The 70,326-nt window shown below is 53.2% G+C and overlaps 1 protein-coding gene across 3 annotated transcripts; it reads left to right on the top strand.

The window, feature by feature from the left end:
• Positions 1-32,793: 32,793 nt before the first annotated feature.
• Positions 32,794-39,586, top strand: DLK1 (delta like non-canonical Notch ligand 1). 3 transcript variants are annotated; one of them, XM_069465310.1, is made up of 6 exons: positions 32,794-32,995; positions 34,265-34,325; positions 34,802-34,932; positions 37,808-37,949; positions 38,666-38,945; positions 39,165-39,586. In XM_069465310.1, exons 1-6 carry the CDS (start codon positions 32,929-32,931, stop codon positions 39,408-39,410), a joined length of 927 nt encoding a protein of 308 aa, XP_069321411.1. In that variant the 5' UTR covers positions 32,794-32,928; the 3' UTR covers positions 39,411-39,586. The 3 variants fall into 3 exon arrangements, with proteins under 3 accessions (XP_069321411.1, XP_069321410.1, XP_069321409.1); XM_069465309.1 differs by having other exon boundaries at positions 39,171-39,586; XM_069465308.1 differs by having other exon boundaries at positions 38,666-39,586.
• Positions 39,587-70,326: the final 30,740 nt, after the last annotated feature.

Genomic DNA, 70,326 nt, shown 5'->3' on the forward strand with positions numbered 1-70,326 from the left:
GAGGGCCAGGTCTTTCGAGCTTGAGGGGATGACTTTCGTCTTTGTCCTGTGGGAACTTGGTCACCCTGTATGGGTCTCAGGCTGGGGAGGGGGAGATCAGGTCTGAACACCCTGCAGGAAGCAAGAAGGCCCTTGAGGGGGCGATGGGGGTGGGGAGGTTGAGAGTAGAACACGGCCTGGGCTTGGTGGCCGCAGATACGCCTCAGAGGGGACTCCGAAGAACTCTGGCATTAACCGGGGAGGGGGTGTGTTGGAGCCCCTGAGGAGAGTGACCCCTGCCACCTCCCCCTGCACCTTGCCCACCCGGCCTCAGGGAAATCAGGGAGGGGGAGTCCCCTGCACCCTGAGCCCTCTGCCGCATGACATGGGAAAGCCAGCTATGTGTCCCGTGCCTCAGTTTCCCCACCTGCATATGGGAATTGTAACAGCCAATGACGACGTGGCGCTTGCCCTTCACTGAAGTGCTCGGTGGAGGTTTGCTGCAATGCTGCTTTTTTCTTACTCGCTGTGTGTCTTTGGGGAAGCGGCTCTGCCTCTCTGAGACCCGGCTGCTTCATCTGCAGACTGGTGATAACAACGGTCCCTGTTTCCCAGGGACTTCGGGAGGCCTCGATGAGGTGGCTCATAGACGACGCTTGGCACGCGGCCTGACACCTTCTAAGTGCTCCATTAGAGCTCGCTGTGATGATTATGAAGTGGCAGCGCAGGGACTGGCGCCCGGCCCGGGCGGGCTCGCCCGCCTCGGCGCGCTGGCCCCCTCGGCAACAGCCTCACCTTCCCCGGGAAGCCGTTTCTCTCTGGCAGGAGACGATGGGCAGAAAATTGAAAAACTTGGTCAAAGTAGTATATTAGTTTCCTAGAGCCCCTTCCCCCTCCCACCGAAACACGAGCCAGAGATAACATCCTCCCAAATAGGTTTACCGAAGTCAACCCATTACAAGTGCGGACACGCTTGGAGATAACAGGAGCCTGAGCGTCCTTAATATCCTGCCTGGCATGCGGGGAGAATAAATGAAGGTCCCTGGAGAGATGGCCCCGACTGCAAATGCTCTGCCGTGTCCCTCAGCCATCCATCAGCCGTGTGTCAGGCAGTGTCTTTGGCCCTGGGTTTGGGAAATATGGTCGCCATAGGGATGGAGTCAAACGCATCCTTTCAAAAATAGACCTGCTTAAAATTCATTAACTGAGACAACTGCACCAGAAGCAGCAATCAATTCCTTGAACTCTATAATCACGCTCCTCGCACGGCTCTCTTCCTTAGCGTCAGGGAAGCTAATAAAGGCTGGTTGGGTCCGATGGGTGGTAAACACGCCCTAGAAGGGGGGTGCGAGGGGCCACCAGGCCAGGAGTCTGGCCGTGATGTTCTGCCGCGAGCCCGGACCCAATTACTGCCTGACGCACTTGTCTCTTGAGTAAGCCATCCATCACGCCAGCTGGGGCCAGGCCTTCCGGGGCCCTGCCGGGCGCCGGGCTGGGGCCAAGGGTGCAGAGAAACCAAGAAATGTTCTTGCTCCCGGGGAGGCTCCGTTAACCGGGGAGGGACAGGCACACGCATCTGGGATCACTCTCGGTGATCTCATCCTATACGCGACCGTAAATCCCACTCTCGCTGGCGGGGCCTGAATTTCTGTCTGCAGCTGCGACCTCTCCCTTGAACCCTGCACCCCACCATCCACACGCCCTCCTGCCGTCTCCACTGGGACGTCTGGTGGGCATCTCCCATGTGCCCCGTCCCAGACGGCGCCTGCTCCTCCCGGCAGCCTGCTGCCCACGTCCAGTCCTTCCAGCAGCTCCGGCCGAGGGGTGGGGGTCCTCTCTGACTCTTCTCCTTCCCAAGCACCCCACATTCAGCCTTTCCGAAAGTCCTGCGGGACCCGCAGTCCAAGACGAGCCGGCTGGGCCACGTCTCACGGCCACGTGAGAGCCGTGGAGGGGCATTGTTAGTGTGGTCACTGCTGAGCCCCCCAGGCCTTGCCTGGCACGTGGCGGGCATGGGGGGTGTGTGTTGAAGGAGTGATAGTGAATCGATGAGCGATCGACGTGTGGCGCTGCCCCCAGAAGGCTGACCACCCTCCCGCCCTTCCTGCCCCTCACGGTGAAGGTCAGTCTCCTAGCTCCCTCAGAGACTGGCAGTGTGGCTCCCTCTGCGGTAACAGCCTGTCCCCTGACCCTGTCCCCCTGTCCTCCTCTGCCCTCGTAATGGCCAGTGTGGACACTGGCTCCACCACCCCCTGCCCCTTCCTGCATCTACAGTGACAGCAATGTCCCCCGAGGTGGCTTCTCCTCCCTCTCCATGCCTGGGACATGTCAACCCTTCCCCCACATTTCCTTTCTGGAACCTTCCATCCAACGATTCCTTTTCCACACGCCTGTCCCTCTAGAAACCTCAGCTCTCAGTTAAAACCTCCCAGTCTCTCGTCCCCAGCCCCGCCCGCCCATCCAGCATCAGCCCCGGCTGCGTGGCCCGGGCCCACCCAGCCCTTCCCTCAGCCCAGCCTCGCTGCCGGAGTGAGGAGGTGCCGCTTATACGTGAGTCAAGCCACGACAAGTAGCAGAAGTGCAACCCGGGCCTCTCTGGAAGCGTATAGGCTGTGCCTCCTGCGCTCTCTGTTGATGCAGTTCAGTTCGGTCCATTTCACAAGCACTTACCCAGAGCACGCCGCACACACAGCCCGGCGGCTGGGGCAGCAGCAACCACGACAGCCCACGTGACCCCAGGCTGTGGCCAGGACCACGTTAGGTGGCCAGGAGCATCCAAGTGGGCTGGCAGAGATGGGCCTGCACGGGGAGCTAAGGACTGGGCATCCTTCTGGACTGCCTCCAGGAGCTCCTGGAGCAGGGCCTGTCCATTCACCTTTACACACCCTCAGGTGGGCACAGCTCACAGTCATAGCAGCGCCCGTCTACCCCAGACTCACGCCGGCACGTGTCAGGCCCCCATCCAGCACGTTCATGTGGACATGAACTCTCAGATCCTCCCAGGACCCCTCAGAGAAGGGGCTGCTATTATTCCCATTTTACAGATAGGGAAATGAAGGCACAGAGAGGTTTTGTAACAGGGTCAAGGTTGCACAGCAGAGCCGGGCTTCAAACCCTGAGAATAGATGACCCACAAATGTCTATGGCGTTGACAAATGAACAAACAGCCTGAAACTGTCACCACATGCCTCTGACAAGAGGGAGGGTGACAGAGCCAGCTTCTGGGTCAGTGGTGCTGGGTGGAGACAGGGGGCTCTTTTTTCCTGCCTTGTCCTTTGGCCTGATGGTGAGAAGTGAATTCTCTTAGCCAACTGTGTTCATTCATTTGTTTGTCTGCTGATTCATTCATTCATTTATTTGTAAGGCACTAAGTGAACACTCAGGCCCTGGGCATTCGAGGATGGCTTGGCCAGGGCTCCTGCCCTCACCGATGCTGCCACCCAGCCAGCAGGAAGACCTCTAGATGACACCTCACAGGAATCAGAGCGGCACCGTGAGAGACTGTCCCACAGGCCGGCCGGGGTCGGGCGGGGGGAGGATGGGGGCGGGCAGAGCTGCAGGAGAACAGGACCCGGCTCCTCGGTTCTGTCTGGGAGGCTCAGAGAGCTAAGCCTCTTGGGGGGAGTGCAGACGTCTGCCGCCCAGAGCCATCCTGCCTCTGCCTGTTTTCCCTCCTCTCATCTTTCTCGCCCACTTCTAATTTATCTGGCTGCTCTGGTGTCACTTCCTAAGCCCCCCTAAAGCCTCTGCAGAATGAAGTGGGGATAAATGACATAAATGGGCGGCCAGAACTGCCCTCAATCCCAGGCGATCCCAGGCGCGTCTGCCCGGAAGGTGACCAGAAAAATTTCGAGGACTTAATTGTTCCGAACCTTGATTTTTCTATCGTAGCCAGAGACTCTGGAGCCAAAATCGTGTCCCTGTCTGCACCCGCCCTCCACCCCCCAAAGTCCTCCAAACCCAATACTAAAACAATGTGTGTGTGGGTGGGCGGGGGGTGGTGGTCTTCTGAAACTGTGGAATGAGAGTATTCAGCCTTGAAAACCTGGCCTCCACGTCAACTGGCTTTGTGAGTCACTCCTCATCGCTAAGATGAAAGGTGAATTTGTTCATCTTATCCATGTTTTTGTCCTTTGACTTAATGCATTTCCCCTCCACTCTCTCGGAATAAAAATAGCCGCTTGACCCTGAATTAGGAAGCCGGGGGCCCCTCCTGCCCCTGCTCGGGGCCTCAGCTCACATCTGGAGAGCAGAGCAGCTCTCAACGCTACTATCCTTTTCTTTCTGGATTTTTCTAAGAGATGAGCGTTCTAAACTCTTACTGCTGACAAAAGTGACCCCTGCCCACCCTTCCTAGCAGAGGCAAGCGCTGTGGGCTGTGGGGTCGCAGAGCGCTGCAGTGTGGCTGTTGAAAGATCCAGGGGCTGCCGGGCCCAGGAGAGGGTCCTGGCCTCCACAGCTCCATACCGCCGGCACTCCCTTACAAAGCTCACGATGGAAAATTCCGTCCCTAGTTATTTTGCCATCAAGCATCCCTCGTATCAACATGTTTTCAAAAATACAGTCATAAACATGATATCCAAAGACCAAAAGAAAAGGGCCCGAGTACCAGCAGCCCTTTTAATCCCACATAAAGCAGCCGGCTGACGTCACAACCGATCTGGTTAGTGGAGTGTTGGATGGAGTCGGCTGAGGGCCGCTCTGCAGCTCTGCGTTCTCACTGACACATTCAGCCGTATCTGATGTTCACGGCTCGAGGCGAGTTCCCTCGGTGCACCATCTTCCCTGGAGACTGTGGGAAGGCAGCGGTCTTTGATCTGCCCTGTGATTGCGCTGGGACTGTGCTTCTCAGCCCGGCTGATGGGAGCCAGGCGCACTGTGTGCTCAGGAGCAAAACCCTCTGGTGCTGTTCCCTCCCTTCGTGCATGACCAGCTTGTAAATATCACTGCCAGGGTCTGGTTTCTCGCAGAAGCTGCTTGGAGTCTTCTTGTTTGAGAAACTACCCAGGTTTTATCAAGCACCGGGTCCATTTCGCAAGGATGAAATCCACATCTTTACCCAGTGTGCAAGGACACCCTCCACTTTTCAGATGGCGGCGGCTTCCGCTGGGCTTGTGTGTTGTGCTCAGGGCGCTAACGGGAGCTGGCACTTCCCAGCCCTGTGTGCCAGGCCCGTGCCCGGCGCCTGCAGAGCTGCCCTCAGCCAGTTCCAACAGCATCCCGGGAGCTGGGGCGAGCTTTTATATTGAGGTGAGAGTCACGTAACATAACACCAGCCATTTTGAAGTGAACGGCTTGGTACGTTCACCATGTCGCGCTCCCATCACCTCTGCCCAGGTCCAAAACATTTTTATCACCCCTGAAGGGGACCCTGGACCCACTAAGCAGCCACTGATGTCCACAAGTCTGCTTTCTGTCCCTGTGGATTTGTCTGTGCAGGCACTGCGTATGCGTCGAGTCATACCGCATGTCGTCCGCTGCACCTGGAGTCGTTCACTGAACACGTCTTTGGGGTTTGCTGTGCCGTGGCCTGCATGGGACTCCGTTCCTTCCCAGGGCTGGGCAGTCCGCTGCGTGGACAGACCGCACTTTGCTGACCCGCACACCCTCAGTGGGCTGGGGCTGTCTCCACCTTTTGGCTCCTGGGAGTGAGACCCTATTTTTTACTGTTCCCATTCCCCAAATGAGGAAGCAGAGGTCCTGAGAGGTTCAATGACTTGCTGTACCCATGTGGAACTGGAGGGCTGTAGCACTGAGGTCACTGCCAAGACGGGGGCCACAGTCACACGAGCCTGACTGCCAGGGAAGTCGTGATCTCTCTAAATCCTGTCTGGTCGTGCTCCCGTGTCATTGACATGTGTGTCTCGTCGAGGAGTGGGGGCGACGCCTGCAGCAGTAATATCAGGCTTGGACACAGGTGCCAGGCCTGTCTGGGAGGTTTAAATGTATGAACCCACCTAATCCTCCCAATAACCCTGTGTGACGGTGTCACCGATGGCTCTGCAGCAGACCCACAGACAGGGATTTGTGTGCAAGCTGCTGATTAAGGAAGGGCTCCCGGGACGGGGAAGGGGAGGAAGCCAGGCAGAGCCGTCCCAGACTCGCCTGGGACTCTGGGGTATAGCTGTGCCTCACCATCTGTGGCAGGGGAGGCCAGGGGCTGCACGGGCCTCCATTGGGGTGGGGGGAGGGGATGTGAATTCCCAGGCTCGGCGGCCTTCCTCCTGGGTGGGCAAGGCAGTCTGCTGAGAAAATGCTGCAGGTGCTGCTGGGTGGGAGAAAGGCCTGCCAAGGGGGCCAGGAGAAGGCATGAAATGGTAAAAGGAGGTGGATCCCCAGATCTGGCAGATGGCCTTCACGATTACCCCCATTTCCTACTTGGGGAAACTGAGGCACAGGTTATGCAGTTCACCCAAGCTCATACAGCTGCTGAGGGGCAGAGCCAGGGGCTTTGGGGGGATCCCCAAGTCCAAAAGACATCGGATCACAAGGTGACAAACTTGATTTTCAGAAGCAACGTGCCGGCCCTGGGGAGGTGGCGGGGGGGCTGGGTCTCAGCTCAAGCCTGGCTGCCTAGACGGAAGCACTGGGCCGGGAGCCACCCCGCTCGAGGCCGGGGCCACAGGAGGCCTCCGAGGGCCCAGAGCACCAGTGACTCACCCCCGAGAAGGGCTGAGTTGCGCAACCTCCCTGGCTGCAGCCTCAGCCCGGCCGCTGGCTGCCATCGCTCTTCCCCCGGGCGACAGAGCTCCAGAACCCTTTGCAGTCTCTGGTAGTCTAATTTGATTTTTGTTTTGTTTTAACAGCTTTATTGAGATAGCGCTTATGTATCATAAAGATCACTCATATTAAGTGTCTAATTCAATAGTGTTTACTGAATTTACAGAAGTGTACAGCCATTACCACAATCTAATTTTAGAATTTTCCATCACCAAAAAGAAGCCTTGTGCCCTGCTAATTTGTTTTGGGCTTTTTTTTTTGTATCTTCACTGCTGGGGCTCTGCGCCCCACTCTGCGGAAGAGGATGGACCCCCGCTGAGCACTCCCTCCCCACCAGGTTCTGGTCTAGGGCTTTCCAAGTACGCACTTACCTGACGCGGGCACGCAGCTTGGGGGGCCACCCCTCACCTCCCACTCACAGCCGGGGAGGCCGAGGCTGAGCGTCGCCAAGTGCCTGCTGTAGCGGGTTGAACGGTGGCCCTCAAAACTCTCTGTCTGCGTCCTGACCCCCCAAATCTCTGACTGTGACCTTATTCAAAAAAAGGGTCTTTTCAGTGGAGATGAAGTTAAGGATCTGCAGCTGAGATCACCCTGGATCGCCAGGAGGGCCCTAAATCCGACGAGTGTGGGAATAAAGACCACTCGAGTGAGAAGAGCGGAGGCTGTTTATTCCGAGCTGCCGTAGCGGGGGGTTCAGCCACCACCTCTCGCGTTTGGCAGAGACTCAAAGGCAGGCAGACGCGCGAAACAGGGCTGGCTGCAGGTGCGCCCGATGGGAGGCGGTGGGCGCGGGGGAGCGGGAGGCGGCCGTCTCCGAGCAGGGCATCTTGTGCGCTGGTTGGGAGGCCTGTTTTGCTTTTTCTGGTACTAAGTTGGGAACAGGGACAAAAGCTATGGAAGCTGTCAGTTATCAATCAAGTCCTGGCCATTTGGGGCCGATTGTTACAGAATTTATCATTCAGTTTCCCGCGTTGTCACTAGGGCGAACTGGCTGCTGTGCATGGGGCGGGCTCCTGGGCAGGCCACTGCAGGCTGGGTCAGAGTTCCAGTTTCGGATGTGGTCTGGCCGTCCGGGGCGTGTTTCCAGTCTCTCACAAGTGTCCTTGGACACACAGGAGAGACACGGGTCCTGTGAAGACGGAGGCAGAGATTGGCCTGATGCGTCCGCAAGCCAAGGAGTGCCTGAGGACCAGAGGAGGCCAGGAAGGTCCTTCCCCCGAGCCGCGAGAGCAGGGCCCTGCCAGCTCCTCTGGTCTGGACTTCCAACCTCCTACAGCAAAGGAACGAATTTCCGTTGTCTTAAGCCACCAAGTTGTGGTCACTCGTTACAGTAGCCGAAGGACACGTGCCCCGGGTTACACAGCTGGGAAACGGAAGAGCTGGCGCTGGGTCCCAGGCGAGGCCCCACCCCGCCAAGGTGAAGGCCGGTGGAGGGGGCTGAGCGGAGCGGGCGGGCTCTGTGGTTACCTGGCAGGACTCGGACGTGCAATGAGAGCCGGGAAACGGGACTGTGCCTGTCGGACGCGGGAAACCTGCTGTCATTCACCCATCCATTCATTCATCCATCCATCCATTCATTCATTCACCCATCCATTCATCCATCCATTCATTCGTCCACCCATTCATCCATTTATTCATCCAGCCATTCATTCATCCATCCATCCATCCATCCATCCATACATCCATTCATCCATTCATCCACCCATCCATTCATTCATTCATCCATTCATTCATCCACCCATCCATTCATCCACCCATCCATCCATTCATTCATCCATTCGTTCATTCAACGTTGGCTCAGATCTGAAGTCGGCCTTGGTGGCTTGTGGGTCACAGGTCTGAGCGTTGTCCTGGCCCAGGCTTGTGGTTCAGACCCACCCTTGCCCCTCCAGAGGCCCGGGCTGCTGCCTTAGCCCACATGCCGGCAAGAGCCCCTTCAGACTGTCAATCCTAAAACCCCGGAACCCTTTAGGTTTGCTTCTGTGCTAATACCCTAGGAATTGAAGAAAAATCTAGCTGTTACACAGCGTCACTGTTGATGGCCTTGATGTTATTCTTCCTCTCACTCTGCTCCAGAATGGTTTAAAGTGCCTTATCATGTGACACCCACACAGCAAGTCAACTCAGAGGGAGGCAGGGGGGAGGAGAAAGAGGGTGGGGGAAAGGGAGCCAGCAAGGGTGTGGAGAGGCCAGCGGGACGCTGTGCAGACCCCAGGAGCAGGCCAGGTGGGGGCACTGAGCTTCCCAGTGGCCAGTGGGAAGAAGGGATCACAGGCAGTGTGGGATAGTTAGAGAGTGTGGGCTTGGGCTCTGTCTTGGGGAGGCTAAAGCACTGTTAGGTAGGAACAACTTGAGAAGGGACGACAAACACCAGGCTGGTACCCCTCTCTCTGCCAGGCTGGCCGAATCTGGCTGGGGGGCCAGGCGGGAGGCAGGATAGTCTGGTTTTGTCTGCTGGTATCTTTTCCTTTGGGAAGCTCTTGGTCTCACACAGCCCCACCTTGGCCACTGGGGTGGGGATGTGACCCGGGAGGGCCAGGCAGGGCCCATTTGGGGACTTGCTATGAGCTAGAGGAAAGAGCTGAGCTGTCATGTGCTGGGGGATTGTGCGCTGTGGTGACAACATAAGCAGGGGGGGCTGCCCTGTCTTTCACGACACCGTGGAGGTGGCCATCCTGGGGTCAGGACTCAGGGGAAAGCAGACTGCACAGAGAGAAAAGATGGTTACAGGAGAACCTCAATAAGATCCTTCTGCTCCTGGATCCAGCCATGCCTGACATCCTGACACCTTCCCTGGACCTCTCAGATAAGTGAGTCAATAAAATACTAACAAATTACTTTAAAAAAATTGCTTTTGCAAGAAACAGCTCTCGCTTACGTTAGGATCTAATGTGAAAAAGACGGGGTGGAGGACAGATGACTGCTAACTCCTGTTCTTCTCTTCTGTGCCTTTGATGGCCTTTAGGCTGTGTGCGTGTGTGTGCGTGTGTGTGTGTGTGTGTCGTGGGGGACCCAACCATGCTCCCCAAAGGCAGGATCTAGTGTCCCTCATTGGCCTTGCTCCTCGGATAATGGGCTGACACTGGTGGTCCTATTCAGGCCACACTTACTCTCGAGCGCTCGCCGTGGCTTGCATGGTAGACGTGTTTTGGGGAGGGGGTTGTAGTGAGACAGACAGGTACTGGCACCTGGAGCTCAGTCTACTGGGCAAGGGTCACCAGAGGCCCCCACAAGAACGTAGCACAGCCCTCTCCCCCGAGTCAGGCTTGGGATATTATCTAGTACAAGAATAAGACTTTTTCCCTGCCTTACAAAATATTTTGTTTCTTTACCAAGACACAGAGAAGGAGCTACTCTAGGTATTTCGGCAATGTTAACATTTTGTTTTCGGTTGTCCTTGGCCCTTCCCCCAGGGCAGGGCCTCTCCATCTCCACGTGAGTGAGTTTGGGGCAGGTCATTCCTCGTCCTGGAGGTGTCCCGTGCATTGTAGGGTGTCTGGCCGCCCCTCTGGCCTCTACGTACCAGATGCCAGTAGTGTCTTTTCCCAAGCCTGGCTGTGACAACCAGAAATGCCTCCGGGCATTGCCACATGTCCCCTGGAGGGGACAAAAGTCTTTTGATTTGAGCACCGCTTTCCCAGGAGCTTCCACCTTCATGGTTCAGACACAGAAAGATACAGCAGAAAAGAGTGAAACAAAGAAGTTAATGATTCTTTTTTTTTTTTTTTTTTGGTGATTTTAAAAAAATTGCAGTAAAATATATACATAAAACCTAAAATTGACCTTTTTAACCATTTTTAAGTGTTGTATTCGGTGACATTAAGTCCATTGACATCACTGTATAACCACCGCCATTATCTGTTTCCAGAACTTTTTCATCATCCCAAACAGCAGCTTTGTCCCCATTAAACACTAACTCTCCCCGCTCCCTGCCCCGAGCCCCTGGCAGCCCCCATTTCTCCTTTCCATCTGCGTCCGACCACTCTAGAAACCTCACGTGCGTGGAATCGTAGGGTATTTGTCCTTTTGTGACTGGCCCACTTCACCCAGCATGATGTCTTCACGGGCCACCCACGCTGTAGCCTGCGTCAGGATTTCCTTCCTTTTTAAGGCTGAGTAATATTCCGTCGTGTGTTTAGACCGCATTTTGTGATCCACTCATCCACTGAAGGACATTTGGATTGTTCCTATCTTTCAGTTATTGCGAATTAAGCTGCAATGAATGTTGGTGTGCAGGTATCCACCCGGGACCCTTTTGTGGTATGTACCCAAGTTCTTTTGGGCGTATACTTGGAGGGGAAACGCCGGGTCATGCATGTGGCCGTTCGATGTGTGACTTTTTGGGGAACCACTGCACCTGTTTTGAACTACGCTTGTGAGGTGCACATGCAGAGGTGGAGGGAGCGTCGTGGGCAGCTGAGCGGGGGGTGGGTGTTTTGCATCTCCAAGATATCAGCCCCCAACAGCCCCCCAGACGTTACCCAATGCTGGGAGTAGGGGTGTGGGGAGTGAGGACACTAAAGTCAGCTTTTGCCACTGCCCCCCGAGGAGTCGTTGGAAGAGTCACGTTGTAGAGAGATAAAGTCACACATCTAGCAGGGCTGACTCCACGGCTTGGGATTTGTAGTGTCACCCTGGGCCCCAGGGTTCCTCACCGTGGAGCGTGGTTCCTCACAGTATTTTTAGCCTGGAAATATTTGCAGGATGGGAGTTGCCCCACACCTACACGGCCCATAAAATAATTTTCATAAAGCAGCCGTAGAACGCCTTGCCCAGAACACCACGAGTGCCTGTGAGCCCTCCAAGATCAACATAGCCCCCAGTGCCCGCCAAGGCGCCAAACAAGGAGGGCTGCTGTACGGGCCAGACGGGGTGGCCGTGAGGAGCCACGCCGTCTACCTGGAACAAGGCCTGCAGTCTCAGGCCCGTCCGTCTGCAGCCTTCTCTCCCGGTGGCGGTCAGTGACGGGACCAGGTGTGTGGGAGGGATTGATAAAGGCTGTCTGTCTGTCTGTTCGGGCCCGTGTTGACCGTGGCTGGACTTCAGTAGTCCCAGCAGAAAGGATCTGGTCTCGGATACTCGTGAGGCCCCCACAGAGGCAGAGCCTGCACAGTCGGCGCGGCTTTGGCAGGTCCCCCCTTCCCCGGCACCTCCCGACAGCCCGGCGAGGAAGGCAGCTTGTGCCCAGTTTACAAATGAGGAGTCGGGCTTCGGGGGGGGGGCGCTTTGGGGGGCCAAGGCCGAAGCTCTCCTGACCCAGCCCCGCCCCCTGGCCTCCCCAGCTCAGCTCTCGGGCTTGGGCATCCTGTTTGCTTATTTCTGGGTTGGTTTCCATTAGTGTCACCACTGCACAAAGAGGACAGAGCAGACCAGGGTGGAGGAGCAGGCCACCGAGGCTGGGGAAGAGTGAGCAGCAGCCCCCGGAGACCCTGGACAGCTGACTTCTTAGGTGGGTGTTTGGTGAGGGTCGACCGTCTTGCTCCTGGCAGGATGACTTTAAAGGCAGGTGTCATTGAAGGACTAAGTCTCCCCCTGCTGCTGTGGGCTTTAGTCTGGGCTCCCCCAGGGACTGGCCTGTGTGCCGTTGAGCAAGGTCCTTGCCCTCTCTGGGCTTTCGCTGTTGGACAAATGGGGGCGCTCCTGTGAGGTGGGGTGGCTGTGAGACGGGGCGTGATGATACAGGTACGGCCTGTAGCACGGTGCCCGCCACGACGGTCTGAGCGTGCAGTAAATGTGCACTGCTGCAGCTGGAGGTGGCGGCCACTGCCGTCACAAGGGCGTGCGTCTGGTGTGGGGTCGATAGGGGCCAGGAAGGGCTCATCAAGGGAAAAGCAGGATCCCTAACAGTTTTCCAGAGCCAGACCCCACCAGGGAGAGGGGACGGGGGTCGGGGTGGGCACTCCAGCACAGAGCTCTGATGTGGCTGCTCCGTCCCGTTTGGGTGCCCCTCTGGGGACACTCTTCTGAAGCCATCTGGTGGGACCAAGGGACAAAGGGAGCAGGGGTGTCTAGCACACGTCTCACCTGGAGTCCAGGTGAGTGGGAGCTGGGGGCAGGTGTGCCAGCTGGAGACGGAACCAGTCTCGGTCCCACTGAGTCCATCCAGCCCACGTGGGCACCGACCCCTGCTGAAGAGCTGCTGGGTGGTGCGATGGCAGCGGTTGGCCTGGGTGGGTGTCAGGGGCTGGGCCCGTGCAGGCCTTTCCGCACCACAGGGCAGACCCACATGGGTGGGTCGAGTCTGTTTAGAGGGGCCAGGATAGGACCCCAGGGTGCCCGAGGCTCATGCCAGCTTCCTGCCAGTCCCTGGCACCCAGGTGCCCACACAGTCGCTGGCACCTACACTGGGGTAGAGAAGGAGGAGGCTTCGAGATAGTGTTTGCAGAGCGGATTGGGGCATGGCTACTCTGGCCTTCTGGAAGTCCCCGGGGTGCTGGGAGAACATACAGATTCAGTGACAGAGTCTCTCTCCTCTTATACAAAATGGTGTCCAAGAGAAGTACGGACTCGGCACACGGGGGGCACCATGCCCACGCCGGATCCCTTCCTCCTTGCCGAGCAGTGGGGACAACACCCTGGCATGCCCACTGACGGAAGGGCGGATGAGCACAGGGGCTTTGTCAGCAGTGAAGTACTACATAAGTGAGCATGTTATTTGATAAACTACAAGTGCTCAAATGAAAATAAAGCAGAAACGATGACAGGGATGCAGGGTCTCGGGGGCAGTGGAAGACCTCACTGAGAAGGTGAGCCTGACCTAGGCTGGAAGGAGGTGCAGGAGCGGAGCCACAGGGCAACTGGGCCAGAGGGAACAGGCTGTGCAAAGGCCCTGGGGCAGTAGCCTTCCCGGTGTCTGAGCTATGGTAAGACAGGGGATGGGGAGAGAGGGGGGAGGGGGTGGGGAGAAGGAGGTGCCAGATCCCGTGGCACCCTGGTTAATGCTCCGTCGCGAGCCGTGGGGCCGTCTGGCTTGCCCTGCATGGGCGAAGCAGGGAGGCCAGCTGGGAGGTCCATGCCATGACCCAGGCAAGAGAGGCTGTGGGCTCAGATGGGCGGTTCCAGAGAGGAACTGGGTAATTTTGGACACATTCTGAAATACAGCCAGCAGGACTTGCGGATGGGTTGGATGAGAGTGTGGGAGAAGGAGGGAGAGTGGTCAAGGCGCCTCCACGGTTTCTGGCTGGAGCGGTGGAGGCACCAAGGCAGGTGCTGTCCTCACGGCCGTGAAGATGACTTGGGGGTGCGGTGGTGGCGACATGGTGCCGGCAGGGCCTCCAGCTTCCCAGGCAGTGGCGACTCCCACGGTTGCAGTTAGCGTGTCCGGCGAGCCCCCGACCCAGGAGGCACTGTCAGGCTGGGGGAAGGGGAGAGGCCTCAGGGCCCGAGTGAGGGAGGGCAGGGTCCCCTGTGGACACACACAGGCCACCAGGGAGCCCAGGTGTCCAGAAGGTCCAACCTTCCCAAACCAGAGAGCCACGGGGCGCATCACGTAAGAGACGTTGTCTAATGAAGCTGGAGGCGGTGTCCTCTCTCCACAAACGTGTGCCTACACACACACACCCTCACATCTGGATCATAAATATGTAAACACTCTTGAGGTTATCGGCAACTTGTGTGTTTCTCTTTATCCTTGTCTCTAAGTTTTCTAAAATAAATATATATTACTTGTGTCAACCCCAAAAAGCCCTATATTTTTCTTTTAAAAGATTTCTATTACCCTAGCTACAGAGATTTCGCTTTTGAAAAAGGCATTTAACGGGATTGATCTGAAATACAGGAAAATCGTTAGACAACAATGATACTATTAGAGACTTGTTTCTCCTAATCCAAAGAAAATTTTTAAGTCTTAAATGTTCCAAATACAAAATTAACAGCCACCTGTGGTGCCCACCAGTCAACGTGCTATTATGTAGCCATTGATACTGTGTCTCCGTTGAGTTTGGATAAACAGAGGTTCAGACTTCTGAACGGGAACCAGCAAGAGCCGAGGTGACAGATGAGGCTGATCTCTGGCGCGGAAAACAAAACCCCAGGAAATGAGCAGAAAAAAGGCTGGAAGGAAGCGCATCTGCATCAGAGCATTCCGTGTGGAGGAACAACGGATGTTTCTTTTTTTCCTTATATTTCAGCCTTCTCTAAATTTTCTTTCAACAGCATCTGTTACTTTCAGAAAGCAAAACAGCTTCGTTTACAGTTCATGTAAAAAAATTCTAGCCAGTCTTCAAATCCCACTTGAGAGACAAGTGTCCTGGCAGGACACGCGAGGGTGTCCTCAGACCACGGGCACGCTCCCCGTCCTCGGGAGCTTCCGGTTCAGCGGGGCAGCGGGGCGTGGGGTGGGGGACGATGGGTCCCGCCGGGTGCAGCCCGGCGGTGGGGCGAGGGTGAGGGCGTCAGTTACTGGCCCGGGCCTCTGGGTGGCTCCACCTGCCCTGGGCTGGGAGCCGCCCTCCCTGCCCTCTCCGCTGACCTCTTCCTGGGGCAGCGGCTGTCAGCCAGCAACCGACCTGCAGGGCCTGGAAACGCTGCTTCTCCCCCTTCTGTCGGCCTCCTTCCCTGGGGGCAGAAAAAGACCTCTGTGTGCCCTGGGTCCTGCATGTTGGCGGAGAGGACCGTGCTGGACATCCACTCCCATTTGTGCAGAGATGTCAGAGGTCTGGGACACGTGTCATGGGGCAGGAGGGGCAGGGCAAAGGTGGGGACCTCTGCACACTTTGGGGGTGGGGTTGGAGCCTGAGGCTTGCAGAGGGCACAGGCCGTGGGTCCCCCTTCCTGACCCGCACTATGGGGCGTCCCCAGTGTGGCCCCTGCCCTCTGGCTCCGTACTCCCACGCATCTGGGTGTGTCCGGCACAGGCCGGGGTGGCCAGACCTTGGCCACTGTGACGCCGAGGGAACTGTTTGGCTGGGCTTGGCCGCGGCGTGATGGGAAGTTTTATTGACCAGGCCCTGTAGTCTGGATTTTGTCTAACGCAGCTGTCTGTGCTGGCTCCCAGGAGGAGTGAGAACATCCAGCCACCTGGCTGAGTTTGCTGGGAACTGGAGGCGATGAGCCGCCATGGGGCCTGCCTGGGGGAGGGGGACAGTCAGTGGACCCACCCCCCACAAACACCCAACGCTACGACCGTGGGGACAGAGACCCTCGTTGCCACTGTCCCACTCCCGGATTTCCACTGGCAGGGCCTGACCACGGCGAAGGGGCTCCTGTGCCCTGGGTGCGCCCGTGGGCCCCTCCCTCCTCCCCAGGCCCGTCCCTGGCCGCCCCACCACCGAGGATGGGCAGCCGGGGAAATAATCCCCCCGTATTGTTGTCTTAATGCTCGTGCAATGAGGTGTGAAATCCTGTGTTTCCAAAATTTGTTATCAGCCTCCCTCCGTCCTCCCGAGCGGGCAGTATTGAGGAAATTGGGGAGAAGCGGTGTGGCTTCTGCGACATGAGTTATGACAAACGTGTGGCTCCGTGGCTGGGAGGACTCAGGCCCGAGAGGAATTTATCACTCCGGAGAGAGCCTTGGACAGGCTTCATTAGGCTGAAAACGATAATGAATATCTTCCCCTCACCTGTTTTCATTAATAATGGCTCCCCTCTTATCTTTTTTGCCACACGTACCATTCTTTTAAGAAATATATACATCCCAGGGAGAAAAACGTGGCAATTGTCAGGGAGAGCAGAGCTCCCCCTCCCCCTTCCCCTCCTCCCCCTTCCCTCTTCCCCCTTCCCCTCCTTCCCCTCCTCCCCCTTCCCTCGCCCCCTCCTTCCTTCCCCCCTTATTCTCTTCCCCTCCTCCCCTCCCCCTCCTCCCCTCCTCCCCCTCTTCCCCTCCTCCCCTTCTCCCCTCCTCCCCCTTTCCTCCTCCTCTACAGCTGGTGCCGGCAGGGGGCGCAGTGGGCTCGCCAAGAGCGGGAGGCGCCAGGGCAGGGCAGTTGTCCTGCCCTTCAGGGGGACACACTGGCTGGGGCAGTGGCAAGCTAGATGTCCAGGGAGGGAGAGTCAGGCCTTCTGGAACCTTCCAGGCCCTCACCACCTTCTACATCTGCTCTAGCTGTGTTTGAATCTCAGCCATAGGCAGACCTTCTCTGACCACCGATCTTTTTCATTCCATTTCTTTTTATTTTAGAAGTTGTTTAAATTATAAAATTGACAGTTTGCAGAGTGAGTCTTCCTGTCACTGCAGCTCCCAGCCCACTCACCGAAGGCCAGCACTAGTAACAGTTTTCCGTGTAATCCTCCGGAAATGTCCGTGCATGTGCAAGCATATAAATAGAAACGTGGGTATAGTATGCATTCTTTTCCAGTTTACGTAAATGAGTTTGCTTTATACACGCTGTTCCGTGACGCCTTTTGTAACCTGACAGTGGGTCCGGGAGACCCTCCAACCGGGTCACACAGGAGGCAGCGAGCAGGCCAAGGGGCAGCAATGCCCTCCAGATCCCCATTCCTGCTGCTGCCTCCGCCACCCGCTCCAGGTCTCCCGCCCTCCCCCAGGGCCCCCACACTCCTGTCCCCCTCCCTGCTCAACTGGGCCTAGCCACCACCTCCAGACCTCTCGGCGGTGTCCGCTATGCGCTCTTCCCTCCGCCATGGCCGCGGAGTGACTGCTGCAGCTTTTTAAAGCCCTGACCTTGTCTTTCCCCTTCTCAGAGCCTATCTGAGGCTTCTCCACGACTGCCCAGTGGCCTGGCATTCGGGACCCTGGGCTGGGCAGCCCCTCTGACCTTTGGCCTCCTCAGGGACAGCTGCTCCCCTCGCTCTGCTGGGTCCCTGACTCGGCTCCCAAAATAGCCAAGCACGTGGGCGCCCTGGCCTTCCCTGACTCAAGCCTGTGCTCCTGCCGGGAAGGCCTCCCCCTCCCCTGCATTTGGCAAACTCATTTGTATCCTTCAAGGCCCATCCCCAAGGTCACCTCCACTGGGAAGCCTTCCAAAGGCACTCAGGCCCTGCCTGGCCGCCTTGGCTCTCCCACTGTGCGGCTGGTGGGACAGGCTCCTGCCCGACCCGGCCCTGGGCACCCCTCCACTCGGGGCTGCTGCACATGGCTCCCCTGTCCCTCCTGGGCCTGCCAGCTTCCTCTGGGCACCCACTAGCGCCCAGGGGATCTGGAGGTTGGCTCTGTGGCACCCCCACTTCACAGGCATGACCGCAAGGCTCAGAGAGGCCCACAGTCCGTCTGTCTGTCCGTCTGCTCTTCCACATTACTCTCCCTTTGCAAAATCCCTGTTTCCTCCAGCGCAAGGACGTTGTTCTCTGGGCTGGTGCTGAAGGAAGACATGCCTGGCTGGGATCTGCCCTTGGAATCCTGGTCCAGCCACTCTGGCACCCAGGGGGGAAGGCCCCGATTTGGCAATAGTGCTCGCAGGCCCTGAACTGCTGCTCTGCTCTCTCCAGCTGAGGGGCCTCCGCCTTCATCACAAGCCCCTGGAGAAGGGGGTGGCCTGGACTGTCCAGGCCCGGGAAGACAGGCTTGTGGTTTTTTTTTTTTTTTTTTTTTTTGAGACAGAGTCTCACTCTGTTGCCCAGGCTAGAGTGAGTGCCGTGGCGTCAGCCTAGCTCACAGCAACCTCAAACTCCTGGGCTTGAGCGATCCTCCTGTCTCAGCCTCCCGAGTAGCTGGGACTACAGGCATGCGCCACCATGCCCGGCTAATTTTTTCTATATATATTTTTAGCTGTCCATATAATTTCTTTCTATTTTTGGTAGAGATGGGGTCTCGCTCTTGCTCAGGCTGGTCTCGAACTCCTGAGCTCAAACGATCCGCCCACCTCGGCCTCCCAGAGTGCTAGGATTACAGGCGTGAGCCACCGCGCCCGGCCAGGCTTGTGTTTTGATGGGTTGAGGAAGGGTCCTCAGGTGGAGGGAACAGCAGGAACTGAGGCTGGGAGGCGAGAGCTCGTGGGCAGGTGGGGAATGGGGAGCAGGCAGCAGGATCCAGGTGGTCTTTGGGTATTGTAAACACCTCCAGGGCCAGAGGGAGAAACTGAGGCCTGGGACAGGGGGATGGTGCAGTGACAGGCCTGGCAGTGACTCAGAGAACCCGTGGGTCCCACAGGCTTGCTCTCTGCTTGCCCACGGGCTCCTGGTGTCCTGTCCCCAGCCTGTGGCCCCCCGCCCGTGGGCCACGGGGCGATGTGAAGGAACGCAACAGCGTCTGGGCCCTGGGGCCCTCTCGTCGCTTGTTCCACAGTCACGGTCTTCAGACTTGCTAATTAGTTGGTAACCACACACGCGGAGAAATGTGCCTGTCTCGGTCGCATGGTCCGCTTTCCAGCGCTCGGTCTTGCCTCTTTCCCGGCAGTGCTGGGAGGAAAACCAGCAGTCTCCCTTCTCTCGAGGAAGAGTCGCCCGCAGATGCTCTTACAAGTCGGGGCTGGGGAACATGTGAATAAATGCCACGATTCATGTTTGCAAACCCCTCCCTGCCAGCTTCTGTCTTGACAAGCAGGGGGCTGGGGAGAAGGCAGGCAGATGTGGAACCTGGGAGTGTGCCAAGGGCTTTGTCTGAGACAGTGCTCCCCATCACAGGCAGGGCTGCGGAAGCTCCGTGACAATCGGGGGCTCCGGGTGCCCGCAGGCGGCCCCCCCACTGCCAGTCATCGCTGGGCCACCCCCAAGCAGGTGGCCTGGCTCTCGGGCCGCCCGGGGGAGAAGCTCCGTTACCCTAAAGTTCAGCAAGCACATTCCTAATTACTGTGATGACGACAGTTAGGATGCTGGTGATAGCCCCGGTCCTGCTGCTCCGTTCCCAGGCTCCCCGCCAGCCCCAGCCCCCCGCGGCCTTGCCGGAGCCTAGAGAAAGGCACTCTCAGGGCAGGGTCCTCAGCTCCATCTCACAGACGTGCACACTGAGGTCTGATGGTGTTCAAGGCACCCACTCAACCAGAGTGGGCAGTGGGTGGGCTGGGTGCTGGGGCAGAAGCTCCGTGGGAGCCTCTGTCGGGTGAGGAGCAGACACTTGTAAGGCTGGGTTCCCTGAGGCCACATGTGGGGGACAATCGCCTCCTCCAGTTGGCAGAGCCAAAGCTGCCCAGGGAGGCCGGGCCGCCTCCCCTCCTTTGTGTGTGGGGGTCGCTCTGACACTTAGTAAACACCTGCTGTTTGGCCCGGTGGAACACGCTGCGGCTGACTGAGGGATCCTCCCCCACAGACTCCCGCTGAGTATGGGAGGACTCCGTGCTCACGGAGCACCCAAAGCCGCCAGGGAGCTGCGGCCCTGCGGGCCCATCCCCTGGGGCAGTGAGAGGGGCAGGGGCAGCCCAGGGAGGCTGTAAGGAGATGTGAGGGCAAAAGGAAGCTGAGGGGTGGTTTCCTCACGATCTCCTCCCTGGACGTGGAGCTGAAGGAGAGGTCACCAGGGGCCACACTGAGGCCACTTAGAAGGGCCACAGTCGGGGGAGAAGACAGGAGGGAGTTGGAGAGAGAAGCGGAAAGAGAGTGTGCCCTCAGCAAAGGGGTAGGAGAGAGAAGGTGAAGCCAGGGTCTCGTGGGACCGGGACAGAAGACGGCACAGGGGACAGGTGGAGATCAGCGCCTGCACAGCTGGCCTTGCGGGAGGTGGGAGCACACCCTGCACCTGCCCCCAGGTACCGCACGTAGGAGAGTGATGCCATCTGTGAGGGGGACTTCCTGGAGGAGGTGACGGATCTGGGGTGGGGCCAGGCTACAGGGAGCTGTGTGTGGGATGGGCCCGTGGGCCGTTGACACCCTGGTGTCCAGGCCCCGGACGCACTGCTGTCCTGACTTTGCAGCAAGCAGTGGCTCCGGGAGGGAAGGGCCCTCCCTCGGGATGCAGGCGGCCGCGGAGGCCTCCCTGCCCCCTCCAAGGGGTGTTTTAGTTAGTCAAGTCCTCAAACCACTGCCGCTCCCCACACATGGAGGGCTTATTAAAAGCTGGGCCAAGTTGAAAACCCTGGCACCCGGGGTGTGCAGGCCAAGGGAGCTGCCGAGACAGGCGCCCTGAACCACAAGGAAGCCGCGGCGGCGGCTCCTCCAGAGGGAATCCCTGCCCACGTCCTGTCGGCGGCCCAGCTGGCAGACAACCCATCAGCCTCGTGGAGGGAGACGGGGTGGCCACTCGCAGCTGTGCCAGCCTCGCTCTGCCCACGTTGAGCGCCAGTGCGTGACCAGGCCTCGCACCCCTGGGCATCGAAAAGGCCTGGGCAGGGCAGCGGTGGGGCCCCTCCCTGCCCCACTCCGCCCTCCAGGAGTTTCCTGTCCTGGGAAGTCTGTGCGGTGTTGGACACATCCGGTCACCTGGCCATAGACACCCTCAGGGTCACTATGCAGCAAGGAGCGTGGTGGCCAGCCCCGCCTGGCAGGGGTGCTCAGGGAAGCTCTCCAGGAGGAGGGGACACTTAGCCCGGTGGGGTCACCACGGCTGGACACAGGGGAGGGCGTCTCAAATGAAGCCCAGCATGAGCAAGGGTGAGGAGGTCAGAGAGCGTGGGCATGGTCACCTGTGTCGTGGTCAGGGAAAGGAGGCCTGGGCCTTGGGGCCAGGATGAGGTGCCAGCCTTTATGCTTCTGGCCCAGGGAATACCCCTGTCGGGGAAGCCTACAGTGCCCTGGGAATGAGCCCTCGGACCTGCCTCATCCAGGTATTCAAGAGGGCTCTAGAGACAAAGAATCCAGGGAGAGGGGGGCCACGGAGCCCGGAGCCCCAGCCCCACTGCCTTTCTCCAAAGGAGCCAGGAGGAGGGCTGCCGTGCCTCCTACGGGGGCTTTCAATGTTGGAACAGTGGCAGAAACTGAACTGACAACAGCATTAAGGCCACCAAAGATCAGTACGGTGTCATGCACAGCCCTGGGTGAGAGTGAGAGGCCTTTGCTGTGCCTCAGTTTACCCATTTGTGCAACAACGAGAGAGATAGCTTTCCTATTGAATATTCCACAGTCCCAACCATCCATCCATCCGTTCATCATGTATTCACTCAACAAACACTCCCTGGGCCCTTACAATGTGGTCAGAGCACAGAGGAGAATCAGGCATGAGCTGGGACCTTTGGAGACTTCTTTCTACCGCCCACAGCACGAAGCGGCTCCCTGGCCACTAAGGCAGAAAGTGACAAATTCTGGGTTCCAAGGAGTAGATAAAATCAACGTGAAATCACTCTGAAAGTTACAAAGTGCAGTGAAGGTTCTGTAAGGACACAGCGGCTTCCTCTTGGCCAGCAAGTGCAGGAACGGGAAGCGCAATTGCCGAGCACCTACTATGTCCCAGACGGCTGGCCTTCCCCACCCCAGGGTGCAGCTAACTCAGTTACAAGCTTATCAGATTAGTGGAGGTGTCGGTTCAAATCCTTGTCTCCCCACCAGACCAGGAACTGCAGAGGAGCGAGGCTGTGTTCTCCTCATTCGATTAATCAATTACACCCTTGCTCAGCATCTGCAGCCTCTCAGCCTGTAAACACCCTGGAGTCTCTCCCATCTTTAAATGAAGACTCACGTGCACAAACACACGCACAGGCACACGCGCCCCTCTCCGGCCTCCTGCTCCCTCCGGAGCCCTCTGCAGCTGCACCTTCCCCTCCTGCCCTGGAGGCATCCACCTAAGTGGCCCCATTTTCATCTTACTTGATGTCCCTGGGCACTGGGGACCAATGGCCACAGCCTTGCTCCTCTCTTTTCTCTCTTGGTCTCTGAGATTCCTTTTGAGAGTGATTGTGGGCATCGCGGGGAGGAGCTGGTGCAGTTACAGGAGCTGAGATTGCAGGGCCGAGAGAGGAGACTGGGTGGCCGCGGGGAGGAGAGGCTCCGTTTCTAGTCCCCTCCCGTCTCTGGGGGCAGCTTCTTCTGTTTCCTTTGTGAACTCTTCTTTCGCATCCCTGCCTCGGGGTAGGGTTTCTTTCCTACCCAATCTGCATTCGCCGTGGCTCACCAGGACTGTCCTCTGACTCAGACTGTCCTGCCCTCAGGCTCACAGCTCTGTCCTGGCCCAGGCAGCCAGGAGTGGTGTGCAGGTGAGAAGTCAGAGCCAAGAAAGATCAAGTGGGGAAACTGAGGCCCAAAGAGAGGATAGGCTTTGCCAAAGATCACCCAGGACTTCCCCCAAATCCTGGAACCAACCGGCAGTGGCTCTTCTGCCAACTTTTCACTCTTGTAGATGTCTGCCCACACTGAGTGTGGCTGGGGTGCCGCCCACCTTCATGGCCCAGTGGGGTTCCTCCCATTCCAGGAGGCTGGTGGCTGTGGCTACACCTGGCATGCACAGCTCTGATCCTGGCAGACCTGCCTGATAGAGGCCCTTGAGGAGAAAAGGGGACCCCCACCCCAGAGTGGCAGCCTCCTGGTTGGGTAACTAGCACAGCTAACTGGGGCTGCCGCCTTGGTGTGAGTGCCACCAAGGCAGCCCTCAGCCCAGCAGTGCTCCAAGCTGACACGTACTCCAAAACAGAGAGGGCCTGGGTTCAAATCCCAGCTCTTCCTCTAAGAGGCTTCTCTAGCCTCAGTTTCCCCCACTGAGAAGGAGGCAGTTGGATTCAGCGATGCTGTGGGTTGTGGGTGCTCTTCTCCTTTTGTCTCTTGCAGAACCACCCTCTACCCTCTGCCTTTGTTCGTGCACCTGGTGGCCCTCCTGAATGTCTACATCAGCTGGTTCCAGCCGGGTGTGGCTGTGAGAGCCCCGGCCAACCAGAGGGAGGAAGAGAGTGAGGTCAGGCCCCCCTGTGTGGGCTGGAGCCTGCCCAGCCCAGGACCATGCTGGCCCGCCGCCTCTCCTCCCGCTCTCGGTTTCCAGTTCAGGTAATCGCACTCTTCTCTCGACCCGCAGGCCTGTGAGGTGACTGGGCCTGCTGTTGCCACTCTGGTTTCCTTACACCCTGCCCACATCTCTGTAAATAGGCCCTTTATTAAACGCTCTTCGAATTAACCATCTTGTGTGCACCATCTGTTTCCTGCTGGGACCCTGCCTGAATCACACAGCCCTCGCCGTTCCTGGTCTCCTTGTTAACTCAAGCTGTCAAGCAAGAAGGGACGAGGCTGGGGGCTGGACAGGCCCCCAACCTGTAGAAACCACTCTGGCTTGTTGGAGCTGGCTCAGGGATGCGGCAAGGCCTGGGTTGGCCTAAAGGACTGCTTTTAAGGGCACTGGCCCCGGACAGTGAGTGACACTGAGTGCCCGCGCCTTTGCAGTCTGCACAGAACCTTCTCTATCCCGACAGCAATCTCAGCATCCTCGTATTAGGGACATGAGCACCCGGTGCTGGGCAGGAGCTTCCCACCTTGACTCTTGTCTCCCCTGCAAGACTCTTCTAGGTTGGGTGACCATCCTCACAGTCAAATCGCACCCAGAGGGCCCGAACCATTTCCCCAAGCTCACCTGGCACTTGGCCCCGCCTCCCCTGACCCTCGCTCTCCTCCTGTTACCTTACCTGGCAAAGAGCACACACTGAAAAGCACTGAATATATAAGAACAAGTCTCTAGTTAACAGGACCCCCCGCCCCCATCAAAAAACCACAGTGAAAATGTGCCAGTGGGGTCCCCTCCATGCCGTGCATGGATCAATTGGGGTCCTGTCGCTGGCCACAGACCGCCAAGGCTGCTGCCCAGCCGCTCATGCAGTGAAGGCAGAATTAAGTAAAATACGGTCAGAAATAATTGGCCCATCTGAGAGAGGCAAGAAAAAGCCACTGAGAAGAAACAGGGTCTACAGGCTGGAGGCAGTCTGCGGAAGAGAGAGGGTCTCCCCAAGCTTCGTGAGGCCGTTTCTGATCTTCGAACCCCCATCCCTGCCAAGTGCGTCCTCATCGATTCCTCGGTAAGACGGTGCAGTTCGATCCAGAAATACTAAACGAGAACCTACTGTGCACCTGACCCTGAGCATGGAGCCCAAGGAGAACTGAAATGAACTGGGGAGGGGGGTTTCCTCCCCTTCTCTCCTCTCCCCTCCCCCTCTCGCCCTTCTGTGAAGCGTTAGGCAGAAGCTGCTGTGGACACGAGTGCATTTAGAATGGCACTTAGAACGACTCCTGCCCCACGGACCAGGGTATTTGGGAGGCAGGTCCATAGCTGTTAGTGCGGGAGGCCGGTGGCTTGGGCCAGGGTGGCGGTGGCCAGCATGTGTGCGGGGGAGGGACTGGAGCACCGCTGGGAGCTGCAGGCTCCGGGACTGGAGCCTATGCACACAGGGAGTGGCTCAAAGCCAAGAGGGGGGCTGAGCTCCCTGGAGGAGGCCTGTGTGGTGAGGAGTGGGAGGTGATGGTTTCAGACAGCCCCCCGAGGAGATGTTTGGGGGGCAGCCAACATCTCCCCAAGTGGAGATGCCTGCCCCCAGGCCCAGCTTTGGAGAGACAAAGGCAGAGAGGGCTGGATGCCCACGGTGCAGACACGCAGGTGTGTGGGCAGGGGTGGGGCTCGGAGATGGGAAATTGACCAGTGCAGGGACAAAGGAGGAAAGAGAGAATGGGGGGGTGGGGAGTGCGGGGCCAGATCGGGAAGCAGTCCTGCTGTTCTCCCAGCTCCCCCGACGCCCAGGCAGAGGACGGGGACCACCTTCTCAGGTGCCCCCAGAATCCTACTCTCGTGTCAGGATGTCGCCTCTGTTTTGAGTCTGTGGGCTTCTTGGCCAGACCTTGGTAGACCCATTGAAACAAAAGAACCTGGGGGTCCCTCAAAGGCTGTTTTATGATCAACTTTCATTGTCCTCCTGGCGGAGCACCACTCCCCAGCATTCTAGTCCTGCTGTGCCAATTCCTTACTGTGTGACTCATGAAGAACGGCTCAGCTTCTCTGGGCAGCAGCATCCGGTTCTGCGGCTCTGGCTCTGCGGCTGAGAGAGGACCCCCCATGGCTGCAGGGGGAGGAAGAACAGACATTTCTGTGCAGGGACAAAATTAAGGCTCCTCATAAACAGACCAAACCGGAGTTGGGGTAACGAGCCACCCCGTGGCGGGGAGGGCAAGTGGTTCGATCAGGCTGTGTGTCCCCTGCCCTCCAGCCCTAGCTGGAGCCTGGCTGGCTGCGTGAGGTTGGGCCTCATGAGGCACAGGCTGTCGCCATAGGAACAGGCTCATAGACAGCAGCTCAGAGGAATCAGGTGCTTGGGGGCAGATGGACAGGGGGAGGTGGGGTTGAGGGGCTCTGGATGTCGTATTAGCGTAGCTGCCCCTCACATTTCTCTCTCCTGGTGGGGACAGAACTAGGCGGGGGGCACTGCTGCAGCCTCGGGGGCTTTCTCTTTGGAAAGCCCAGCGTGGGGGGTCAGTAACCCCTGGAACCCAGAGATCAGAGGTGACAAGAGGGTGGCTGGCTGGGAAGGGCCACCAGGCTGTGGCCAGTTGCTAAGATGCAGGATCTTTCTGAGGGGCCCATGGTAACCCTCAGAGAACACATTGCGCCTCATTCATTTATTCATTAATTCACTTAATCCCTAAACACCTCGAGAGCAGCACCGCAGGCCTCTGGCTACGGGGCACAGGGCTGAGCAAGAAGCTTCTGGCCCTGCCGGGGTCAGACACACGTGCAAAACCCATTAACACCAGGCAGGAAGATGATGATGCCCAGGGGTGGCTGGGAGGGCCAGGACCTGCGGTGGGCGGGGACCAAGGTGGAGGGAGCCTGCCAGGACAGAAGAAAGGAGCAACTTGTGCGGCTCTCCCCGCCTGCCTGGGCCAGTCCCCTCCTTCACAGCAGATCCTGACAAAGTAGCAGGAGCACCCTGGACAAAGTAGCACACAAAAAGCATTTTTAAAAAATACAATTCAATGAAAATGTGAATGCTTCCTTACAAATAAGAGAACAAATATAGTACAGGAACATCTTAAATTCCTCGAGAGCTGTGTGTTTTCACATCCCTAAACTTGACAGTGCTTCCTGTCAACAGGTGTGGAGGGCCAAGCCGCAATTGACGTTCTCCCTTTTGCAGGCGCAGATGTGATTCTGCCACGATTACCCCACAAACTCCTACGCTGGGACCAGGAGGGGGGTTTGCCTTCCAGGGGCTCTGGGCTTGAGAAGATGATTTCTGCTGTGGCTAAAGGAGGCCTCCTGCTTCTACTTGCTCACGGGCACTCTGCCTGCGCCAGCTGGGCCCGCTGGGGAGGCGGGAGGGAGGCCAGTGCTCCAGGGGTGGGGGCGTCGGGTGGCCCAGCCTGATTCCAAGACTGGCGTCAAGCCTGGGCATGATGCGTTCTTAGGCTGACCCTGGTGTGAGAAAAGAGGGCTTCTGGTTCTGCGGACTCTGTCTACCAGGGCAGGGCAGGCTATAGAATGTGCAAGAATAATTAAGAGACATGTATGTCCAAAATGTTGAACATTTCGCCACATTCCCCAGCCCCATTCGTCACCACACTAGCTTTGCCCTTGCTGATAGAGCAACCAACACTGTTCAGCCACCTCCCCCTGTGACACCCCTCCCCTGACGCCTGCACAGTAGTACTCTCCCCCCAGAAGTCCCTCCACGCTGGCATCACCCTGGAGAATTCTGGATCCTTGCTGTGTGCCCCACGGAGAATGGCTGAACCACTCTGGGCCCCCCCCCCAATTATCCAGCTCTGTGGCTGAGAGGGGAGGCCCTACAGCTGCAGGGAGAGGACAAATGGACATTTCTGTACTCCAGGAAGTATGCTCTCCCCTCCCCACGCGCACCCAGCCTTCCATTCGCTCACCTCCCTCTCAGCACTCACACCCCTAAATCTCAGGGGCTCTAAGCGTTAGAGCTCTCAGCCTGAACTCTTTGAGATGAGGGGACAGCTTGACATTCATCCTGTAGGTCCCCTGGCCTACGGCCCCTGAGCAGAGGCATACAGTAGGAGCTCAGTCTATGCTGAGCAGATGAAATACATTTAAAGAGCCGAGCCTCTGTTTTATGGAAAATTAACTTCTGGGAATTTCTGATGAAGAATCACTGTACTTTTAGCCAAGCCTGCATGAACAAGCTAAGTGATGAAAAAATTCTTTTTCCCCAAGGTCCCTGCTTCCCCCCCCAAGGGCCCCCAGCCCCCCCCCCGAGGTGAGTTTATCTACAGGTGTGGGGGTGGGATGAAGAGCTGTCATTAACCCCTCCGGAAGACCCCTGAGAGCTCCCCACGCAGGCATGACTCAGTTGCGCCCTTTAAGAGGATAATTCGATTGATGACGGGGACAATTAGACTTCCCTGTTGATTCCAACGGTGAGGAAGGAAGCGGCGAGAAGTCTATTTTTGAATCCCTTCATCGATGACGAGAAATCGGTTCTGTTTGGGGAGGGGGGAGCAGTGCGTCCCCACAGAAGCCGACGCCAAATATGGCTGTAAACCAGCGTCTGTCCAGGCACCCGGCTCTGAGTTTTCCCTCCCCGGGAGCCTGCTGCAGGGCCTGGGGCCCCGAGCTCCTTCTCCCCCGAGTCACATGCAGGCCTGCATTAGGGACTCTGGACACGTGCAGGCTCCGTGGCCCTGCGGCCCTCGCTGGGGGCCGTGCAAGGTGTGCCCCTCCGCAGCCACGTTCCCAGCAAGGCTGTGCATGCGTCCACTTCAGACTGAAGAGCCTTCTCTCTGATGGAACTTGAAACCCAGTCGTCATGTTCTGGAAAATGTACCAGGGTGCACCTCTCATTTCCCTCCATCCTCCGCCCCCAGGCTCCCTCCCCTCAGCAGGAAAAAACGAGAATGTTTCTCTCCAAAGGCAAAATTCGGGCTTGGAAAAATAACCCAAACAGTGGCAGCTGAGCACCTCTTCGGTGTTTGCGCGAAACCCCCGCAGCCCCCAAGGTTGCAGAGCTGTCCCCCACGCCAAGAGGGAGGGCAGGCCCTTCCCACTCTCCTCCAGGCCCTGCGATCTAGCTGCTCCCCAGGGCTGAGCAGAAGGCCTGGCGCCATTCCCAGCAGACCCAGGCTGCATCCCAGCTCTGCTACTCACTAGCCGTGTGTCTGCCTTGGGGGTCTCCACGCCTCAGCCTGCTAATCTCTGAAATGGGCCTTGCAATCCCCACCCAGCTCAGGCTGTGAGGAGTCTCCGATGAGATGGGGCTAAACCGGAATCCACATCTGAGGGGGAGGTCAGGGAGACGCTGAAAAGGCAGTGCCTGCTTGCCTGTAAAGCCCCCAACCTGGGGACTGTGGCTTCTTGGTGAAGGAGATCCCTCTCCAGCTGCCTCCAGGATGCTGCAGTTCCAGGACTCTAACTAGGTGACCCCAGACTCTGGGCACTGGTGTTTGTCTTGGTAAGTGAGCAGCCCCTTTGGGCCCAGGAAGCTCCTGTCCCCTCTTGGAGGGAGGATGGAGAACACACATGGGGCAGGGGCTTCAGTTTTCTTGTCTACACAATGTCCACCAGGACTGGATCAGTGGGGCTCAGGCACCTTTGAAAAACACAATCCTGTTTGGGCAGAAACAAAGCCTCAAGGCCTGGAGCTCCTTGAGGGGGGCGGGTGGGGGCTGCACAGAGGAGATCGGGGTAGGGTGAAGCCCCCTGCTGCCCACCTGCTGTGCATGCCCAGGACTAGCTAGTCTCCCTGGAGCTCAACCCTGCTGGGCTTCCCTGATCAGCTGATCCTGCCTTTAATCAAGGAAGAAGTGGTCTGGGGCTGGCTGGGGGTGGAGTTAGGGCTTGGGAAGTGGGGAGGGGGTGTGGAGAGGGAGGAAAAGGGCTGGAGACAACATTTCTTTGGTTCCCCCAGAAAACTTTCACCCACCACTAGCTCCTTTGCTGTCCCAGCGAAGCCTAGTGAGCTGTGCACATGCCCCTTGCTTTCATCTCCTGCCCTGGGGAGCCGGCTGGTACTGGGGGGATAGAGGGGCCATAGGCAGAGCCGCTCCGCTGGATGGAAGCCCAGGAAGCCCAGGCTCTGCGTTCCAATCTGACCCTACGGTTGACAGGTTCAGTCCCTGCTGTCTGCCTAGACTACCTGCCATGCCACGCCGTGATGACCCACGGGCTGCCTGCCTTACCCCAGTGATCCCAGGGCCCGTACTCAGAGCCTGGCTCTCTCAAAGAGCGGGGAGCGGGGAGGGATGCACAGATAGAGCAGGGGGCATCCGACTCCTCCAGCCCAACGCTCCCCAGCCCCCAGGGTCTGCTTGCAAACAGCAGACAGTGCTGGCTTCTCCCCAAGGGACTAGATTGGCATTTTCGTGTTTTCTGTGCAGACTTAAGTCTGTGACAGTCACCAATCTCCCCTCCCTACTGCTCCTAAGCTACCCTTTCTCAGTGTCTGCTTGCTGAAAAGAATTCTCTGGTCTCCTGAATTTACAAATGCTTTACTGAGACTAGAGCAAACCAACAGAAAGCTCCCTGGCTTGTAGGTCCTGTTAGACAGGAAAGTCCCCTCCCCTCTCCAAAGCAGCCCTGTAGGGGCCCTTGCAGAGGGCCCAGGTCGGCAGATTGCTGGCACCCCTTGCTCTAGCTGTCTGGGGCAGAGGCCCTGAGTTGCAGCTGTTAGAGGAAGGGATGGAAGGGGCTGTGGCCAGGCCTTGTAAGCACAGTGTTTTTCTGCTTATAAAACCTGTTCCCTTTGGGGACAGATGTGGCATCCCTGTTTATAGACAAGGAAACAGGGCTCATAGAAGGAAGTGACTGGCCCAGGGCCCTCAGCAGGCCTGGGATGGAGATGGGATTAGAGAGCAGATGTCCCTCAGCCAAGGGAGTGCCCTTTTAGTTTAAGCCTCTGACATTTGGACACCGACTCCCTTGGGTGAGAATGCCCTCCCCTGGCCTCCCTCCCTTTCCCGAACTGGGGAAGGCTGTGGGTTGGAAAGGACCTGGGTGGGGAAGGGAGGAACCCAGGTGGGGGGCACACTTGATGGCCACTGGGGCCCCCTTCGTGCTCCACGCAGTCCAGAACCCCTCCCCATGTGACTCTGGGAGGAGCCTGGGGAGCCCTTGCTCCAGGTTGCCGGCCCCAACATCCTCCACCCCTCCTTGGCTTCTGGCTGAGAACTCAGCCCTTCCCGGTCTGCCTGCAGCATGGGATAATTTTGGAGGCTGAGGTCAGGGGCCTCAGAGGGAGAGGAGAGAGAGAGGTGGGTCAGGGAGACCTTGGCGACTGCTGCACAGAGGATATTGGGACTTCCAGGCTTGGGCCTGTTGGTCGCTCTTGTTCTAGGCCAGGATCCTTGGGCAAAAGACCTTCCATCGTTGGACTCAGTTTCTTGACTTAGGAAAGAGCCCATGGAAGAGAGTAGGGTCAGAGAAATGCAGGGGCCTGTGGTGGGCATGTGGCGAGCACCCCAACTGCTTCCTCCAGCCTGCCCCCAAAGCCCTTCCCAGAAGCCTCCACCTATCTGGGTGCTCTGTGGATAACACTAGGGAAGTGACACCTTCCACAAGGCGCTGGGGGTTTTCCTCCAGCCTCCTCAGAGCCAGCCCAGAGCAGCTCCTGGGTCTCCATCCAGCCAGGTGCCCCACCCCCCTCCCTTCCTTTCTGGAGCACCGATATAGGGCCAGTGAACCTGGGGGCTCCCTCTGGCCTGCCTTCCCACACCTATCCCTAGGATGGCAAACATGTCCTCAAACCTGCCAGGGACCAGTTAGATGGTCTGGAGGCCAAAGGACCCACCTCCTAGGTTCAAAGTAGCAATGACCTCCCCCCAGTTCTGTGGGGAAGGGGAAGCTGTGAACCGGACCAACCGGGTGGGTACGGGTGGAGGAGGGCTACTGACTCCCAGCATCTAGGAGCTATATGCAATTTATGCAAATTAGGCATCTCAAATGACCCATCCAAAGATCTCCAGACCACCCGGAACCCTTCCCTAGGAGGTTAAACACCTCTAATCCCCTTTCCAGCCCTCTCCCTCCCTATCTTCCTGAGCCTAGGATCCAGCCGGGGAAGGGAGGGGAGGCTGCTGAGCCAGCGTAAGGCTCTAAGCAGAGGCTGGGGCTGGGGGCTGGGGGCTGGTGGGGAGGAGGGATGCTTGCGAGCGCCCCCTCTCCCCAGGAGCTCTGCTGAAGGGTCTCTGGCGGAGTCCAGCATCCCCCACCCCCACGCCCTGGGGACCACTGAGTGAAGGCCTCCCAGTGGTCTGGAACATGTGCTGACTGCCTAGTGTGCAACCGTGTGTGTGTGTGTGTGTGTGTGTGTGTGAGAGAGAGAGACACACAGCACATTGGTGAGGCTGCCCACACATGCCATTGTGGACAAAGACGGATGAGATTGTGTGTTTGTGTTGGGTGACTGCATATGTGTGTTTTTGTAAGCATGTGGCCAACAGTCTGTGATTTGTGGGTTTTGGGGACTGGGAGTGTGTGCTTGTGGGTATTAGGTGTGTGGCTGGAACTACAAGCATACTCAAGAATGTGTGTGTGTTCATGTTTTAGCATGACCCAGGCCCTTACTGTGATGCTGTGTGTGTGTGCGCGGGTGGATGTAACTGAATGTGTGCACGGGTGTCCGTATGTTTACAAGTGTATTCGTGTGTTTAGGTCTGCATGTGGCTCTGCGTGTGTTTCTGCGTGGACGGGGCCTCTACAGGTGGAGGAGGCCCAGGATTTCATAACTGCGTAGCAGCTCCTCTCTCTGCCCATGACTAAGCACGTGGTGCTCCGGCCTGTTTCTGTAACGTGTGTCTGGGTTGCAGTGTGGTTGGGTTGCAGTGTGTATTGTTACAAGTGTATCTGCATTCTCCTGCCTCTCCATGGCTAGGGATACAGGGGGCATCAGGCTTTTCCTAAGTGTTTTTCTATGTGCGTGTGTGGTTATGTGCGTAGTCCACATCTTTACAGTGTGCGTTTGTGTTTTTCTGGGCATATGACCCATGGCACGCATGCTTGGGACCTTGGCAATGAGTGTTTTGGTGTTTCTGCTTGCGTTTCGGTATTCCGAGTGCGCACTTGTGTTTTCCTGGGGGTCTTCGGCCCAGCCCCGGTTAGGTTCATGCGACTTGTCCTGAGCAGGCCCGCGTGAGCACACCCGTGTGCTGTCCCGTGTGCGCAACGTGTGCCCAACGTGCGCGGGGTACCTGTTCCCGTCTAGCCAAGAGTACAGCCTTGTTTGCGAGCGGGCTTCCGGCCGCTGCAGTGGTGGGGGGCGGCCCCGTGGGGGGCTGGGGGTCACAGGGACTGGCCGGCGCCGGCCCCGTGCGCGCGAAGGCGGGGGCGGGGGGGCGGGAGCCGCGGGGGGGGGGCGGTACGAAAAGGGCGGTGCGCGCGGCGGCGGCGGCAGCTCCTCGGCGGCAGTGGTGGAGAGCGCAGCGCAGCCCTGGCTTTCCCCTCACTGCGTGCCCGAGCCCCCTTCCGCGTCCGCAACCAGAAGCCCAGCGCGGCACCCGGAGCTGGACCCTCGCCCGCGCCGTTCCCCGGACCGCGACCCCGGCCGCCCCGCGATGACCGGGACCGAAGCCCTCCTGCCCGTCCTCTTGCTCCTGCTGGCTTTCGGCCACGGCACCCATGGTGAGCCCCCCGCCGGCGGCCTGGCTCGCGCCCCCTCTGGGGAAGCCTGCGACGCCCCGCCGGCTGCCCGGTGCCCTGCACGCCCCGTCCCGCGCGCCCCAACTCCCGCTCGTCCCGCCTAACCCTAAGCCCCGCGCGGTGCCTGTCTCGCCCTTCCCACCACCCTAGCATGCCAAGCCCGGCCCTGGGGTCCCCGGGGGGGGACAGGGGAGGTGTGGGACCCCCAGCCCCTTCCCGCCCCACAGAAGTGGCCCTCGGAGGGGTGTCGGTGCTCTGAGAGAGGAGGTATGGAAAAAACGAGGTGATGGTGGGTCGTTTTCCGTGAAAATGCTGTGGGGTGCAACTTTGGGGTGTCTCTGTGCGCGTGTGGGAACAGGTTTGTGGGGGGTGTGGGGGGAGACTTTGCCGTCGTAGCCCCCGATTCCCAACAGGAGCCCTGCCTGAGCCCCTCCTGCGTGGCGCATTTCTCTAGGTAAGGGGCTGCGACACTTCTGTCTGCAGCGGCCATCTGTCTCTGACAGCGAGAGAGTTGCCCCCTTCCCGCAGCGCCCCCCCCAACTGCGCCAGTGGTTTTGGGGGTGCTGTCTGGAAGGCCGGAGAGCTGGTTGAGTACATGCACACAGTAGGTGCCTGTTGAAGTGTCAGAATCTCAGTGTTGCAGCCTCAGTCTGTTCTGCAAAACCCTTGTGGCGTAGTTGGTGGCGTAGTTGTTGTCGTCGTCATCTTTTCACTGTGAAGAGTCTGGGGTTGGGAGGGGGGGACATCTGACCTGGGTGCCTGGCTTAACTATGATGAACCTTAAAAAAAATCCAGATGCCTCACCTGTGAGCCCACCAGGTGAACCTGTCTAGGCTTTCCCAAAACTGAACACGTCAAAATCTCCCCTTTCAGCTCACTTTGCAAAAGTGAGGGTTTGGCTGAATTCCCCGGGTCAGCGTCTGCCCTGCACTGTCTCCCATCCCTCCTTTTAAGAGGATTTGAGGTTTCATGTTTTCTTTGAGGGGGGAAAGGTGTCTGTCTTGCTCCTAAGATCTAGGGAGTGTGCTGTTGTCATCTCATAGCAAGGAACATGGCAGAGGTTTTTTCCCTGAGTGGATTGAGCCACGTCCACGCACAGATATGAAGTGCCTACTGTGTACCAGGCTGGCAGGACCCAAGAGGGTTGTTGCATCCCTCGAGGGAAGCAGGGGGCCATTAGGGAGAAGATGGGCTTCGCCCTGCTCTCTGGGGCCTTGTGGGGTGAATTTTGTAACCTTTCTTGTGCCTCAGGAGCTGAATGCCTCCTGGCCTGTGACGAAGCACGTGGAATCTGCGAGGATGACATTTGCAGGTAACAGAGTGACTCCTCACAGGCAGCTTGTGGGGGCCAGAATCCTGGGGAGCCATGAAGTCAGGCAGAAAAAAGGTGGGGGCTTGGCCACTGCGGCAAACAGCTTCCTCACCCCTGCAGAAAACTGGCGGGGGCGGGGGAGAAGAGAAGAGGGCGTGGGTGGGGGCTGTCTGCTTCCTCAAAAGGGAGGTGGCAGGAGAGCCCCTTGCAGGGTGAGACCACTGCAGGCCACTGCGGCAAAACGCAGCACTCTCTGGGGCTCTCGGTGGGGGTGGGGGGTCCTCTGTGTCTGCCCCTCTGTGTTCTCTCCTTAAGTTTTTCCATTCAGGTGACTGGTGTTCACTTCCTGGGACCACTGGCCTGGCACTGTACAAAGACCCCCCAAGGGCTCTCAGTTCACAAAAAGTGGCCTGAGCTTCCTCTCCACCCCTGCTGTCCCCTCATACGTCCCCATCTTTCTTACCCCAACCCCGCAGGTGCCGGCCTGGCTGGCAGGGTGCCCTGTGTGACCAGTGCATGACCTCTCCCGGCTGCGTTTACGGAATCTGTGAAGAACCCTGGCAGTGCCTTTGCAGCGAAGGCTGGGGCGGGGAATTCTGCGACATAGGTTGGCACTCACCTTTGCTCACCGCTCCTCCCCGACCCCGCCCCACTCCTTGCCTCCCTGCCCTCAGCCCCCAGCCCAGTGGCTGCCAGCCTCCCTTCCCCCATTCCAACACACCAGCGCAGCTGTATTGCGATGATGTGTTTATATACTTCTGCTGGTGCCAGATGCCTCCTCCAAGGTAGGGACTTTATTTTGCTCACCTGTGCACCACCACCACCCAGCATCCAGCACCCAGAAAAGGAATGGGGTGGGGGTTGGAGGAACTGCCTGTTGAATAAAGACTCACAAAATAAACACACATGGCTGAGCTGGGGGGACCACAGACCCCAGGCAGCCTCACCGGGTCACTAAAGCTCAGAGATGGGAAAGAGCTCAGGGGATCTTAGAGCTTATACTCCAAGAATGTCGCACACAAGACTGTTGGGAGGCTGCGTGCAAGCAAACAAGTGGGGGAGGGGGTGTGGGGAACAGAACTGCGTCACAATCATGAGGACCGGGCTGAGGCTGTCAGGTGCAGGGGGAAGCTGGGGGATGGGAAAGGCTGGGAAGGGGTTAAAGTGCAGATTGGTGTTATCTGTTGATTTCATTAATTTATGCAATCTTTGCCTCCATTACCCCGAGCAATTGAGAGTTGGCTGTCGCTGCATTTTCAGGCTGCAGAATATTCACTTGAGCCCATTCTCATTTGGCAAAACCTGCCCTAAGGTCTGGGTAACTGAGTGCAGGCAGCTGCCTCAAGAGCCCTGTTCCTCAGTCCCCATTAGCAGAGATGCGTGGTACAAATAGGGAAACTGAGGATCAGAGAAGCAAAAAGATCTGTCAAGGGATACATACATAGGCAGGCAGGAGAAACTAGCTAAGACCCCTTCCCCTGGCCCCAGAAATAGGGTTAATTTTCATCTGCGACTGCTTCTAACACCCTCCGTTAAGGAAAACCCAACAGCATGTTGTTGTGGCCCCTGCCCTGTGTAGCCAAGGCAGCTGGGCATTCAGAGTGGAGCTCCCCCCACCCTGAATTATCTCTGGCCCTTACACCCCCCGAAATATGTCTCAAAGTCCCCCCCATAGCTGACTCATGCTGTGGCCAGCAGCGTTGACGCCCCTCACAGCAGTAGCAGCAGCAGCAGCAGCTCTGAGCTGTTGGGGAGGTAGGAGGTCTCAGCAAAGCCACCGCTGGGGATCAGGGTTAGGCTTTCAGCCTGGAGCCCACTTTCTTTGGTATCTGAACACAGCACATCCGGGCTGGAGTTTCCAGACAAACCACCCCCTCCCTCCACCCAGCCCCCCCCTCCCCCCGTGGGCCCTTGGCACGCTCCCTCCCGGCCAGATTGATGAAGGCAGCGTGCTTGGGAACGGCTGGAGAGTCTGGGGTCCTGGAGAGGAAACAGCATTCTCTCTCCCTTTTTACCTATCTTTGAGGCTGTCTTGGCCACAGCTGCTGTCTGAGCAGAGACCCCCCAGCAGCCTTCTCCTTAGAGCAGCTTAATCCGCCCTGCTTTGGGGTCGGAGGCCCAGGAGGGCTGACCCTCGGCTTGTGAGGCTTGACGTTGTGGGGAGAGCAGTGGGGATGGGCAGGGGGTGGTTGCCAGCTCTTTAGCTTAAATTTAAGATTGCGAGTGACAGGAGAGCCAGGAGCAGAGAAATTAGGAGCCCACTGCGGAGACGCGGCGTGCCGACGCTTTGCCGGTGCGGTCCCTTAAAGATAAATCCTCTTTATGTCCCCTTGCGCCACGCCGGGTTTCCACGGACACCACAGGGTAGTCCATCAACACAGCATTCAGGCTTTCCTTCTTGATTGACTGCAGGCTCCCCTCCACGAGGGAGCCGGGTGCTTTGAAAGAGGGAGGAAAGACGCACGCATGGCACTGGGACCACCCGCCCGCCTTGACTTCTGTGTCTCTGGCTGGCCCTTGATCTCTGGTTGGCAGGTGCAGCAGCTCAAATGACAGAAAGCCAAAGCTGAAAAGGTCGTTTAGAGACCGGCCAGGGAGAGCCCCTCCTTTTATAAGTAGGGAAACTGAGGCACAGAGTGGGGAGGAGCTGGACTCTGCTGCCACACGGCAGGAGGTTGGACACAGGGCAGGACAAAGGTGCCCTCGTGGCCCTGCCCGGGAGCTGGGGTTTCCACCATCAGAGAGCCCCTGACCCAGGCCCCTGTGTTCAGCATGTCCGTGGTTGCTGAGCCTGAATAATGAAGCATGCATGACGGGAGGTGTGAAAAGGCAGTGGAAATATACCAGTGTTCATGGAAACCCGCGCTGTCAGAGCGCTCAATAGTTCTCATTTTCCTGCCTTCAAAAGATGCAGCCTTTTTGCCGTGCGTGGCCCCTTTAGTTCAGAACCTCAGAGCAGAACGAGAGACTGTGGGGAGGAGGGGCGGTGCCGAGGCTAAACCAGGTTTCTTGGTTCCCGATGGGGGTCTTTATGTCTTCATCGCCCCCCACCGTCCCTCTTAGATGGAAAAGTAGGAAGAGCAGATGGTTTTTCAAGGGTTGGGCTATACAAGTCCCCCCACGTGAGAAGCTGGGTATGAAATCTTGTCTGCAGGAGACAGCGCTGGGGAGTCTTGTGGGGAGGGGCAAGGCATCTGCAGCAGGTCAGGGACATGTTGCTGGATGTGAGAGGTGACCTGGTGCCAGGAGAGTATCAGTGACCATGACTTTCTGGCCCATGACCTTACACAAGGAAGCCCCTTCGACTTTCTGAGTCTCAGTTTACTCACTTTGGGGTTTTTATTGAGGGGGGATCACTATACCCTCTTACTCTGGACCCCAGTTGGTGGCCACAGCAGAGCTCACTTGGGGTCTCTGTCACTTGCATTAGGAGGGGACACTAAGGTCTGGTCTTCTCTGCCTCTCCCACCCCGCCACTGCAGACCTGCGGCCTTGCAGCTCGATGCCCTGTGCCAACAATGGGACCTGTGTGAACCGGGACAACGGCGAGTATGAATGCTTCTGCACCCTTGGGTTCGCGGGACCGACCTGTGAGAGGGACTTCGGACCTTGTGCCATCGAAGGGTAAATATCCCCCCCACCCCCCAAGGCTGTGTGATCTAATGAATGCTGCTTCTGATGCCTGCTCTCCACCCCCTAAAGACCCTTTCAGCCTAACCCTGCTGGACCTGTGTCTGACAAAAGATGGAAGTGCTCATCCCAGCAGCCCTATGGTGGGGGGGGGGCGTCCTAGATGGGGTATTTATGGGGGAATGTGTCATTTCATAATTTTTTCAAATGATCCTGAAGGCAATTTCATATTCCCCTGACGTCCCCGAGTCCTGATGTGTGTGAATGACAGTCGATTGGGACGGTGGAACGCCGCGCAGAACTGCATAATTTTCTAAAGGCAACATAATAAGAGATCAGAGTTCAGCGGGGCCCAGGCTGTTTGCGAAACCACTTACCATATTTTAGGGGGTGGTTTTGGGGAACTAGTGGGCTTTTGTAGTTGGGTTTTCTGGGATGTCCAGGGAGGGAGCTGCCAGGCTGAGGAGGTGGTCCTGGGCGACTCCCTGTGCCTCCCTGGCTGGCACTCTCTGTTCCTCCCTCCTTCCCTCTCTCACTTAATGTGTTTTGAGCACCTGGCCTTTTGTCAGGCTGGGACCTTCTGCACAAATGTGCGATGTGTTAATGTGTGGAGAGAGAGGGGGGCCAGGCGTCTGCCCCCACCCGACCCCTGAAGCACTGTCCTAGCCCAGCCCCCGAGGGCCCTTCAGCGTGTCCCTGTTGTGTTGCAGTTCCCCCTGCAAGAACGAAGGCGCCTGCGTGGATGATGATGGCGAGGCTGCCTTTGCCTCCTGCGAGTGCCGCCCTGGCTTCTCGGGCAATTTCTGCGAGATCGTGGTCAACAGCTGCATCCCCAACCCGTGCAAGAATGACGGCGTCTGCACCGACATCGGGGGCGACTTCCGCTGCCGCTGCCCGGCCGGCTTCATCGACAAAACCTGCAGCCAGGCCGTGAACAACTGCGGCGGCATCCCGTGCCTGAACGGAGGCACCTGCTCGCCGCAGTCACAGGTGAGCTACGAGTGTCTGTGCACGCCCGAGTTCACAGGTCCCTCCTGTGTCGAGAAGCGCGCGCAGGGCCCCAAGCAGGTCACCCGTCTGCCTGCCAATTATGGGCTGACCTACCGCGTGACCCCCGGGGTGCATGAGGTACCAGTGGGACCGCCCGAGTACCGTATCCTGAAGGTGTCCGTGAAAGAGGTCAAAAAGAACACCCCTCTCCTCACTGAGGGACAGGCTATCTGCTTCACCATCCTGGGCGTGATCACCAGTCTGGTGGTGCTGGGCTCCTTGGGCATGATCTTCCTCAACAAGTGCGAGGGCTGGGTGTCTGCCCTGCGCCGCAACTGCACGCTGCGCAGGAACAACGTGCTCCTGCACTACCAAAGCGGCGAGGACCTGGCGGTCAACATCATCTTCCCAGAGAAGATCGACATGACCACCTTCGACAGGGACACCATGGAGGACGCGATCTGAGCGACATCCCCCCACAGCACCCCCTCCCATCCTAGGGGTTCCACAGGGCTTGCTACATGCGGTCTGTGCTAGTGTTTGTGGTGGAGTGCGCTATATTTTGTGTCAAACCTGGTGAACGCTGCGCTTGCGTATATTGTCCTTGTGTTGCCGTGTGACAAACGCAATGCTAAAAGATCCCCAGAGATCCTCTTTCTCTCAATTAATGCATGCTAAAGAATAATAAGAATTTCATCTTTAAACAAGTAAAAGAAATAAGCATGTTATTCTAAACTCTAAATTAAGTCAAAAAAATCAAAAAGACAAAAAAAAAAACAAACCCCAAAAGTACCAGGACTCGGTGCCGACATCCCTTTCCAAGGGGTCTCGGTCACAGGGTCCTTGTCATGTGCATTGCTGTGACCAGCCACTGTGACAAAAGCTAAAATCTCTTTCGTTCGTTAATTCTCACACGCTATGTCCAACGTGCACTCACATCAAGTTCAGTGCTGCAACCCTTAGATCTTTCCGGTTGATTTGAGATTTTGCAGAGTGCAACGGCCGTGTGTCAGGCAGAGAGAGTCCCGGGTTGGCTGCTGGGGGGCTGGGACCCTGTCCCAGCTCTGCCACTCACTCGCTGTGTGAGCCTTGGCGAGTCCCCGTCCCAATTCCGGGTCCACCTTCTCGCCCCTCTCGAGGGAGGGGTTTGAACACCAACCATCAAGGTCCTCTCTGGCTCTAAAACTCTGAATTAGCAACGAGGGAGTATGAACCAAAATACTTCCTGACCCTAAAAGTGAGGATCCCATGAAGACTGAGTCTCATCGTGGGATCCCAAAGGCTTTGGCCTATCCTGGTTGTCCACTTGATGTTGAATTGCATTTCTCAGAGTGGGCGGTGGCCTCCTGGCCCACCTCCTGTTTGGGAAGAACTGGCCCCTTTGGTCATAACGAGCCATCTGGAGTTGCCACTTAGGCAGCCAGCCCCCCAACTCCCTCTCCTACCCACCCAAAGCCCAGCACTGTATGTGCCTCCTACACTATAGATGAGAGATGTCACTTGAAATTTAAATGCACCTTGTACCGCAAGTGCCCCTGGTGAAATCTGAGCAGCAACACAGCCCTCACCAAGGTTTTCACAGTGTTTAGTGGAAATTGTTGCTTGTGGGGCGTTTATTAGTTCTGTGGCAAAAGTGGTACAAGACCTGGCCGACACAGCCATGGACGTACATTTGTGTTGCTGAGTTAATAATACTCAGATCCCAGAAGACCTAGCCAGCTTGTGAATTAAGAATTTGCCTTTTTTTTAAAACAGAGAGCATCTATTTTTTTGCAAAGATAGAAAGAAATGGGACAGAGCTCTGTTTAGCTTTCTTGCTCTTGGGGTTGGGCAGCTAAACAGCCCTTGGGTACCAGTTAGAAATATTTTGCTGCTGAAATTTGGATAGAGATCTATATTCTTAGCTTTTATAGTGACTTGCCGTGTTTACCTTGCTCCAAGTGCTTATTTCTCAGTTAATCACCTTCATCATGTACCGTCATTCAAATCAGTCATCCTGCACACACAACTTCAGTCATCTGCGTCATCGACTTCACGTGAGACCGACGTCATCGACGTCATCACCTTCCCCAATTTCCTTGTTATCCTGATTCAGACCCCAGCCAAGCTCCTGACACTCACCTGAGCCACTGGCCCCGTCTCTCCAGTCCCTCCCCACCGGCAGCCCTCGGTCCTCTGTCCCCATCCCAAGCCCCTCCCAGCCTCACCCCTTGATCCCCCAGCCTTCCCACCCTCATCTCCAGTTTGCCCTCACCCCAAACCTGACACCCCCACCCCCCGAGGTCACTGCCGAGCCCCTTCTCACCCCAAGTTCCTGCTGCCGAACTCGGCACCCTCCTTATCCGCAGGCCAGTGGCTCCCCCACCCCAATCTCTGATGACCCTTGCCCCAAGTCACTGAAGTCGTCACCTCATCTAATTTTGAGTTTGTTTTAGCAAAAAATTTAAAAAAGACAAAAAAAATGAATTGTTGGCATGGCCAGATGATCGGCTGGTTCCGCCTCTGGTTTCTCTTGGCGTAAGACCTTGACTTAGCTTGCTAACGATTCTGTTCCTCAGTTTCCCCAAATTCGGAATTCTACGAGTCACGAAACCATCAAATTCTTTCTCCATTTCCAGGATGTAGAGAACAGCCAGGTCCCCTGAAGACAAGAAAAAGGGGTGACGCTGGCTGTTCATCCTTGACCGGCTCCTCATCAATTCATTGGTTCATCACCCACCCTTCATCTGATCAGAAAGCATTTCCAAGCACTGGCGAGTGCTAGGCAGTGTCCGTTCAGCTGTGGGGTACAGTCTGGAGGGGAGGGGACACACAGGTGTCCCCAGGGTGCCCAGCGCAGTGCAGGTAAAATTCCGTGGGCGTGGAGGGTCCTGAGTGGACGCCTCCCTTAGAGTGCCACCATCTCACCTTCCCACGTGACAAATTATCTATTGCCAGCGCACAATGAGGCCGCCCCACCCAAATTCCACCCACCCACCCACACCCACAGTGTAATCGGAGCAGTGTCAGCAGTGCTCGCCACGGTCTTCATGCCATGCAGAAATGGTCCATTCCATTCCTATGGTTAACCAGGTTCTGCTGAGAGTGTTGGGATCCTGACCGCCCATCCACACCTCCAGTGTGTTTGGTGTAGAATGTGGTTTACGAACAAACGGAGAAGTTAAGGACAGTGGTCTAAGACATGTTCTCCAATTCGGTCCCAAATTGTGAGAGGAGGCGGAGGAGTAAGGATAATTTTGCAACCAAAAAGTTAAAGAAATGTCGTAGCGCTCTTTTTAACTTTCCCGTTTGCTTATCTTCTCCCCAGACGTGCAAAAAACTACTTGTTTATTGCGAAATAAACAAGAAGGGCTCCATAATCTCGTGTCTGTTTCTTTGTTTATTGCGCACTGGGCTACACTTGTCCCTTCTGGTAGCGGCCTGAGAGCCGGTGAGGAGGGAGGGGGTCCCCGCCTTCCAGGGCCCTGCTTTGGCCCGAGACCAGCCCTTCCCCCATGTCAAGGAGGCCGCAGGGTGAGGGCTGTGCCCACCAACCTCTGCACATCACCCACCTCCCCAGACTACACTCTGGGTGTTTGGAACCCTGGGTTTTCTGCCCAAAGGGTCCTGAGTCCACCTCTAAGGCCCTTCCTGTCTCCCGAGGGGGCTGTTTGTGGGTGGCCCGGACGGAGCTGGGGTGCGAGGGTGACGGGGGCAAGGAGTTCCCCCAGAGTGTCCGACCAAGAGGGGCAGGCTCAACACCCAGGATGAAGGAGCCCCGGTCTCGTCCCTCAGCCCTGCTGGCCCAGGAGGCTGCCGTCCATTTGGGGCCCATCTCCTCTCCCCAGGGCCTGCCCTCCTCTCTGGAACTCTCCGTGGTCAGCCTGCTGCCACTACCCACGAGGCTGTCCAGGCCCAGACCTGGGTGTCCCTGGGACTCTTCCTCCCTTGTCCACCAGAGCAGCCACTTCTCTGCTCCTCCCCGTGTCCCTCCGACCTCAGCCCCCACTGCCGGGCCTCAGGCTCGCCCCTTCCCTGGTGCCTCTCTGGTCCCCGCCCTGTCAGCTTAACAAAGCAGAGCACACAGAGGGACGAGAGGGGGTTAACCTCCGAGATGGGCACTGTTCCAAGACCTTTCCAGGTGATAATATGACAATATTGAGTTTCCTGAGTTAATAAATGTAGAAACCTCTAGGAAAGGGGGGAGTTTTTCAGGACATTATCAATCCTCTAAGTCCCTCAATGCAGCCAGTGGGAACAGAGCAGTCACCTGGGAGAACAGCCCCTCATGGGCAAGGTCCTGACTCCAGGTCTGCAACATCTGACACTGGGAGGGGACGGGGAATGCCCCGGCCAGAGATGCTGTTCCATAGCAAAGAAAAGTTAAGAGACGAACGTCTTCCACTTCAGATTTCAAAGCCAGGAGAAGCCCCATGCTAAGACATGACACAGGCCATAAAAATGAAAAGGAAAGTCACCGTCCTCACCCCTGAGTAGGGAAATAAAAATCCTTGGTGGCAGAGCAACACATCAAAACAGCCAGGTGTTTTAAAACAAAACCGTGATCACGAAGAGCATTTTCTAGGAAAGCAGGTTCCACCTCACCTTAGTAAATGCATTAAAAGATGGTGAGCCCTGGAGTGGCCCAGGAAGGAGGAGACCGTGATGGGACGCCTGGAGTCCCTGCTGGACAGCCCTGGAGTCAGGCTGGGACCTGGGAGGAGGAACGTGCTAGCTGGGGCTACAGGTGGCCTCCGTGGGCCCAAGGGTGGGGAAGGCCGAGGACTGTCACTGTGAGGGGCCTTTGCACTGTGGCCAGGGCTCGGAGCACTGCGGAGCACCCCAGTGGACTCCAAGTGGGGGAAGAGGCACCTGCGGCACCTTGGGCAGATGGGTGGAAGGTTCCTGAAGGAGAAGGGAGGAGGGACAGGGAATAAAGAGCGGAAGGGCCCTGCGAGTAGCCCAGTCCAGGCCCCTAACTCAGGGCAGATCTCGGGGCAGCTAACTGGGCCCTGGGTCTGGGGGTGCCTGGGAGGCTGCTCTGCGGAGCCCACACTTAGGGTCTCGGGCCCGGCGACGTTCTTTCTTCACTGACTCTCCCACTGCTGAGGAAGATGGAGGCCCCGGCCCTCCATATCACCCAAGCAAGAGCCTTGTTTAATTAAACCCACCTCTCCTGTTCACAGCAAGGAGAAAGCCCGACCCGACTCCCAGCCAGGGAGGAGTGAGAAGTCCCAGCTCATTCAGAACTGCCCACACAGCTCTGTCCTGCTCCAAAGTGCGTTTGGCCATGGATACGGCTGCACCATGACCATGTTAAACGTGCAAATGCAAGGGTTGGAGAAATTTCAACCCAAAAACAGGTCATAAGAAAAAAATACATAATACCAATGCATTAGATGCTGGAGGGAATACATTCCTAACATAAAAAAAAAAACAAATCTTAGCAAAGTAGCAAAAGTACATACTTCCTCAATGTCATTAAGAACTTCTATCTTAAACTGATGTTTGCTACCCTGCAGGTCAAGAAAACCTAAAGACAAGTAAGGCCTCGAATCCCGCAGCCGTTAAGGGCACTGGCTTTGAGCGGGAGAGGCTGGATTTGCACTTTGCTGTCTCCTTGGGCACCTAATACCTTCCTGTCTGCTTCTTTATCTGCACAGGAGTAGACAGCAATTAGATACGGAAAGCAATTAGTATCACTATTGTTCTAACACCTCTAGCCAGCACAAGAAGATAAGAAAAAGCAAAACATTAATAGGAGATTAAATGATTATTATCTACCAAAAAAACAAAAACAAAAACAAAAAACCAAAAAACAAGCTATAGAGAATGACCTAAAGAAACAAGAGGCCGGGCGCGGTGGCTCACGCCTGTAATCCTAGCACTCTGGGAGGCCGAGGCGGGTGGATTGCTCAAGGTCAGGAGTTCGAGACCAGCCTGAGCGAGACCCCGTCTCTACTAAAAATAGAAAGACATTATATGGACACCTAAAAATCTATATAGAAAAAATTAGCCGGGCATAGTGGCGCATGCCTGTAGTCCCAGCTACTCGGGAGGCTGAGGCAGTAGGATCGCTTAAGCCCAGGAGTTTGAGGTTGCTGTGAGCTAAGCTGACGCCACGGCACTCACTCTAGCCTGGGCAACAAAGCGACACTCTGTCTCAACAAAAAAAAAAAAAAAAAAAAAAAAAAAAAAAAAAAAAAAAAAAAAAAAAAAAAAAAAAAAAAAGAAACAAGAGAAGTCGGCAAGGTGGGACACATTCCACAGATACGAAGACCTGTATACTAATAGCAACCTGTTACAAAAAGTGATCTGAGTAGTTACAACTTCATATTATAAAGTTGCTAATTCTCCCCAAAATTAATTTTTAAGTTTAAGGCCATCTATTTGCATTGGGTCTCTAGACAACATAATTCTAAAGATTATCTGAAGAAATGAAATGGTTAGAAATCAGCAAGAAGAAAAGTAACGAAGGGGCAACTCGCACCATCTGACATTAAAACAGAAAGCTACAAAACAAAGACTGTGTGTCTCAGGTCCCGGTGCAGAGTTAACACTTAGTATTGGTGCTCTGAATGGGGGAATAAATGAATAAATGCGTGAATGAAAGCTTTAGAAGGAATCTAGATCCCTGGGCTCATCTAATTATTGACAAATGTGGAAACTGAGAGCAAAAGAATGAGTAGTCTCAGTCTCCCAACTGAGGACAATTTTGCCCCCCGGGAGACATTGGGCAATGTCTGGGGACATTTTTCATTGTCAAGTCTGGACAGTGGCTGCTGGTACCTGGTGGGTAGAGAGGCCGGGGATGCTGCTAGACAGCTTACAAAGCACGGGACAGCCCCACAGCAAAGGATCACTCGCCCAGGCTGAGAAGCCTGGTGTGGGGCGCCAGGGCAAGACGGGCAGGGAGGAACAGCAGCTGGCGATGGCGATGGCGCTGGCCCCGCGCTGAGAGCTCGGAATGCATAATCTCACGCAATTCATTCGACAGCCTGGGAGGTGGACAGTGCTGTCTTCTGGTCTTCCAGAGGATGGAACTGAGGCTCAGAGAAGGGAAAACACACGCCCACGATCACCTGGCTAAAAAGGGGTAGGGCTAAGCCCAGTGTCCACATCTCCACATGTTCATGCCAATTGCCTTTCCACGACCTGATTCTGCCTTCTGAGTTTTAAAAATAATTTATTCCCATCTTTCTTAGTGTTAGCAACCGTGCTACACTGGGAGTTTCTGGGAAACAGATCACTGGAGGCTGTGTCACCCCTGCAGGCCAGGAAGAAGATTCCCGAGGAGAACGAGGTGCCACCTTTGGTCATTTCAAGGTGCAGCTTCTGTGCTGACCTCTTCCCTCCGTCCACCCACCATGGGCTGACTCACTACCCCCCAACTCCCGACAACTGCCGGGGATGTCACTTTGCCAAGTTGAAGACAAGGATGGACTTGAGACCCTCGTGATTAATATCAGTCATGACAACACCTACCATTTTTTAAAAAATGCTAAATCACTGCACTTACCACTTCATTTTTATCTTATCAGACTTTTCAGAGATTACTGGACGCTGGCTCTGAATTAACACGAATTCCTGGAGACTCAGAGCCTCACTGTGGTCCACCAGTCAGAGAAGGGGCTTTTGGAAGTCAAGCGATCGATGGGGATTTCTTCAGATCTGTCTCAGAATAGGCTCTGGGAGCCCTTAAACTCACCCTGTGGTTATTGTCCCAGCTCCAGAATTCATAATTGGAACAGACACACTCAACAACTGGCAGAATCTTTGACCCATGGAGTGGGGGCTATTATATAAATAGCAGGGAAGGTCAAATGGAAGCTACCAGAACTGCTTCTACCTGTGGAAATAGCATGTTAGAAGTAATACTGTATTCTTGCAGGGATGGCAGAGATTAGTGGCACCATCACGGAATTAAAGACCTAAGGGTGGTGATTGCTACGATGGCCTCATGCAACTCACCTATTTGGCCTGAGAAGAAAACAGATGGATCTTAGGGAATGATGACGAATTATCATAAACATAGTTAGGTGCTGGGTCCAATTTGTAGCTGCTGTTCCTGGAGTGGTTCCCTTTCTGGAAAGCATCAACACGTCATCTGACATTTGGCGTGTAACTGTTGAGTTGGTGAATGGTTTTTTCTCCATACCTTTACCTAGCAGAGCCCTTCAACATAAGTTTGCTTCCAAATTGTGTCGTGGGTAAGGCCAGCAGCACAACATCACTGTCCTACCCGAGGGGTCTGTCGTCAATCCAGCCCTATGCCATAATCTATTCCCCAGGGACTTTGATTGTCTTTGCCTTACGCAGGGCGTCATGCTGGTTCATTACACTGACGTCCTTCTGCTGATTGGACCTAGTCAGCAGGATACCCTCGTAAGACACTTGCATGTTAGAAGGTAGAAAATAAATCCCACAAAAATTCAGGGACCTTCCACCTGGATGGAAATTCTAAAAGCCCATTAGTTTTCAGGCACTTTGAAATCTTCCTTCCCAGGTGAAGGACACATTGCTTCGTCTGATGCCTCCTATCAGTAGGAAAGAAACACAACTTCCAGTGAACCCTTTGGCTTTTGGAGGCAATGTATATAGTCATACGCTGCATAAAGATGCTTTGGTCAATGATGAACTGTGTACATGAGGGTGGTCCCATAAGATTTTTAATCTTATCAAGAGCTGAAAAATTCCTATTGCTTAGTGACGTTGTAGCCTTTGCAATGTCTCAGCACAAATGCATTACTCATGTTTGTGGCGATGCTGGTATAAACAAACCTACTGCCCTGCCAGTCCTATAAAAGTATCACACATACAATGATGTGTGGCACGTACTTGATAATGATAATGAACGCCTATGGTATTGGTTTTTGTAGTTACTATATTGCACTTTTAATCATTATTTTATAGCATACTCCTTCTACTTATTAAAAAAACAAAGCTAACTGTGAAACAGCCTCAGGCAGGTCTTTCAGGACGTATCCAGAGGAAGGCTTTGTTATCATAGGAGATGACAGCTCTGTGTGTGTTACTGCCCCTGAAGACCTTCTGGGGGACAAGATGTGGAGGTGGAAGACAGTGATATTGATGATCTTAACCTGGTATGGGCTTAGGCTAATATGTGTGTTTGTGTCTTAAACAAAAATGTTTAAAAAGTAAAAAGAAACTTTTTAAAATTTAAAAATAGAAAAAAGCTTACAAGGCCAGGCATGGTAGCTTATACCTGTAATCCTAGCACTTTGGAAGGCCAAGTCAGAAGGATCAGTTGAGACCAGGGGTTTGAGACCAGCCTGAGCAACATAGCAACACCCTGTCTCTATAAAAAATAAGAAAGTTACCCAGGCATGGAGGCCCACGCCTGTAGTCCCAGCTACCCGGTAGGCAGGAGGATTGCCTGAGACCAGGAGTTTGAGGTTGCAGTGAGCTGTGATGACACCATTGCACCACTCTAGACTGGGCAACTGAGCAAGACCCTGTCTCAAAGAAAAAAAAAAAAAAAGAAAAGAAATGAAAGACGGAAAGAAAGAACACGCTTATAGAATAGGGATATAAAGAAAAAATATTTTTGTATAGCTGTACTATGTGTGTATTAAGCTAAATGTTATTAGAAAAGAGTCAAAAAGTTTAAAAAATTAAAAAGTTTATAAAGTAAAAAAGCTATAGTAAGCTAAGGTTACTTTATTCTTGAAGGAAGAAAAAAATACTGTATCGTAGCCTAAGTGTACAGTGTGTGGATGTCTACAGTGGTGTGCAGTAATGTCCCAGGCCTTCACGCCCGCTCACTGCTCACCCAGTCCTGCAAGCTCCATGCATGGTACGTGCCCTACACAGGTGTGCCATTTTTTACCTTCTATATCATATTTGACTGTACTGTTTCCATGTTTAGATGTTTAGATACACACTTACCATTGTGTTCCAGCAGCCCACGGCACTGCGCACAGTAACACGCTGCACCGGTTTGTAGCCTGGGAGCCACAGGCCATACCGTGCAGCCCAGGGTGCAGCAGGCTGCGTCAACCCGGTCTGCGTAAGTGCGCTCTGTGACGCTGGCAGGATGAAACCGCCTAACAACGCGTTTCTCAGAACATAGCCTTGTAGCGAAGTGACACCTGCCTGTACTTCTAGAGTGTTCTCATCCTCATGGAGCTCCTGTGATGCTCTGGGTGGCTCACGTCCCTAAGGAGTCTGAAACTGCTCCCCATGTCCTGACAGGTCCTGGGCATGGCACTTGCCCACTTATGATCACACTGGGCAGAAATGTACCAATGAGAGCCCAGAAAACACCCCTAGAGCCAAATGTGTTCCTTCCTGTCACGACAATGTATCGGAAAGCCTGTCTTCTCCTGACGGTCAGGGTTGGTTTCTCCCGCCTGGACTGTGACTTCTTGTCTCCTCTACTGGTCTCCTGAAATGCCCAGACAGCAATTGAGCTTAAAGTTAATGAGAAAAATGTGGAAGGAGGACCGCAGCAAATCCTGGCTCTATAAGAGCAAAGATAAAATTAGACAAATTGTCAAAAACAACTATTTCAGACCTCTGGAAATTAACCAAAGGCAGATAACAAATTGAAAGACTACTAAACTATGCTTACTCAGATTATGCTTAATCTATAGAAAGCTATGTTTAAAAACAAAGGCAAGAATTAAAAAAAAAAATAAAAAAGCACAAATTTTACTGTTTACACACTGGAGGGGCTCTGCCTCCTGGGCTGTCCGGGTGGCAGGGGCAGAGGGAGGGGGTTGGGCGCAGACGCTCGCGGGGATCGCGGCGCAGACCGCTAGACTGGAGCGCAGTCCTGCCGTCCCCTGCGGCCAGCTGCTCTCCACGTGAGAGTAGCTGAGAAATCCTTCGGACTTGCCACTGGGCTTTCATGGACGTTGAACTCTTGGGCACGGCAGCCACGGTACCACGTGACCCGAGATACCCGCGGTGGACGGAGCGTGATGTGACGCACACAGCCTGCAAGCCGCGCGTGCGCAACAGCGCTGTCACCCAGTGCAAGTGGCCTGCGCTAGCTCAGGCCTAGGCAAGTCCTTAAGGCAAAGGCAGGTTGCTTGAGGAAAAAGCCGGCCACCTGAGCACCTCGTGCCACCGAGTCCACAACAGAGAAGCGGGTCGCGGGAGCTGGGGTGATGGATCCCGGTCAGGGCTGACCAAGGGGACAGTGGGCCGCTGCCACACTTTGCGGGTAGGGAGGAGCAGGTCTCGGTCGCAGGAGACCCCCAGCCTTTCTGATTATTCTCATGCCCTGTGGTTACAGTGAGTGAGAAACGTTACAACCCAACTCGGGGAGAACTTCTAATGGCCAACACTCTGCACGAGTAAGTGCTCAGGCCACTCTACGAAGCAAAGAACAGGGAACAGCTGGAAGGCTCGATAAAAGCAAAGGGAACGTGGACTGGATGTTGGAAGAAGGTTATAAATACTGGCGATGACTCAGTAACTGAGTACGGAAATGATGACTGTAATAATTATGAGTATCTCTTCCTTATTTTGCATATGTTTGTGTCAGTATTAACCAAATATTTTTGTTTTCTTTCCTTCTTCCATCTCATCATCTAGCATAAGATGTGGTAACAGTCAACTCTCTATCTCAGTATTTAAGTCACAGGATTTAAAAGGGGGGATGTGAATGAGACAGAAGAACATTACCCAAAGACAGAAAAACAGGGACTTTGTATCCTCTTCTGGGGAAAGGATTAGTGTATTTTTAATTGTGTGCAGGATAATTGTGCAATGTGTAGTAGAAAGATAGCCGTGTAATGCAGAAGCATGACTCTGTAAATTTTATTGGTAATTTAGAGAGAAAGCGTGGCTCGAGGAGATGTGTACGGGTGCCAAGGTGATGAGAGGTACTTTGGCGAGGCTGAGCCATGTCACCCAGAATTTCCTTTCCTGGGCATTTCTGGGTAGAGTGGCCCGTAGTGTGGACCCTGGGGAGACCTGGAGGGCACTTTGTAGCTCACCTACGTAGCTGCTGGGTCCACAACTGCTCCACCTCCCCCTGGGTCCTCCTGCTGCTCTGACTCCTGGGCCAGGTGTGTGTGTTCAGTTCTGTGATGAAAGGCCTGGCCTCTGCAGGGTATTCATACCAACTTCAAAGGCAAAAAGCACGGATCTAGGTTTGCTTGTCCTCGAGGGGCTCCGGCTGTACTTGTGGATTCGGCTTGTTCTTCATCTCTTTCTTCATCTCCCCCACTTTGCATTCATCTTCCCTCCCCTGCTGCCCGCCTGCATCTCCTCCAAGCTCCCGCATCGCATGGGGCGTGAGGACAGCCTTGCAGAGCCTGTGTGAGACCACGTCCCTGCCAGGAGCCTCACTCTTTCCAGCTCTGTCCCAGTGGCGTGGCTCCTTTGATCGACCCTGACTGGTGCGGTTCCCAGGCCATACTCTGCACCAGCGTGTGATTCAAATGCACCCACTGCTGCGGGGGTTGCAGGAGGCTAGTGCAACAAGACACACGCAGAGGTTTTTCCCTCATTCACCGAGGAAGTGCGTTCTGGCCCCCTCTCAAGTGGTGCCCAGTGCTGGGACGGGGGAGTCATCAGACTTAGTTCATGATCTGAAGTTGTTTCCAGCTTAGGCCTTGTAAATGCTGCACAGTTGTCAGAAGTTATTATTCTCAAAGTCCCGGAGGTCACAATCTTGTGCAAGCAGCATTTTTTCATCATTTCAGGCATCAATATCCAAAAAGGTTTAATTACCCATTCATAAAACAGTTGCCCTCAATTTTAACATCTGTCATTTAGATTTTTTTTGTGTGCCACCCTTCTCTCCCTACCAGCTGCCAGAAAGATGGAGAAGGAGGATTGATTCATGGTAATTGTTGGGCTTAATTATGTATGATTGCACCAAGGGGGTGAAATACCAATTGTTGCAGGTTGGGTTTCCCTGGAAGTATACACTGAGTGGAGAGATTTATGTACAAGAGATTTGTTGAGAACAAGATCAACACCTCTACAGGGGGCCATGAGCCGGGAGGGGACTGTGGGTCATGCTCAATCCTCGTGCAGTTGCAACAAAGGCTCAGACAGTTCTATGTGGAGATTTAGAGCTACAATGGCCTCTCAGAGTTGTCCCACCCTGGGGAGCCAGGGAGCTGGTCTTTATGCCTCTGTAGTGACCAGTCATGGGATGTGGGTTGCCCCAGGAAAGGGGCTTTGGCCTTGGGCACAGAGGACCTCATCAGCCAAAGGCAGTGTACAAGGGAGCTGGGGACTCAGCCGAGAGCCGGGGAGTGAACATGTTGGTCCCAAACAGAGCAGGCCACGGCTACCCCTGGTGCCACTTGATTCCTCTTGCTTCGCATGATCATCTCTGAGAGTAGCTCCTCCAGGGTGCTCTGGGCCTCTTTTTCTGGGGAGACTCACAAGAGGAATATTCGGGGGTTGAACTTACCACCCCTATGGCTGCAGCTGATACTGAGGTCACGGCTGACACTTACTGTTCTCCCACCTCTGCTCTTCATTCTAGAGTGTTCTCATCCTCATGGAGGTCCTGTGATGCTCTGGGTGGCTCACGTCCCTAAGGAGTCTGAAACTGCTCCCCATGTCCTGACAGGTCCTGGGCGTGGCACTTGCCCACTTATGATCACTGGGCAGAAATGTACCAATGAGAGCCCAGAAAACACCCCTAGAGCCAAATGTGTTCCTTCCTGTCACGACAATGTATCGGAAAGCCTGTCTTCTCCTGACGGTCAGGGTTGGTTTCTCCCGCCTGGACTGTGACTTCTTGTCTCCTCTACTGGTCTCCTGAAATGCCCAGACAGCAATTGAGCTTAAAGTTAATGAGAAAAATGTGGAAGGAGGACCGCAGCAAATCCTGGCTCTATAAGAGCAAAGATAAAATTAGACAAATTGTCAAAAACAACTATTTCAGACCTCTGGAAATTAACCAAAGGCAGATAACAAATTGAAAGACATTTATTCAATAAAAACTACTGAACCTTGGTTGACAGTGACAAGGTCTGTGCCATTTCAACATGGGGCTGCTCTCATCCGCCTCTCCCAGCCCAGGAGTCTTGCTGCTGCTGGAGGGGCTGATCTAATTTGGACCTGCGTAGAAGAGCGCCATGTCCAGGAACACTGTCAAAAGCAATGGCGTCTCTGTAGAAAACAATCAATCAAGGAAGGCCAAGATCACAACTGCCCGAGTCTGTGACACTGATTTGAGAAAGCAGCAACCAGCCCAAAATTTAAAGGCAAGAGCTGAGGAATGAGATAGCGTTTGATGAGCCACATATTCCTGGGGATCGGGAAGGCCACGCACATGCACAGGGGCGTGTGCACACTCGGGAGGGATCAGAGAGGGCCCCGTTTTTCTGTGTGGCCCTGGCTGGCCATGGGGCCCCGCACAAGCAGAAAGCGAAAGCCGACACAGGCTCGTGCGCTGCCTGGGCTTTGGCTGCGTACCCTGCCACGCTCTGGAGTGGAACGCTAACTCGCTCAAGGTGTTGGTGCAAAATCGTTGATCAACCACTGGCTGACTACTAAACTATGCTTACTCAGATTATGCTTAATCTATAGAAAGCTATGTTTAAAAACAAAGGCAAGAATTAAAAAAAAATAAAAAAGCACAGATTTTACGGTTTACACACTGGAGGGGAGACAGACTAAATAATTCATCTAGGCAAGCCACTAAACAAGTAAATGCAGCAACAACCCTGGGGAGAGGCAAGTCAGAATCCAGATTTAACATAATATTATATTTATCTGGAATGTCCAGTTTCCAAAAAAAAAAAAAAAAAAAAAAAAAAAGTGGGAATCATATGAAGTAAGAGAAAAACGTGGCCATACACAAAAAAGAAGCAGTCAATAGAAGCCATCTCTGAGCGATCCCAGATGTGGGGACTTGGTAGACAATGACTTGAATGGGCTCCCATAAGTCTGTTCTAGCCGGGCATGCTGGCGTGCACCTGTCGTCCCAGCTGCTTAGGAGGCTGAGGCGGGAGGCTCGTTTGAGCCCAGAAGCCCAAGGCCGCAGTGAGCTGTCATTGCTTCTGTGAATAGCCACTGCACTCCAGCACAGTGAGACTCATCTCTATTTTTAAAAAAGTTTTGTCAAAGATCTAGAGAAAACTATGCTTAAACAATTAAGGCTACTATGACAACAATATCTCACCAAATAGAGAATGTCAACGAAAAGATACAAAGTATAAGAAAGAACTACATAGACATTCTGGAATTGAAAAGCATAATAACTCAAATGAAAATTCACAAGAGGGGCTCAGCGGCAGGTTTGAGTTGAAGGAAGAAAGACTCAGCAAACTTGAGATAAGGCAATAGACACTGTCTAGTCTAAAGAACAAAAAGAATGAAATAAAATGAATAGAGACTCTCAGAGATCTGTGGGACACTGTCAAGTAAAGGGGGCAAATGTTTTAAAGAAATAATAGCTAAAAGTCTCCCAAATTTGATTAAGACCATTAATCTGCATATACAATAAGCTCAACAAACTCCATGTGGAATGGCTTAGTCCATTTGGGCTGCTTTAACAAAACACTATAAACCGGGTAGCTTATAAACAATAGGAATTTATTTCTTACAGTTGTAGAGATTGAGAAGTCCAAGAATAAGGTGCCAGCAGATTCGGGGTCTTGTGAGGACCTGCTTTCTGGTTCATAGAGGGTGACTTCTTGCTGTGTCCTGACCTGGTAGAAGGGCCAAAAGAGCTCCCTTGGACCTGTTTTATAAGGGCACTGATCCCATTCGCAAGGGCTCTGCCCTTGTGACCTATCTCCTAATACCTGAAGGCCCCACCTCCTAATACCATCAGTTTGGGAGTTAGGATTTCAACATATGAATCTGGGGGGAGGACACAAATATTTAGATCACAGCATAGGATAAACTCAAAGAAATCCACACCTAGACACATCATAGTCAAAGATATTACTATAACACCTATCATCAAAGACAAAGTCTTAAAGGCAAGAAAAATAAAATGACTCATGATGTATAAGAGAACCACAATCAGATTACAGCTAATTTGTCTTCAAAAAAATGCAGGCCGAAGACAGTAAGATAACATATTCAAAGTGCTGAAAGAATCAATCAATCAATCAATAATTCTATATCTAGCAAAATTATTCTTCAGACTTATAGGCAAAATTGTGACATTCCCAGATAAGCAAAAGCTGAAAGAATTCATTGCTAGTAGACTTGCCTTACAAAAAACACCAAAGGAAATTCTTCAGGCCAAAAGGAAATGACACCATGTGGCAACTTGAATCTATATGAAGAATAAAGGGCACACATGGAGGTAAATGTAAAAGATATTGTAAATATATTTCTACTCTTTTCTTCTCTTAATTAATGTAAAACACAACTATATAAAACATTAATTATAAAGCTTATTGTTATGCTTATAACATACCAAGATGTAATTATATGAAAATATTAGCACAAAGAAGCAGGAAAAGGAGAAATATTGAAGCAAAATTTCTATATACTATTAGAATTAAGTTAGTATTAATCTCAAATAGGTTATTTTAAATTAAGATGCATGCTGTCATTAGCCAGGCATGGTGGCACATGCCTGTAGTCCCAGCTACTCAGGAGGCTGAGGCGGAAGGATCGCTTGAGCCCAGGAGTTTGAGGTTGCTGTGAGCTATGCTGGTGCCACAGCACTCTAGCCCGGGCAACAGAGTTGAGATTCTGTCTCAAATAAATAAATAAATAAATAAAGATGCATGCTGTAATCCCTAGAAAACTACTGGGAAACTAATTTTATAAATAAAGCAAAAAAGAAAAGGAATTAAAATGGTACACTAAAAAATATCTGTTTAACACAAAAAATGCAGTAACAGGAATAGAGAAAAAAAAGACATGAAAAATATAGAAAACAAATAGCAAACTGTCAGGCATAAATCAGTAATTACATTAAATAGAAATAAACATCCAAATCAAAAGGTAGAGATTGTCAGACTGTACACAAAAACAGGATCCAACCATATGCTGTTTATAAGAAACACTTAAGATTCAAAAACACAAATAGGTTTAAAGCAAAAGAATAGAAAAGATAAACTAAGAAAACAGTAACTATAAGAGAACTGGAGCGGCTATACTAATATTAGAAAAATACACCTTTAAGACAAATGTAAAAGTTACTAAAGAAAAAGAGGGTTTTTAGTTTGATATAATCTTATTTATTTTTGCTTTTGTTGTCTGTGCTTTTGAAGTCTTATTCATAAAATCTTTTCCCAGACCAATGCCCTGAAGCATTTCTCCTGTTTTCTTCCAGTAGTTTTATGGTTTCAGGTCTTACTTACATTGAGGTCTTGGATCCATTTTGAGTTGACTTTTGTAGAGGGTGAGAGGTGGGATTCTAGCTTTATTCTTCTACATGCCCAGTTTTCCCAGCACCATCTATTGAAGAGACTGTCCTTTCCCCCAATGAGTGTTCTGGGTGCCTTTGTTGAAAATCAGTCGGCTGTAGGTACATAGATTAATGTCTGGGTTCTCTATTCTGTTCCATTAGTCTATGTGTTTTTATGCCAGGACCATATTGTTTTGGTTATTACAGTTTTATAACATATTTTGATGTCTGGTAGTGTGATGCCTCCAGCTTTATTCTTTTTGCTCAGAATTGCTTTGGCAATTTGGGGTCTTTTGTGGTTTCACATAGATTTTAAGCTTCCTTTTTCTCTTTTTGTGTGGAGAATGTCGTTGGTAACTTGATAGGGATTGCATTGAATCTGCAGATTGCTCTGGATGGTATGGTCATTTTAACAATATTAATTCTTCCAATCCGTGGGGATGGGATGTCTTTCCATTTGTTTGTATCCTCTTCAATTTCTTCATCAGTGTTTTCTATAACAGTTTTCCTTGTAGAAGTCTTTCACCTCCTTGGTTAAATTTCTTCCCAGGTATTTTAAATTTTTGTAGCTGTTTTAAATGGTATTGCCAAAGCTTCTGTACAGCAAAGGAAACAATCAACAGAGTAAAAAGACAACCTACAGAATGGGAGAAAAATATCAATATTTTCAAACTATTCATCTGAGGGAGATTAATATCTAGAGCTCAAACATCTCAACAGAAGAAAAATATCTGATTGAAAAATGGGCAAATGACCTGAACAGACCTTTATCAAAAGAAAACATACAAATGGCCAACAAATATATGAAAAAATGCTCCACATCACTCATCATCAGGGAAATGCAAATCAAAACCACAATGAGGTGTCATCTCATCCCAGTTAGGATGGTAATTGTGAAAAAGACAAAAAATAACAAATGCTGGTGAGGATGAGGAGAAAAGGGAACGCTTATACACTGTTGGTGGGAGTGTAAACTAGTACAGCCACTATGGAGGTTCCTAACAAAACTAAAAATAGCACTACCATATTATCCAGCAATCCCACTGCTGGGCATCATCCCAAAGGAAAAGAGATTAGTATGTCTGAGAGACATCTACGCCCCCATGTTTTTGCAGCACTATTCACAATAGCCAAAATGTGGAACCAACATAGGTGTCCAACAACAGATGAATGGATAAAGAACATGTGGTGTACATATGCTGTGGAATACTATCCAGCCATAAAAAGAATGAAATTCCGTCATTCAAGGCAACATGGATGGAACTGAAGGACATTGTGTTAAGTGAAATGACCCAGAAACAGGAAGTTACATGCTGGATGTCCTCACTCATATGTGGAGGCTAAAAACAGTTACCTCATAGAAGTAAAAGGTAGCACAGAGGATATTAGAGGCTGGGAAGAAAAGAGGAAGGGAGGGTTAGGGAGAGCTTTATTGAAGGATACCAAACTACAGCTAGACAGGAGGACTAAGTTCTAGCGTCATGTATCACCGTAGGATGACTATAGTTAACAATAATATATATACTATATAGCTTCAAATAGCCAGAAGGAGGATGTTGAATGTTTCCAACACAAAGAAATGGTTAATATTCAAGATGGTGGATATGCTAATTACCCTGATCTGATCACCATACATTAAATGTATCACATCACTATGTACTCCATAAATATGTGCAATTATGACATGTCAATTTAAAAAGAAAAGAAAAGGGTGAGACCAGTGGCTCACGCCTGTAATCCCAGCACTTTGGAAGCCTGAGGCACGAGGATCACTTGAGGCCAGGAGTTCGAGAGACCCTAGCCTGACTTGGTGGTACACACCTGTAGTCCTGGTTTCTCGGGAGGCTGGAGGATCGCTTGAGCCCAGGAGTTTGAGGCTGCAGCGAGCTAGGATGACACCACAGCACTCCAGCTCAGGAAACAGCAAAACTCTGTCTCAGGGAAAAAAAAAGAAAAAGACAGAAGGGACATTTTGTAATGATAAAAGGGTCAATTAATCAAGAGGACATAAAAATCCTAAACTTTATTGCGTCTAGTAACAGTTTCAGAATATATGAAATGAAAAATGATATAAATAGAAAGAGATATATAACTTCCCCCTTACAGTAGAAGATTTCAAAACCTCATTGCTGTGGTCTAAATGTGCCCCCTCCTCCAAATTTATGTGTTAAAACTTAATCGCCTGTGACAGCATTCATAGGTGGGACCTGTAGGAGGTGATTAAGTCCTGAGGGTGGCTCATGAATGGCATTAGTGACCCTATAAAAGAGGTATTAGGGAGCTCGTCACCCCTTTCACCCTGTGAGGACACCGGGAGAAGATGCTGTCTAGGGAACAGGCCCTCATCAGACACCACACCTGCTGGCGCCATGAACTCGGACTCTCCAGCTCTCGAATTGTGGGAAATTAATTTCTATGGTTTATAAATTATCCAGTCTAAGGTATTTTGTTATAGCATCAGGAACGAACTAAGATACCCCTTTTCAATAATTACTAGGACAAGTATATGAAAAATCAGCCAACGTGTAGAAGGCTTGAACCGCACTGTCAATCCACCCAACCTAACTGATACCCACAGAACACCCTACCCAACGCCAGTGGAATACACATTCTTTCCAAGTGTACATGATGTATTCTCCAGGATAGGCCATAAGACATGTCTTAGTAACTTAAAAAAATTGAAATCATAGAAAGTATGTTCTTCCATCACAACAGAATTAAAGTAGAAGGCAACAACAGAAAGAAATTTGGGAAATCCAAACTATTTTTAACTGGATGAGAACAGAAACACAAGGCATCAAAATTTCCTGGATACGGATAAGGAATTGCTTACAGAAGAATATATAGCCTGTGTTGGGACATAAGGAAGATCTCAAATCAGCAGCCTGGTCTTGTACCTGAAGAATCAAGGAAAAGAATAAACTAGACCCCAGGCAAGCAGAGCGAAGGAGATAAAGATGAGAGTAGAATCAAGGTTGCAGAAAACAGATGAACAATAGAGAAAATCAATGCAATCAAAAGCTGGTTCTGGTTTTTTGAAAAGATAAAAAAAAATAGAAAAACTTTTAGCTAATTTGGTCAAGAAAAAAGAGGAGATCACTAAAATCCTCAATGAGAGAGACAACCTCTGACCCTGCAGAATTTTAAAAAGATTGTAAGAGAACACTGTGAACAACTTTATCCCCCAAAATTAGGCAACAGAGGAAATGGATAAATTTCTAGACAAACACAAATCAGCAAAATGCACTCTGGATAAAATAGAAAATCTGAATCCACTTGAAACAAGCAAAGGTGATTGGAAATGAAAAGTCTTCCCACAATGCAAAGCCTGGGTCCGGATGGCTTCACTGTGAATTCTATCAAATGTTTAAAAAAGAAACAATACCAATATTAGGTAAGCTCTTTCAGAAAGTAGATGAGGAAGGGACATTTATCAAGTCATTCTTTGAAGCTTGTATTACCCTGGTCCCAACGCTAGACAAAGACATCATAAGAAAATAATATTACAGACCAATATCCCTCATGAATATAGATGAAAAATCCTCAATGAAATATTATCAAAGTGAATTCAGCAATATATAAAAAGGATTACATATCATGACCAAGTGAAATTTGTTCCCAAAAATGCAAGCCTGGATTAACATCCAAAAATCAATTAATGTAATGCACTGTATTAATACAGTAAGGAACAAAACCTCCATGTTCATCTCCATAGACACAGAAAAAATACTGAACAAAATTCAGCTTGTATTCATGATTAAAAAAAAACTCAACAAATCTGGAATGGATGGGAACTTCATCAACCTGATAATGAGAGGCCACAAAACATCCTATACTCAATGTCATGACTGAGTGCTTTCTCCATAGGATTAGGAACAAGGCAAAGATTTTCACTCTTGCTACTTCTTTTCAGCCTTGCATTGGAGGTTTTGGACAGCGCAATCAGATATAATAAATGAAGACATTCAGATTCGAAAGGAGGAAGTATTAATAAAACTGTGTTTATACAGACGACATGATCCTGAATGTAGAAAATCCTAAGGAACCCACAAAAATACTATTTTAATTAATAAACAAATTCAGCAAGGATATAAGATCGATATACAAAAATCAATTACATTTTTATACACTAGCAATGAACTACCTGAAAATAAAATTAAGAAAACAATTCCATTCAACAGCTTCATAAAGCACAAAATACTTAGAAATAAATTTAATAAAAGAAACGTAAGATGTGTAAACGAAAAACTATAAAACATTGCTGAGGGAAATTAAAGAACATCTAAATAAATGGAGACATTTCATATTCACGGATTAGAAGAATCAATATTGTTGAGATGGCAATTCTCCCCAAATTGATCTATAGAGTCAACACAGTCCCTATCAAAATCCCAGCAGGCTTTTTCACAGAAATTGACAAGCTGATCTTAAAATTTATATGGAAATGAAAAGACCCAGAATGGCAAAAACAATTTTGAAAAAGAACAAAATGGGAGGACTTCCATTTCCCAATTCCAAAACCTACTTTATAGCTTCAGTAATCCAGGCAGCATTACACTGGCATTACAAAGGACATACCGCATAGATCAATGACACAGAATGGAGAGGCCGGTGATAAGCCCCTTACGTTTATGGCCAATTGATTTTTGATAAAGGTGCCGGGGCTGTTCAATGGGGAAAGGCTAGGATTTTCCACAAACGGTGCCAGGACAGCCGAATATCCACATGCAGGAAGGTGAACTTAGATCTTTTCTTCATGCCACACACAAAAATTAACTCGAAAGGGACTGTCAACCTAAAGATGAGTGCAAAAGCTACAAAACTTCCAGAGGAACACACAGCCACACATTATTATAACCTTGCCTTAGACAAAGCTTTCTCAGCTTCAAATCAAAAGCACAATGTATAAAGGAAAAATTGATAAACTGGGGCTTCATCAAAATTTTAAAATGTTTGCAATTTCAAAAGGCACCATTAGGAAAATGAAACGACAAGCCATGGACTGAGAAAATATTTGCAAATCATGTATCTGATAAAGGACTTGTATACAGAATATACAGAGAACTCAACGAGAAGACAAACATCCAATTAAAAAATGGGCAAAAAACCGTAAGAGACATTTCACCAAAGGAGATAAACAAATGACTAATAAGCACTTGAAGAGATGCTCAACACCATTAGCCATCAGGGAAATGCAAATTAAAACCACGATGAGATACCACTTCATATGCACCGGCGTCTCTGTAATTAACTAGATGGACAATAACCACTGTGAGGCGGGATGTGGAGGAATCGGCGTCCTCACACCTGGCGAGCGGAAATGGAACACGGTCCAGCTACTTTGCAAAATGGTTTGGCATCTTCACAAAAAGCCAAATATATATTTACTAAATGACCCAACAGTTTCCCTCTTAGGTATAAACCCAAGGGAAATGAAAACATAAGTCCACACAAAACTCGTATGTAAATGTTCACAGCAGCTCAATTTCTCACAGCCAAAAATGTAGCTACAAGCCCAATGTCCATCAACTGGGCAGTGCCACCAAAGTGGCATATCCCTCCAACAGGGTAATTTCTGTTCATCAGTGGAAAGAAACAAGGTACTGATGCTACAACATGGCTGAACCTCAAACACAGCATAACAGGTAAAGGAGGCCACAAAAAAAAGACCACACATCGTATGGCTCAATTCATATGAAATGCCCAGAAAAGGCAAATATAGCCAGACAGAAAGTAGATTGGCTGCCTGGGCTGGGGGTTGGAACAGCGGCTAAGTATAAATGAGGATGAAGCATCTTATTGAGAGGATAGAAATGTTCTAAAACTGGATTATGATGATGGCTGTAAAACTCAACAAATTTATTGAAAATCATTGATTTATATACTTAAAATGGGTGAATTTTTATGATGCAATGAAACTGTTCAAGTTTAATGAGACTCTGAATCCCCGGGCAGAAGGGTTCCCTGCTTTGAGAACCAGGAGCTCCATGATGACAGGGTGCCGAGTTGCAGGAGCAGGAATCACAGATTTGCCAAATGGGCTCCAGGAGTGCGGATACGCAGGGCCATTCCTGCTTCTGCTCCTTGCTTCCTGGACACATGTATTTTACCCACTAGGTGCAGGCCACCATGGTCATCAGTTTAGGGCGTGTGTGTCCTGGAGGACACATCCCATCCTTACAAGGCATCTCCAAGCTGGCATCTTAGCTGTGCCCTGGGCATGACACAGTTCACCACCTATCAGTCCAGCAGCTTTTGGATGGTGTGATCTGTGATAGTGTGTGTGTATCCCATGCTTATGGTGTGATCTGTGATAGTGTGCGTGTATCCCATGCTTATGGTGTGATCTGTGATAGTGTGCGTGTATCCCGTGCTTATGGTGTGATCTGTGATAGTGTGCGTGTATCCCGTGCTTATGGTGTGATCTGTGATAGTGTGCGTGTATCCCGTGCTTATGGTGTGATCTGTGATAGTGTGCGTGTATCCTGTGCTTATGGTGTGATCTGTGATAGGGTCCGTGTATCCCGTGCTTATGGTGTGATCTGTGATAGTGTGCGTGTATCCCATGCTTACGGTGTGACCTGTGATAGTGTGCGTGTATCCCATGCTTACGGTGTGATCTGTGATAGTGTGCGTGTATCCCATGCTTACGGTGTGATCTGTGATAGTGTGCGTGTATTCCACGCTTACGGTGTGATCTGTGATAGTGTGCGTGTATCCCACGCTTATGGTATGATCTGTGATAGTGTGCGTGTATCCCACGCTTATGGTGTGATCTGTGATAGTGTGCGTGTATCCCACGCTTATGGTGTGATCTGTGATAGTGTGGGTGTATCCCATGCTTATGGTGTGACCTGTGATAGTGTGCGTGTATCCCATGCTTACGGTGTGATCTGTGATAGTGAGCGTGTATCCCATGCTTACGGTGTGATCTGTGATAGTGTGCGTGTATTCCACGCTTATGGTATGATCTGTGATAGTGTGCGTGTAACCCATGCTTATGGTGTGATCTGTGATAGTGTGGGTGTATCCCATGCTTATGGTGTGACCTGTGATAGGGTCCATGTATCCCGTGCTTATGGTGTGATCTGTGACCGGGCCAGTGTATCCCGTGCTTATGTGCACTCTGCCATAAGCACGGGATACACATCGCTTTGCTGCGGTTTTATGTGGGATTCCATGGGGGTGGATCAAACACTCGGTAAATCTTCAGATTGGGGGAGGCAGGCAGGGGGTGGGAGTGAGGTGGGAGTGGGCTAAGGCTTTGTGGCCAGGAAAAGCAAACCTCTTCCTGGACGTGATGATTAATTTCATGTGTCAACTCTAATGAAATGAACATTTAAATGGGTGAAGCTTGGGTCAAGCAGACTGCACTCCATGATGTGGGTGGGCCTCAACTAATCACTTGAAGGCCCGCAAAGAACCAAAGCAGTGCCCTCGCTGAGCAGCAGGGCGCTCTCCAGCACACTGCCCTCGGGCCTCTCACGTCAGCTCTCCTGGGGCTCCAGGCTGCCAGCCCACACTGCAGATTTGATCTTGTCAGCCTCCACGATCATGTGAGCAAATTCCTTACACTAAAATCTCTTTCTGTACACAGTTGACCCTTGAGCAACATGGGAGTTAGGGGCACAGAGCATAGTTGAAAACCCACACTTAGCTTTTGACTCCCCAAAACTACCAATAGCCGGCAGCCTTACCAATGACAAAAACAATTAACATATATGTTGTATGTTATATATATTACATACTGTATTCTTACAATCAAGTAAGCTAGAGAACAGAAAATGTTGTTAAGAAAATCCCATGGAAGAGAAAATATATTTACTACTCCGTGAGTGGAAGTGGACCATCGTCAAGGTCTTCGTCCTCAGCGTCTCTATGTGGAGTAGGCTGAGGAGGAGGAGGAAGAGGAGGGATTGGTCTTGTTGTCTCAGGGGAGGCAGAGGCGGAGGAATCCGTGTGTAAGTGGCCCTGGGCAGTTCTCACCTGTGTTGTTCGGGGCCAGAGCTGTATATACGCATCCTATTGGCTCTGCTTCTCCGGGGAGCTCTGACTAATATCCTGGACATGTGTCAATTTCAGTCATCACGCATTGCTGCCTTTCCAGGGTGGAAGGGTCCAGTGCAGTCCACTGGCCACCCCGTGGCTGGTGGATGTCCTCAAAGGATGTGTGGTGCCAGGAGCTGAGCGTTGGTCCCTGCCGCTGGCAGACTGAACATCCAGCCCAGCAGTGCCTGAGGCCACAGCAGCCGTGGTCAGTGGGAGGCCATGCTGCTGAGCCTGTGGCTGCCTAGTCATGGGCCCTGCCCACGCTGTGGGGACCGATGACAGAGGCTGGCTGACATCAGCTGGCCAAGTCCCTTGTCCACTAAGGTATATGCATTTCCTCTTCCATCCTAGGTGCTCTTAGGTGGTTGTTTGCGTGGAACACAAGGCTCTTCCCACCTCATGCCCTCTCTGAACGCTGCCCATCCCCTCTTCCTCAGACCTCCTCCTCCCTGATCTGCCAATCTTTCTACTTCTAGGTCCCCGAGAAGCCAGCCTATTAGCCACTGCTCGACAATCCCCACATTGCCCATCCCTGAGCCAGACGCTCTCCGTACGCTGTGGCTGACGGGGGTCGCGCCGCGCCAGCGCTTTGATGAACAGAACGTGGTTAGGTCGTAAAAGGCTGTATTAGCTTCCACCTGGCTCACCCTCGGGACACTTGCTTTGGAGCCCGGAGCCATGATGCAGGAAATCCAGCTGCCTGGAAGCTTCCTTGCTGGACAGACCACATGGAGAGGCCACATAATGACAGAAGCCCAAGGAGCATCAGCCATCCAGCTCCCCATTGTTTGCCTCTCCGGCCCAGGTGCCAGACATGCCAGTGGGTGAGCTTCTGGATGATTCCAGCCCAGCCCTGACCACAATGTATCGCATCTGCCTACACACAGCTCTGTCATACTTATAATTAAGTCCTAGGCCAGATTCTCAGCTTTTTCTGCCTTCCAGCTGCAGGAGATGAGAGTCTCTAATTTATAGGATGCTGAGGAGACCCTCTTGTTATCTTAATTAGCCTTTAATTGGTGATTAACCACCCTCAGCCTTTGATTGTCTTCCTCCAATGCTGCAGTTTCCCCCAGCAACAGCCGTCCAGCTCCGCAGCCATGTGATGTTTGTTTCCCTCATCCTTCTCAAATACCTGACCCACTGTGGGCTCCGGTGCATTCCTTCCCGCGGGGCTTAATTGCTCCTCCACCCCACGCCAGCTACTGTCAAGGCTCCCTACCGCCGGTGATAGAGTCCTCACTGCCAGCCATCTGGTGGCTGAGCCGGCTCCAAAATCCCATTTCAGAGATTCCTGGACCACTCCTGGTACCATCTGTTGAAGGTTGGGCTCCCTGGCATTTGGTCTCTGCGATGAAATTTGCAGGCAGGAAGGCAAGAATCCTTGGGACCCACCCCTTGGGATAGGGGCTGAGAGAGGTGGGTTGTAGCGGAAGAAGCTGAGCTGCCGTGCAGTTACCACAGAGGCCTTGGCCAGTCCCGCCGGGGCTCTGGGCCTGGAATGGCCCATCAGGGTGGAGAGAGGGTGCCAAGACTTTGAACCCCCAGACTTAGTGGTCATTATATGTGGGCTGCCCCTGGTGAGGGGGTGTGACCCTGGGTCAGGCAGGCCTTTTTGGATGAGGGCAAACCCCAGAGGAGACTCAGCTGAGAGCCATAAGCCGACAGCACGCTCGGCGGCTAGGGAGGAAGCGCCTCCATCGTGGGATGGCGAGAGTGAGCCCGGGCAGCGGCAGCGGCCACGGTGACCACTGCATCAGTGCATGCTCTCCCTGTGCATCTGATACTGGGTTAAAGCCCAGGCTTGGACTCTGGGATAGAGACATAAGATACATTTGGGTACCTTCCTGGAAATCCTAGAGGAAAACAGTCATGAGATGTTTCTGAAAGATTGAAATTTGAGGTAGAAAAGGTGGTGACTTTGATTTAACGCCTGGAAAAATGAAAGTCTCCAAAGCCCCATACTCAGGTGTACCTATGCTGAAAAACAGGGATGTTCTTCTTTAAAATAGCCCTGTATACATTGCATTTGCTAAACTCTGTATTCATTTATTTGTTCATTAGCAAACACTTGTAAGTACCTACCATGTGCCAGACACTGTACTGGGAGCTGAAAATATGCTTCTTGGGGTGTTGTTTTGAGGGTCCAACATCCTTGCTTTGCAGAACCACTCAGTGAGGTCTTGGTGTCAACCATAGGTCTCCTCCCCCCTCCACCCGGCCACGGCTCAAGGGGGGGGGGCCAAGTCCTAAGCTGGGCCGATCCATGCCCACGTGTTGACATATGAATGCAGGGAGATCCCTGCCACTGGAGCTGTTAACCGGGTATCATATCAGCATAGAGTTCCTAGAGGAAGCATCTAGAGTAGAAGGGGAAAATGAGGGAAACCAAGAGAGAAGCAGAGATAAGAAAGGAGGAGAGAGAGGATGGAGAGAGAGAGAGAAGAAGAAGAAGAAAAAGGAGAAAAGAGAAAGTGTTTGAGCCCCTTTATTTCACAACTCTAAATTCTTAAAGTCTCCTTCTATATTGAGCTAGTTTGAGTTGTGTTTCTGTTGCTTGCAACCCAAAGGATCCTAACTGGAGTTTCACACTAAGGTCTGCAAGGCACACCCGTCCTTACCGAGAACTCTCAGGCACCTGACTCACCCTGTGGGGCAAAGGGACTCTAGTACATTTGTCTTCTTTTACAGGTGAGGACACAGGCACCCGTCATAGTCTTTCTGACGGACCGGAGTGGTTGGGAGCCCAGGCCGTGCCTGGGGAGCCCGCTGGTTGGTAGTGGTCGCCAGATGGGCAGAGACGGGAGCGGGGAGGAGGAGGATGCATGCTGGGGTGTCATCTGGGATGCCTGGTCTGGATCCAGGGCTGCCACAGATACTCCACGTGACTGTGAGCCTGTCCCTTCTCTGTCCTGGACCTTCCTTCCTCTCCCTATAAAATGAGAGGGTGTAGCCAATGATGCGGCTTCTGTCCGGGCCCCCCACGACTCTCACTGCTTGCACGGACACTGACTAGAAGGCTCCCAGCTCTGCTGGACCCACGTCCTGGCTGTCGTGGGCGTGGTGCAGGCTGGGCGTGGATGCCCCCAGGGGAGCCCTACTTGCTCCTCTGGTGGGACACCTCGAGGGCACAGGCCATGGTGGGACCGAGACCCTGCTGCCCTGTTGCCCATTCGTTACTCTCCCTGTACCGCCCCCCCTTACCAGACTGGGGTCCCTACTCCCCTCCGGTGACTCCTGTAATCGCTGCCTACACAAATGGGCGGTGCTTGCATCCTTGCTGGAGGTGGAGCGGCCAGCTCCCGTGTCTCTAGGTTTGTGATGGTGGGGACCCTCCCGCCAGCTGGTGAAGGCACCCAACCCAACGGCTCCTGCGCAGAGCAGCGCAGGGACGGCCAGACCAAGGTCTCTCTTTCCAATCTTCTTCGCTCTTTCTGGCTTTGTTCTCGGAGCCTCAGTACTTCTTGTCCCCAGGCAGCTCTGGGCTCATGTCTTTCAGCTTCAAGTTCCCACGAGAGACAGTGTCTGTGTCCCAGGGACAATAACAAGGTCCTAGCGTGGATGGTGGTTGGCTTGCCCTGGGTTCCCGAAGGTTGATCAGGGGCCAGGGGAGAGCTGGTCTCTGGCCAGCTGGGCCCTCCGGCTGGAGATGGGGTTCTGCCGCTGCAGCCCCGAGGACTCGGTGTGGGGGGGTGGTCCCCCCAGAGGAAATGGAAGTGCCACCTGCGAACGCAGAGGCTGGAGGCCGAGTGCAAGAGCCAGCGACGCCCACTATGGACTTGCCCAGCCCGCACGCCCACTGCCTCGCTCCCCCGCTGACTTGTTCACTCGGCAAACATTTACCCAGCACCCGCGGGACTGGTAGGGACACCAAACACCCAATCTAGCTGAAGGCCCATGTCTCCCTGGGGCAGACGTGGCGGAGCTGGACAAGCACGGCCTTTGGTGCTCCGCCACATCGTCACGTAAGCTCTCTGGGCCTCAGTTTTCCCAACTGTCAAATGGGGCAGTGACACAAAAAGGGTAAAGTTCTTAATTCTGTGCCTAGCGCCGACTGCAGCCGGGGCTCACCCCTTCTTTCTTCCCTTCAAGGGCTTTTTTTTTCCTTCTTCTTTTTTGAAAAGAACAGAGGCAGAGAGCAAGTGAGATTTCCAAATGAGTTCCTTGTGGGGCCTGCGGCTCCTCTTGGGGACTTGCGAAAGCTCCCTGCCCGTCAGCGCGGCTCTGTCCGTCATGCTTGGTGCCGTCTTCCTCCTTTGACAGGGCTGCTGGCAGTCGGTGCTAACGAAGCTCCCGCTGCGAGCTCAAGTGCGGGGGACAGGCCCCTCCGGCCCCACTCACTGAGTTTTTCTCCCTGTTGAAAATAACAAGCCCAGAGACACTCTGTTCCCGTCAGAAGAAAATGAGACAGTCTTTACATCCACGCTTTTTAAAATGCCCAGAGTCCTCCTGTCCAGACACCCTTGAGTATAAGGGAAAAAAAGAAATTAGTGAAATGTGAAATAATTTGAAGAAATTAGACCTACTTTGTCCAAGATTAAGGATAGCTCTTAATTAAGCGGCCCGATCTTTCTTGCTGGGGAAAAAAAAATCATTTCAGCCCTTAATTTTCTTAAGCATCCCTGTAAGGACGCGTGTGCAAAGGCTTCTGGGGGTGTTTATTAGGTTGTTTTATTTTAATCACCCATGACTGGGCTTGCAGGAGACGTTGCAGGCGTTTCACTGAATTCTCAATCAGCCACTGTAAAAGCTCACCCAGAACCTTCTCCGGAAGTCCAAGAGGAGGAAATTTCCATTGCTTTCCGTGCCTTTGTGTACACAAAGCCCAGGTCGCCCCAGAAAGGGGGCCAGGACCTCTGCTGGTTTGCTGGCTGGGGGCTCACCTGGGGGCCCAGGTCCCTCAGAGACCCCCTTAGCTCTCTGCAGGCTGTATTTGCTTCCCAGCTCCAGGACAGAGCCCAGAAAGGGCAGGAAGGGCTCCAGAGGGGGCTGAGAGCAGAAAGAGGGGAAGAATATTCCAGAACTTACCAAGAAAGGAACAGGAGGCTCTGTGTGGATTTGGGGTCAGGGTAGGCATCTCTGAGGAGTGGCATGCTCATGGACACCGAGGATGGCCGGAGGGGGCAAGGCAAGGAGTTGGAGAGCAGTGGCCTGGGGGAAGCATCATGTGAAGGCCCCAGAGGTCCCATGAGGGAGCCCGGTGGGGACATGGAGGCCGTGAGGGCGGACACGGCTAGGAAAGTAGGCATCTGGTGACCTTGTAGGGTCTTGTCAGCCTCAGTCGGGACCTGAGGTTCTTCTTGGGGTTTTAGGCAGGAGAGTGACAGGCTCTGGCTGACGGTTCTCAAAGGTGCGATGACAGCTGGGAGGAGCCTGGGTTGTCGGGAGAGGGAGCCCAGGCTGTGCCGGAGCCACGTGTAGGACGTGGGGACTCTGATGGGGCAGGTGAGGTTGGGGCGGGGACGAGCGGGCAGACCGGGAGGGGTCAGCTGGAGTCCCTGGAAACTGCCACGTTCGAAGGAAGGGGGAGCAAAATTTCCTTCTGCCCTTTTAGGTGTTTTCTCTGGTCTGAGAATTAAACTGACACGAGACAGATCAACAGGAGAAAAGCATCCAAATTTATATAATGCGAGTTTCGCGTGGCACCACATACATCGTAAAGGAAGTAAAGCCCAAAGACGCAGTCGGAGTTGAACGTGTATGTACTGAATTAGGCGAGGGGCAGCGAGCAGTGAGATGTGACGGCAAAGGGACTTGGGCTGCGACGCTGGCTGGGTGCAGAGGTGGCTACAAGGACGGGGTCAGCCTAACCACGTGTGTTTGTGCAGCTTTCCCTCGGCCTCGACTTCCCGTCCCTGGTTAAGAACGGTACTTCCTTCTGGCGGAGGGAGGACACCTTTCACACAGGAATTTCATCTCTTGTGCTTGAGAAACAGAATGAAGGTTGGCGCGATGTTTTTTTTCAGACAGGGTCTTGATCTGTTGCCCCAGCTAGAGTGCAGTGGCATCATCATAGCTCACTGCAACCTCAGACTC

Source organism: Eulemur rufifrons, chromosome 2 (genome assembly GCF_041146395.1).
Source record: "Eulemur rufifrons isolate Redbay chromosome 2, OSU_ERuf_1, whole genome shotgun sequence".
Lineage (NCBI taxonomy): Eukaryota > Metazoa > Chordata > Mammalia > Primates > Lemuridae > Eulemur > Eulemur rufifrons.

Bases quoted from the DNA above. Each gene is read 5' to 3' on its own strand.
- DLK1 (XM_069465308.1), top strand. From the start codon at position 32,929: ATGACCGGGACCGAAGCCCTCCTGCCCGTCCTCTTGCTCCTGCTGGCT. The intron at 32,996-34,264 runs GTGAGCCCCCCG...CTTGTGCCTCAG, and splicing joins TTTCGGCCACGGCACCCATG to GAGCTGAATGCCTCCTGGCC. The intron at 34,326-34,801 runs GTAACAGAGTGA...CCAACCCCGCAG, and splicing joins TGCGAGGATGACATTTGCAG to GTGCCGGCCTGGCTGGCAGG.